This window comes from Benincasa hispida, chromosome 1 (assembly GCF_009727055.1).
Source record: "Benincasa hispida cultivar B227 chromosome 1, ASM972705v1, whole genome shotgun sequence".
Lineage (NCBI taxonomy): Eukaryota > Viridiplantae > Streptophyta > Magnoliopsida > Cucurbitales > Cucurbitaceae > Benincasa > Benincasa hispida.
Window position 1 is genome coordinate 62,246,230 of NC_052349.1, and position 72,089 is coordinate 62,318,318.

Consider the following 72,089-nt stretch of genomic DNA (forward strand, 5'->3'; position numbering starts at 1 on the left):
CCTCACTAAAGGACAACACGGAGGTATGCATGATAGAAATATGTCAAAAAATCGAAAGTTGCAACGACCCTCCATGGGAGCTTTATGTGGACAAATCTTCCAATAGAAAGGGTTACAGAGCCGGATTACTGTTGTTATCACCAGAGGGAGGGCGTCTTGAGTATGCCCTAAGGTTCAAGTTTCGAGCTTCGAATAACGAGGCAAAATATAAAGCACTATTAGTTGGACTGCAACTAGTTATTGAAGTTGGAGTCACCAACCTGATTATTTACAGTGATTCCTAACTCATTGTCAATCAGGTAGCCGAGACATACCAGACCAAAGATCATCAAATGGCTATTTATCTAGCAAAAGTCTGGAAAATGCTACGTTCATTTAGCAAGTGCGAGATAAAGCAGATACCGCGGTCTCAAATTGCCAATGTTGACTGCTTAGCCTGGTTGGCAGCAACTTATGATGCTAACCTAGGTAGAATGGTGCCTGTAGAAGTTTTGAATGCACCCAATATATTGAGAGAAGAAGTTATAGAGATAGATGAGCAAGTGCAGATCGAGCATAGTAGTTGGATGACTCCCTTAATCAAGTTTCTGAAAAAAGGGGTATTGTCAGATGACAAAGTTGAAGCTTGATGGTTAAAGTGCAAGGCTGCCCACTATGTAATAAATAATGGAAGACTGTACAAGAGAGGATATTCTCTCCCTCTGCTAAAATGTGTTGATGCAAAGGAAGCTGATTACATCATGCGGGAAATTCACGAGGAAGTGTGTGGTAATAATTCTAGGGCCCGATCCCTCGTAAAGAAAATAAATCGTCAAGGTTATTATTGGCCCACACTAGCTCGGGATGCATGTAAGTTCACCACATCTTGCGATCGGTGTCAGCGATTTGCGATCGTACCCAAACAACCCCCTGAACCTATCACAAACATCATGAGCCCTTGGTCGTTCGCACAAATGGTGCATCAACATAATTGGACCCCTACCTCTAGGTAAGGGGTAGACCAAGTTCGCCATCGTTGTTGTTGATTATTTTACCAAATGGGCAGAGGCTGAAGCTCTAGCAGCAATTACAGAGAAAAAAATAACCAATTTCATTTGGAAGAACATCGTATGTCAATTCGGCATACTACATGTCTTGATCACTGACAACGATCGTTAGTTTGACAACACGGCATTCTGCCAATTTTGCACTAGACTTAGTAACAAACATTATTTTTCCTCTCCAGCCTACCCGTAAGCTAATGGATAGGTTGAGATGTCAATAAGATCATTAAGCGGAATCTCAAGGCTATAGAAGGAATAAAGGGATTGTGGCCTGAAGAGCTGCCAAAATGTGTTGTAGGTATATCGAACGACATCTCAAACCTCGACGAGAGAGACACCATTTTCATTAGCCTTTGGAGAAAAAGTCGTGTTACCGGTTGAGGACCCTAGGTTCAAGCAATTCGAGTTAGCTGAGAATGATGAAGTGCTCCGTCTAAATCTAGACCTATTGGAAGAGCATCAAGAGATGGTGAATTTAAGGGTGGCAGAATATAAAAATCGGGTGGCATGATACTATAATTCTCGTGTGCGCAAATGAAGCTTTAGAATGGGAGACCTAGTCCTTAGGCAAGTAATGCCCAACACTAAAAATCCAGGCATTGGAGCTTTAGGACCAAACTGGGAGGGTCCTTACCAAGTGGCCAAAGTCATTCGGCCTGGAACATATAGCTTGGCTGGCCTAAGCGGGAAAAGCTTACCCTACCCATGGAATTTTGAACACTTGAAAAATTATTTTCAGTGATTTCTTGATAAACGAATTTATACTTCCTAGATTTGCTTCGAAATTTTAGCAAAAGTTTTGTAATTTCTTTCAATTCGAATATTAAGACTTGTCAGTTTTGAAATTGACAATGAGCATTTTGAATCTTAGAGTTTACTCAAGCAACGATGTCCTTTCTTTTATGCATAAAGTTATTCATGCGTGAGTAGGGCGCAAGAAGTAATAATAAAGAAAAGATGGAATATAACAGATTCTGATAGGCAAGCTACAAGTTTGACTTACGAGCAAAGTCGAGTTGCAACTCTGGATAAGTAAGAGCTGAATAAGTAAATTCCCACAAGTCGAGTTACAAACAAAAAAAAAGTATAAAACTCTATACTAAGTGTTGGAGTTTCAAATTTTGCTCAACTAAACTGCAAGCTCAAGCCATCAGCTCGAGCTGTGATTAAAACAATTACATGCTCTAATAAGAATGATAATATATCCATATATATATAAAATAAAAAAAAACAATAACTTAAGGGTAAATTTAGAATATAAACAGGAGTTTGAGCCATACTAAAGCTGAAAATTTTTCTTTAAAATTGACATTTGTGAAATATATAGTTGAAAAGTTGCTATTTCTTATAAGAAATATTTAAACAATCAACCTACTTCATTAGCGATATTTCATAAATAGCCTAAACTTGAATGATATTTGATAACTAGATTTCTACTTTTTTTTTTNATATTCATCTATGTGACCAATATTGTCGAGCTCCACAAGAGTCCTCGAATCAGAAAAATCATAAACGCCTTGGAAAAGATCATCAAAAGCAGTCTGAGGGGCAGTTGGCAAGGCTTGGCTAGCAAAGATACCCACACTATCAATCTCTCGAGCTTCGTCATTATGCTAGGCCTCAATTTCAGATTGGATGAGATCACTATCAACGATAGAGTATTTTACCTTGACGATGCCCATAGCCAGTATAAGCCTACATTGGAGGCAGTCATCCTCTATCTGGCTGTATGCCTCCATTTTCTGAAAAACTCTCGGCCAAGTATTTAGCATCTGAAAGCTTGGTCCGAGCCTCCTGCAACTCAGCTTTAACCACCGAAAGCATCTCCTTCAACTCGTTGACTAAGTGCCATGCTGAGTTTGAAGTGTAGCTAAGGATGCTTAAGAATAGGCAAGCCAAGTAGACATCTTGGCATACAAAGCAGAAACTTGATCAAATTCCCTACAAGAAACAGTATTTCTCCTAAGGGTCTCCACCTCTTCACGCAGCTTCGCATGACTCAGCCTATCAAACTCTACTTCATTGCTTAATTTTTGGCAAGACATCATCATTTCATAGGATGCTTGTAAAAGTGAGGAAGATTAGAACAGATAGACAAGTACACGGAAGAGACGAATATATGATCCAATAGAATTACTTACCAAGTGAAGATGTTGTTGGGCCTGTGTAATACCCGACCTAGGATCAGCATGCCATTGGGTCGCAGTCCATTGAGCCATAGCTCGAGTTAAGAAGGTAGTCTCATCACCATCAGGCTCGTATAGCCCGTTGAATTCAAAAGGGTATGAAGGAGACGAGGTAGAGACTTCAGTAGTTGAAGGGGTTGGGACTATCAAGGTAGGAGTAGAAGGGTTATGGCAGGGTGAGTTATGAATACATGGACGTTGGGAAGGTGGTTCATCAGGGAGATTTTGTGCAAGATCAGATTTTCTCAGCTCACCTGTGCAAGGCATGAAAAGAGGGTTCGACAGGTGAAATTGGGTGGCACGTGCATTGGCCCCTAGTCCATCAAATATCCTTTGACGCAAGCTCTTGCAAGGTGCCATTCCTAAAAAGGAAAATAGAAGAGTAAACTTCAAATTAATTCTCTGCAAATATATATATATATATATAAAGGAGTATCAGTCGGACCTATACGAGTAAACGGGTCGAGCTCAAAACTATCTAAGAACTCTTGCTAAACCAATTTGGGACCATAGCGAAGCAAGCTGTCAGTTGAAAGAGTTGAGTCTCAAAACGTAATAACCACATGAGTCAAGGTAGGCTTGTAATCAACTGTGGAAAAAAATGAAAAATTAGAATAAATTATAAAAATAGGTCCCGATCGAGCGAACGCGCCAAAAACTTATTAAAAGTCTGAAACTCGATCAGGACTAGTAAAGAGGGTTCTCCGTAATTTGAGGCAAGCCAGTCACCACTGATGAAAAACCATGGTTTGTTCCACCCCTTCGTGGTGGTTGGACAAGAGACAATAGAGTTCCCATTGCGAATAGTGACATAATAAAAGTTCGATGAAGACTTTATTTTCTTAAGAGTATGAAGGGACATAAATTCCTCCATGGTAATAAGGTTTGAGTTACCTAGTTGAAGCCAGAGGATATAACACCATAACAACACACAATAAGAATTTGAAAATAATTGGAAGGGTGCTAAGTTTACATCAGTTAAGAATTGTTGAATGAAAGGATGAAGGGGAAGTCTAACTCCAAAAGTGAACATAGTTGGGTAGAAAGCCAATTCGCCTAGGGGTGGATTGGATGGATCTTTACCTAAGGAAGGGACTCTCATGTGAACCGAATCAAGAATTCGGAATTTGATCCTAAGAGAAGTTAAGGCATTTATGATTAACGGATCTGAAGGAAGAGTGTGAGAAGTTAAATTGTCACTTTGTAACTCACATGCCCTCCATGTACGGTTTGGAGCCCTTTGATTAGGAACGAAGTCAGAATCTTCATAATCGGTCGACACATCAATCCTAGAAACTAAGACTCGAGTATTCTCCATGGATAAAAAAATAAAATATAAAGCGGTAAATTACCATGAGGAATGAGGAATTAAAGATGAAGATTGGAGTGTGGTGAGTTTGGTGAGTTTGGTGGCCAAGTAAATCCTTTTTATAAGGGATTTTGGCACGAAAAACAAGACTCTTCACCTAAGCCAAGCTAAGACATGGATGCTAGAAAGGCTTGAGAAGTAAGTCTCGAGCTAGGCTCCAACTAGAAGATTTGTGTCGCCCAGTTTGAGAGAGGGGCAACTGCGGAAGGTAAAATTAAACCTAAATAGTATAATTAGATCCAAGTTTTGGGTAAAGGCAGTTGAGCTAAGAAGGTGGACTAAGGAAAGCTAGCCAAGCTCGACAGGTAACCCGAGGGTGGAAGCCAAGCTGATAGACTTTCAAATGCCTTTTGGCTAAAGCAATATTTGATGGAAATCAGGCATAAGGATTTTCATAAGTAGCCGAATGATTGTTCCAAATTCCATTCCAAATTGAACATAAACAATTACAGTCAAGAAACGGAAACTAAGCGATCGTGCACAATACGAAATTACAGCATGTTTAACAAAAGATCAAGGGATAAAGCATCATACCCTTGAAGACTCATCTTCAACCTCCCTCGATCACGAACGCTCATTCAATCTCTAAGACTGCAATACACGAACGCTCAAACTCAGTGACTGCAACACAGCACGATCAATCAGCAACCACCACACGAACACCGTGAACACAACGAATGGCCTCCAAAAACCTCGACTCGATCGAGTTAAGTACAACACCACCACCATGGCTACCTTGGTATTCTCAGTGTGAGAATCCAAAAGTTGGGCTCTATGTGGACTTGGTTAGAGGATGAGACCAGAAGAATAACAATCGTGTAAATGATTGAGCAAGTGGGAGATGACAAAGGTCTATCATATAAATGATGCCCAATCTTTTAACAAATGCTCCACATCGTTTAGCAAAATCTCCATGATTGTTTAACTAATGTCCAGCTAAGTGAACTATTGTGTAGTGTCACTCCACGATTGTTTAGTCTCTCTTCAGATATCGTTTAGTGAATCTCATTCACTTGACAGCCTTTCCGTGAGTTATTTCCGAGAATGGAAACTTTCAAAATCATACTAAATTTAGGAAAACATTTTTTCTTTTATCTCTTGGTTACCATGAAACTACAAATAACCTCCCACTCAATTGATTATTAGAGAAAAAAAAATATAACTATTCAATAATTAATATTATTAAAAATATATATGATAACCAACTCACCATACTATATTTATAACCTATAATTTTAATATTTCATCTCATGAAACATATAAACCATAGTTCTTTTTCTATTTCATGGTACTCAATGTAAATCTCATTTACATTAATCTACCACTTGATGTATCTCATACATCAAATCGATCATATCATATATAATCGAATTTTCTCTTGTCAATTTGAACACTTCAAAACAACACCAAAAATTGATTCTCAACTTGAATCCATTGAGCTACCAAGGAGACCTTATGGATCTGTAGCTCGAAGCTCCAACGGTATGTGAATAACTGACTAAACTTTTTAGTCACGGGATCCACCATCCATTAACTACCAAGCACTCCACTAAAGACCGACAACTAAACTCTCTTTACTACAGATATATTATGTGTCCATATTACTCAATTAACAGTGTGATAACCCTTAACAGATCGCTCATAAGTACAGTTGGGCCAATAACCATTATGCCCCTATAGTTACATCTAATTCCTTAAGTACCATTGATCCCTCTAATGAACATAAGTCATAGTCCTACTATAACTGAGTCCTCTCTTCCAAAGAGAAGTTGTGGCCACTATGTTCAAGACCCGAAATCAGCCCTTAAGGGAGCAATCTATCTACTTACCCCTACTTCAGGGAAGTTTATCTTGTGTAATTGAGTTCCCAACTCCCAAATCAGACAAATCCCCAAAAAGGTAGGCATGTTGAGTTGACAATCTGGCCACTCTCACCCATACTAATCAAAGGACAACCCTCAAAGGCAGAGGTTTCCAAAAGACTCAGGATTGAGGTCACGTCACCTATGATCGTTTAGGTGAGATGTAAAAGTATCAACGACATTATATACAGAGATGAATCATCTGGTGGTCCAATCTTATACAAACTCTTTGTATAGGATACCCCCACTCGCATGTCTTCACATGAATGGTCAGGATCTACCATCTATAGTAGTTCACAACACTTGAAAACCTTTATAAAGCGGGTCGTATCCGTAGTATCACCAGGATCATGTATCCCTCATTAATCCTTATACTACATAACTTTTTAGGTTATCACTTAAGGCATGATATACATGCTTAAGTTTACATACAATAATCATGGAGCTTTGTTTATTGGATATGAGTTAATTCCAAATAAAATAACTCTTATTTTATTCATAACAATGTGTACGGATTACAAATTACGAGACTCCAGGAGAATTAGGACACCAATCCCAACAATATTGTATATTGTGCATATGGAATAATATATGCATAAATAAAATATATATATATATATATTATATATATAAAGAAATGAGAGAGAGGGTGGCAGCCAAACTGTCCACCCCCTCCAACGGAGAACGCCAGCCATAGGGGCTGGTAGCCGACCTGTGAGCCCGGCTGGCAAAGAAATTTAGAGAGGAGGGGGGCCGACTTTCCATTAGGCCTTAAGGCCCAACTGGCTCAATGAGGCTAGCTAATGGAGTATATATATATATATATATATTAATAAATATAATTTTATAGGTAGTCAATCTCATAGCCCATTTCTACCCTCAATTGGGCTTGTTTTTCATAGTTTTTTTTATTTTTTTATCATGCATTAGATTTTCAAGAAATGGAAAATTAATGGAAACCTTTATTAAGATAGTTATTTTAAAGATTGTTTAGTTACCCAATTCTGTTTGTGCAGCTCAATTATTAGAGAATTATAATGCATTAAGGATAATTATTGGTAAATCGAAAGTCATACTTCCCCCCAAAGGTCGAGCACATTAAAGGTTGAAGTTTGTAATAGCTCGGATAATGATGGTTCAGGTGGAAAACGAATAAAATAATGATTAATGATGGTTATTACATGGACGACCTATATAATTCAAGTGGTATTGTCAAAGAAAAGTATGCTTTTCAACCTATGCTAATTGTTACCAGTTGACTCAAATTCAAACCCGATTCTAACTTGAACGTCTGAGTGGATTTGGCTCAACACCACACCAGTATTAGCTTTACTCACTTTTCTTACAAGGTATCCAGTTATTCTCCTCCAAATACAAATTTACCATTGGTGCAAATTTCGGTATCAACAGTGTCTATTAGTGATATTGATAGAGACTGATAGAAGTCTATCAGTGTCTATCAACGTCTATCATTGATAGTTCTAAAATTTGTTATATTTTGTAAATATTTTGGTTTATTTTTCTATATTTAAAAACAACCCTTTTTTTTCCTTTTTTTTTTTTTTATCTTTTCACCTTTTGATTACAAAAATATCAAATGTCTCACAAATTTCTTCCTCCTCTCTCATCTTCATCTTTTATTTTTTCTCTTCTTCTCCCTCTCCTCTCTCGATCTTTTCAACTTCTATTCCTATTCTTATTCCCACAACAGTTTTTTTCTTCCCTATTGTCCTCCCTACTTCTCTTCCTCTCTCTCCTCTAACATGTCACCATGGTTTGGGCACAACTCAAAAGGTTAAAAATGTGACTTATTTTAGTCATCCCTTCCTAATATACAACTCTATTTCAATTCAATCATTTGTTTTCATACATTTCTTTCGAATTCTTTTCAATTATGGATATGAATTTAGCAAAATTTTAAAGTATACTGATAATTGGCAGAAATGCCAGTTATTATAAGCCTTTTATTTAGAATTATGAGGGCTAACAAGTAGAAAATGCGGTGATAATACTTAGAGTTTGTGAAAAATTGAGTTTTGCTTCGATCAGCACCTAAATCATCACTAACCCCAATATTATGCGTTATTCCATGTCAAAGTATCTGTTTTTTGTAGCTATCGCTGGAATCAAACGCATGCGCTGGAAACAAGCAATCACAAAATCAAACGCATGCGCTGAAGTCAGGCGACCGCAAAAACAATCGCATTCAGTGAAAGTCGAGCTATCGCATAAACGAACGCATGCGGTGATCGCATGCGTCCATCGATCGAATGCGTCTATCGCATGGAGATTGCGGTGATCAACCAAATGCGTCCATCGCATGGAAGTGCGGTTATCGATCGAATGCATTCATCACTTGGAGATTGCGGCCACGAAAGTGATACCATAAAATAGAAGAGCGCGCAAGATGGGGTGGAATGCGTTGATACTTCAGTTGAATCAAGCTCGAACGCATACTTTGGAAGTATTACAAGATAAGATTATATGACATTGCCCATACCGCGAAAAGTAGCAATGAACATAACGCAATCATGATTGTGTCAACATTTAAACTCTATAATAGCCCCTTAGACCTTCACTTCAAAAGCATCCGAACTTCTGCCTCAAGGCAGAGGTTTGCGATCACAGATAGAGCATGAGCGAGATTTTCTGTGAGGATTTCTCATCTCAAAAACCAGTCCGAGTGACGACCGGAGCTTTCATTGGAGTTAGAGCTTGAGAGAGGCATCTCCACCATCCCTCTATGGCACCACCAGCAGCCTTGACGCAGAGTTTTTATTTCTTCTCTGACCTCTGTATTGTATTACATTTTATTTAAAGATATTAAGATACTTTGTAATCATTGCATATTTTGATTCCTTCAATGCCATCTTCCTTCATCGTCTTTATCTTTATCATCATTTACCTTCATCGTTTATTTATCAAAGGCGATCGCATACTCAAGTCGTGTAGCCTAGAGATAGGAGCCATGTAGCAACCCACCGAGAGATGTGCGTTGTACGAGTATAGTGAGTTAATCCTCTTTGCTTCGTGAAAGGTTGTAGCAACGCTTGTCGATGGGTTTGTTTAATACTGTCTATAAGTTAATTAGCCGTATCTAACTACCTGAGAAGGTAAGAGATGGAACGCACTAAAGCAAAGTATGCATTGTTCCTAGAGATAGGCACAGTCTTATGCTCGACACAACCATGCACTATAGAGATATAGTCATGCGACTGACCACCGAGAGGTATGCAATGCGTTAGTGTGACGAGTTGGGATTACTCAAGCGATTTAAGATACTAAACATTACTATATGTTAACAGTTGTTGTGTATCTACCAATTCTCATCGTAAGTCTTCCATTGCTCAATTTGTTTAAGTTAGGAGTAAGAGTAGTGTGTAATCCATTAAGCTTCTTCTTTTTACTTTTATTCATCACCTCAAACGTATTGCTTCACAAGTATTATTGAGTGACAAGTCCCTGTGTTCGACCTCAGATTATCCGAGAAACTTGCATTCTCGTTATACTTCGCAAGAAGGCAAGAAAACTTGTGATAGGAACGCATGGTCATTGCATACTAGATTAACGTAGACTTTCCATTCCAACGCATGACCTCTGACGCATGGACATAAACGCATAGCTTAAACCTTGCAACACACATGATTGCGTTCACTCTAATTTTCTTCAACATATACTGACTTTTAATGCATCTAAAGTTCAAAATTTTGTAACTTTAAACTTTGAGATGTCATGACTTTAAGCTCAGATGACCTAATTGGATTGTAATTCTTTGGGTTTTTTGTAACTTTTTGAGATCTACATACTAAAAGGAAACTTATTTGCCCATTCAGTCCAAAAAATATTGTTTGACCCTAAATTTATATTTTGCAAATATTATTCTTCAATATTTTCAACATGTTGAGTTGTGGTGCTCAAGCCATGGTGGATTATATATATTCCAGATGAAGATTGTTGTGTCGTGGATAAACCCATAAGTCGGTTGCTCCCTAAGGTTCACACAACACCTAGACTTTGACGTGCACTCATCGGAGAACAGATTTGAATCAATCAAAAAATTAGCTCAGAAACGTTAACGACAGCCGAAAACAAAGAAGATCTAAAGATCTAAAAAGCTAGGTCACGTTTTTTAAGAAAAACAAAAAAATGTTTTTAGATCTGGTTCTTGATAAAAATATTTAACAGTAATAAAATGGTAATCTATTTTATAAAAATTTAAAAAGGATAGGTAGTAAAACATTGTTTCTTTTTCATGCAAGTTCAACTACCCAAATCCACCCATTCAACCAACGTGCACTTGTGTGGTGAAAGAGTTATACTTCTACCACCATCCCACTTTGGAAGCTCCTTTATAAGCAATTAAATATACGCACTTGCCAAACCTAAATCTTCTAACGTGGGACGACTTCTGCCTCTTTTCTCTCCAAACTACTTTTTCCTTTTATTATAGGCTAAAAGTCCAAAGTCATTCCCAACATTATATAGGAGAGGAAGAAGGAGATGATAAAAGAAGAAGACATAGGTAATGAAGAGAAGAAGAAGAAGAAGAAGAAGATATAGATGAGAGAAAAGATGAAAAAAAAATGTTGTGGATTAAAGGTGAAAAGAAAAACAAAAAGTTAAAATAAGAGAGGAGAGAGAGAAGAAGACAAAAATATGAAGATCGAGATAAAAAAGATGGGATATTTTTTTTTTTTTTNATTAAGGGTAAAAAAATAATTAGTCCCTAAAAAAGGTAAAAAAAAATATCTTTTACAAAGTTTTTGGTTTTTCACATTAGTTTTAACAATTTCCCAAATTCAAGACTATGTTAGGCACATGCAATTTTGTTATTTTTGTTTCAATTTTCAAGTTTGGACAAGGTGGAGTGGGGGAGGTGACAAAAAATATTCATCATTCTCCGTTCCCCATGGTCATTGGAAAGAAAAGTCTTCTGCTCTCTTCTTTATTTTTCGTTTAATTAGAGATTTTTCACTTTAACCAGATTGGATCCCTACAGGTTAAATGAACATCTCTAAATATAACATACAAAAAAAAATCACTTTTACTTAAAAAAAAAAGGGTACAAAACACCATTTTATGTTTACTTTTTCTTTTTAAGAAAAACAATATTACTACATCCAAATATATATATTCTTTTTATTATTGTATATGTAATTAGGGTTGGGTTAGGTAAACCCGATTTTTCTTTTAGCCAACCCTAGACCCAACCCAACCCAACAAAAATAGAAAAAATTCAATTCAACATAACCCAAGAATAAAACTAATCCAACCCCACCTTTATAGTTTGGGTTGGGTAGTCCAGCACTCCGGTTGTCGGATTTTTTTAACACTCCTACCTTTTGAAATGATATAATTTTTAAAATAAGAATTAACACCATTTTCACATAGTTATTATTTCTGTTCTTTCTTCATTTATTAGCTTTTCTTTATTTATTATTTTTTTTTTGTCCAATTTCTTCTAATTAATTCAACAAATTGACCGACATTTATCCTATGAACATGTTACATTATCATCATGAAAATACATATATATAATTATAATTCAAAATTCAGATGTGTAATTGAAACTTACATAAATTTTAAAAAGAAAACTAAATAAAAATAATTGAGCTTCAGAAAAAAAAAATAAATGTTAAGTTGTAAATTTAGTCCTAAACTTTGAGACTTGTGTCCATCTACTTTCGTAACTTTCAAAATTACAAGTTTAATTCATGAGCTTTTAAATTTTTTAAAATTCACATATCTACTAGACATAAACTCGAATATTTAAGGTTCAATTAGGTAAACTTCAAATTTGTATCTAATAGATCGATTAATTTTTTTAAAAAAAAATGTCAAGATATTAGCAATGTAATTAAAAGCTTAAGACTTGTTTGGTAGACAATGCATATTTTGTTTCATGTTTTCAGATTGACTGAGCTCAACAAATATACATTTGGTAAGCAGTCTAATTCTGTCTTTTAAAACTGTTTTTGGATTTTGTGATCCAAATTGTGCAAATTCTGAAAACAACATTTTTATTATTTTAGTATATCGAGATTTTAAGTTCAAAATTTTAAAATGCAAAATAATATTAGAAAAGATAAAAACAATAACAAATATAATATTTCATGTTATAAACTCAATTATTTTTTGTAAATTAAAATATGTATTATATAATATATTATATATTATATGATATTACAAATAATAACTATACAAAATTTAAAAATGAAATAAGTTCATAAACTAATTAGTAATATTTTATATTAACTTAATATTTAGTGAGTAGCTAAATCGAACAATTGAATTGTGGTTCCTATCCCAGGAAATTAGATGTGATAGCATTTTTTCAGGTTTCATTTTGAGAAATAGAAAAAAGTAAAAGTAAAAAAAAAATAGCAAATCACGCCCAATTCACGTGCATACATTCCTCAATATATCGAGAATACTCTCAAAATATATTAAGGTGTGTTTGGTTTAAATTTTCAACTATTTAATCTTGAAAATAAATTATTTTAGAAAAAATAGTATTTAACAACTCAAAATAGCTTTTGAAACTCCTTTGAAAGTTCAGAGAATTTAAATAAAAATGACTTTTTAAAAAAAAAACATTTTTTTCTTTAACTAATCCAAACAACCCTCAATCAAGCAGAGAACAATAAAATATTTCACCATTTTTAATATACTTGGGGGCTATTTGGGTACCCAATATGAGATGGTATATTCCTATATCCTATATCATCTCAATGTTTGGAAGCCATTATCCTATCTCACCGATTTTAATTGTTTGTGGATCCATTTTTAGAACGTGGTTCATATTTCACTGTCATTTTCCTTCTGTGTATTGTATATCATCTCAATGCTTGAACATACTCGATCATACTCGATCGTTCATACTCGATCGTTCATACTCGATCATGCTTTAACATACTCGATCATGCTTGAATATACTTGATCATACTCAAACATACTAGATCATACTCGTTCATACTCGATCATATTCAGTCGTTCATACTCGATCATATTCAATCGTTCATACTCAACCATGTTCGATCATTCATACTCGATCATGGTTGATCATACTCGATCATTCATACTCGATCATGCTTGAACATACTCAATCATACTCGATCATACTCGTATATTTTGCACGTTTTCAATATTATGCATTATTAGTTACCTCATTTTTTAAACTGGCCACCAACTTTAATAATGACTGTTCTAATTGTTTGCTGATTTTATTAATGATTGTTCTGATTGTTTGCTGATTTAATTCCACTTGCGTATTTCCACTACCCATTCAACCACTTCATTAATGACTCAACCAATTTATTAATTGGATATGAGTTCATGCATGATGTAAACTTAATATTCTGAAACTGATCACACTTTTTTTTTAATATTTGTTGGGGTTGTTATTAATATTCAACAACCATCCCCTCCCTTCACTTTTCCTATATAACAACATTAGTAATTCTCTATTTGTTGAGAGCCTCCACTGTCTAAGATTTATTTTTTCAATTCAGTGAGTTGTTTAACTTCGGTTTCTCTTTCTCTACTTTCTAATGTTTGGTTTTGTTATTTTCATATTATTAAGTTTCTAACTTTTTGTTGTTTGGTGGGTGGTAGGGTGCCTCATTGTATTTTGATCCAGCAACCCATAGACTCCATCCATATCGTACTTTATATAAGTAACATAGGTACTTCTCTATTCGAACTAGTTCTCTTCTTACATTATAAGTATTTCTAGATTTTTTTCTAAACTTCCTTTTATTGTTTTGTTATGCAGCCCAAACTAATACGGAATATTCAATTAGTTTGAGGTTGGTGTGTTACTTTTTTTTGTATTCCTTTATATTCCATTTCAGTTTTTTTTTTTTTTTTTTGTGTGTGTTATTAATTTTGGTGTTACTTATACAATGGATATATTACATGGATTGTTTGATATTTTTTTATGTTATTAATTTTGGTGTTATTAATTTTAAAATCTTTTTATGAGTATTTGCATTGTGTTCAATTATTTTTAATGTTTACATGCTCTTAATATTGAAGTTACCTAAGTTACCAATGTGAGATTTTTATTTTTTGAAGATTGAACAATAAAAATATAGCTTAATTAATTAATAAATATAAATATATTACTTAGACTTAATAANAGATTGAACAATAAAAATATAGCTTAATTAATTAATAAATATAAATATATTACTTAGACTTAATAAATTTTAGTAATTAATATAATCATTTTTAATTATTTTAATATAAAATTGAATTGTATATCATATCTTGAGATTCGAAAGAATTAAAAAAATGCAATCAATGTCGTATTCCAAATAGGATGGATACAATAATTTGATTATAAGATTTTTTAAAAAAAATAGTTTTCATATAGGCAAATTATTATAGAGTATAAAAACTAAACCAGATAGCACTAATATGACAATTTTGTACACCTAAACACAGACATATGAACTCAGACATAACAACTCTACACACCCAAACACAGACATGAACTCAGACTTACAACTTTGCACATCCAAACACAGACATATCAACTCAGACATAACAACTCTACACACCCAAACACATACATTAGAACTCCCCAGACATTAGAACTCCCCACATCCTATATCATCTTAGCGCCCCAAACAGTCTCTTACTATATGTGTTGTGTTGTATTTTTTGGCTTCTACAAACGATTATATACTTGGTTATGTTGTTTTTTTTTTTCTTTAATATAGGGTATTTTCTCAACTACATATGTTTTTCTTTTTTATAAAGATATATCTTGTTTTTTAAATACACTATAGTTTCTCTTTATGATTATACTTTTGTTGAGATGTTAAACCAAAATCTCCAACTCCTGGCAAAACAAATAAAACATAAATAGTTAGTGGCTATTTAATAATTATTACAAATTTACCCGGTTGTTTTCTAGTTAAACAAAAGCAAGAAAAGAAATGCACAACATAAATTTCATTTCTATGTGAGTAGCTTGTATATCGAAATACAGAGAAATAGAGTTTGAGAGGGAGTTGTGAAGAAGAACTCGTCTTAGTTTACTGGTATTTTATAATTTTGAAATGAACGAAGCTTGAAGATCATTTGAAGAGTAGATGTAGGTGGAAACACCAAACTACTATACATCTCTATGTTTATCTTTCTCTTCTCTTTTCATTTATGAACTTACATGCTTAAACATTTCATGTTTAAATCCAAGAATTTATGTTCAAGTTTCTCATTGAAAGGAAGAACAAAAAGAGAGAGAGAGATCATAGTGTTTTTTTTCCCTGATTTATGATGTTTCAGTCAAATTAGAATGAAAGAGATAGAGGAAGGAGGGATACTTTGATAAGAATCAAGGTATTCCGCACATTCTGATTGGACCAATTACAAGATCCAAAGTAGCAAAGATTCAACAATCATTTATTCTTCATGTACAAGATTGGATAGGGTCGGTTCTCCTCTATTTCATGTGGAAAATGCTGATCCAATAAGCAAAAGAGCATTTGGAGTATTGAAGGTCAATGTTTGTTCGGTTGAAGTGGAACATGGACTAGACATTAAGTTTCCACGAGTTCAAGAACTTTGAAGAATTTTTGTATTATGTTCACAAACATTTTATTGTACTTTCAACTTTAATTTTATTTCTATGACTAGTCAAAGATGGAGGCTGCCATTAATGATGTTACATTAAAGATGGAGGATGAGAAGGAATTTAATGCTTTGTATTAAATAGATTAGAATCTCTACAAGGTTATATAAAGTCTTTTATCCTTCATTTGTAAGAAGCTTTGATTAATGAAATTCGAGATCTCATAATTGAGACTTTTCCCTTAGAATTTTACAATTCTCTTGATAGAATGCATGTGAGCCATTCAATCTAACCTTCATCGAGTTGATTGTGGAGTGACTTAATGTAGAATAAGATTTTCCAATATTGCTTCAAGATTTTCGACCAAGAAGTAATGTAATTCTAGCCTTTTCTCAAAGTTGAACTAAATTATATAGGGAAGTGTTAATTTCATAGATTCAAAGGTTCTTGCTACATAATAGCTTAGGTCTTTGGGATGAGGGTTAGACTTTCCTTTGTTGGGGTTGATGCCCTAAAGTCTCATGTCCTGTAGTTTGTAAACAATTTGTACGAACGTTTGTGTTATTGATATATGATATTTACTTCACATCTTGTATTTTCGCTCAGTTGCTTGTTTTATTTGTTTTATCACAAACTAATAAACATAAAATCCCTAGTTATCTGTATGTGACTCAAACATGTATGTGGTGACATACAAAAGGATCATGTCTTGAGTGATAATCAAAATGGTCTTGTAGTACATGGATATAGGAAGGAAACCTTATCCTGGTAACGCTACGAACGCAACCCGCTTTGTGAAATAATCACAAGTGTTGTGACTTGTCACAGAATGGTCTATCCTAGGGTTGGCAAAATCCCTTCGGGGTCGGGTCCCTACAGGGCTCCACCCCGATCGAGCGGGGGGAATCTCCAGTTTGACCGGGGATTGGGGTCAAAATCGAAGAATGTTTTTTCGGGGTCCCATCTGGACGGCAAGCAAGGACGGGGATGGTATCCCCGCCCCGATCCCGACCTCGATTTTATATAGTTATATTTTTAATATTTTATAATATATTATTATAATATATAAAATAACTTATTTTATATGTATGTTTATAATGTATTACTATAGACTTATAGTGTTGTTGAGCCCCAATATTGAATATATAAATTCTAAAATTTAAGCCCAAACTTAAAAATAAAAAAAAAAAAGGGGGGGGGGGGGGGGGGAATCCCGCGGGGACTTAATAGGGGATTCCCCGAGGAAAATTTAGTTAGAGGAATCCCCGCAGGGAAATGGCGAATTGGGCCCCGTTTCCTTGACGGGGAATCCCCACCCCTGTCCCCGCCTTCAAATGGCGAATGGGGCCCTGTTTCACTGCCATGATAGTATGTATTAAAGTGATATGTTGTGGTCACCAGGTATAGCACCACGAATAAGGAAGGGAAGTGACGGCAAGAACATAGTTAGGGAGCGGGACCCCGACCTGCAAAAACCCGAGGTGCAAGCAAAGAGGTATGGGATCTGCCACCCTCGTGACCCCCTGGTCAAACCTGGCAGAGGGTTAGGACCAAGAAGTGGGCCTCGAAACTTCAACTGTACTCCCACCAGGACCGTCGTCCTCAGAAATCCGAGTAGAACATATGGCTATGGCTGCAGCTACTGGGAACGTCGTCACGCAAGCCGTGGTGGGACAGCTAAGGGGCATGGTGGCCGAGCAGATCGCCCAGCACGTACAGTCACAATAGGCGCCATCCTTGTCAGTCCCATTACCATCAGCTCAGAATCAGGATAGGGCCACGAGTCGAACCGTGGCAGGCCCTTCGTTGGAAGCTGGATACCTGTGAGATTTCAAGAAGTATGATCCCCGATGTTTAACGGATCCTTAAAAGACCCCACAAATGCAAAATTGTGGTTGTCTACTGTTGAGGGGATCTTCCAGTATATGAAGTGTCCAGAGGAGCAGAAGCTGTAGTGTGCCACTTTCGTTCTCATCGACAATGCCAAGCGTTGATGGCGCTCGACTGAGAGAATAATAGAAGTCAGTGGAGGCCAAGCCACGTGGGATCAGTTAAAGGAGCGGTTTTATGAGAAGTACTTCTCTGCTCATATGAGGTACAACAAGCAGGCTGAGTTCATGAACTTGAAGCAGGGAACCATGACAGTGGAAGAGTATGAAGAGGAGTTTGACAAATTGTCTTGTTTTACCCCTGACCTGGTGTCTACCGAGGCAAAAAGGGTTGAAAGATTTGTGCAAGGACTCCAAGATAGGGTGCGAGGCATCGTGCAAGCCCTGGAGCCTCCCACCTATGCCGCAACCTTTCGAGCGGCAGCATGCGTGGGTTGTCCTTCAGGGATAGAGTTCCTGAAGTCCCTAACGGAGGAACCGGCCCCCGACCAGAAGAGAAAGGTTAAGCAGAAAGCTTTGGGACCTCCGCAGAAGGTCCAGAGCATAAGCAGGTCAGTAGGCCATGCTCAACGACAGGCTACGACTTCAGGAAGAGTTTGGAGGGAAAAGTCGGTTTGCAAGTCTTGTGGGAAGCGTCATTGGGGACATTGTCTGAATGGCATAGGGACATGCTTCAAATGTAAGCAGATAGGGCGTACGGCAGACCAATGCCCTAGTAATGGTTTCGGAAGTGCGAGGGGTCAGCCCCCGAGTTCGCATTAGGGTAGTTCAAACCAATAGCAGCAGTAAGGTCGGGTCTACGCCACCAGTCATCGGGAAGCTGAGCACTCGGGAATAGTGGTGACAGGTACGCTCCCAATCTTGGGGCACTATGCCTTGACATTGTTTGACTCTGGCTCGTCCCACTCTTTCATTTCTTCGTTGTTTGTAAAGCATGCCATGTCAATTTTGGAGCCTTTGGGCTATGTTTTGTCAGTGTCTACACCGTCGGGAGAAATTATGATAGCCAGTGAAAAGATAAAAGCATGTCGTTAGAAATAGCAAATCGCACCCTTGATGTGACTCTGATAGTAATACACATGCATGATTTCGATGTAATTCTGGGATGGATTGGTTGGCTGCCAACCATGCTAGTATAGATTGTTCTCGTAAGGAGGTGAATTTTAACCCCCCTAGAGAAGCCAGCTTTAAGTTCAAAGGGGTCGAGACAGTAGTTTTGCCTAAGGTGATTTCAACATTTAAGGATAAGAGATTGATTAGCCAAGGTGTCTGGAGTATCCTAGCTAGCGTAGTTGACACAAGGAAAACCGAGGTTGCACTAACCTCTGAACTAGTTGTGCGAGATTATCCCGATGTATTTCTGGAAGAACTTCCAGGATTGCCTCCACTAAGAGAGATTGATTTTACGATTGAACTAGAGCCAGACACTATTCCTATATCCAAAGCCCCGTACAGAATGGCTCCGGTAGAATTGAAAGAATTGAAGGTTCAATTGCAGGAACTGCTTGATAAAGGGTTCATATGACCCAGTGTTTCTCCTTGGGGTGCACCAGTGTTGCTTGTGAAGAAAAAGGATAGGTCGTTACGTTTATGTATAGACTACAGGGAGTTGAATAAGGTGACCATTAAGAATAAGTACCTACTTCCTAGAATCGATGACCTGTTTGACCAGCTACGGGTGCTACCGTATTTTCCAAGATTGACCTATGGTCAGGTTACCATCAGCTGAGAATCAGCGACAGTGATATTCCGAAAATTGCATTCCGATTAACATATGGGCATTACGAGTTCATTGTAATGTCTTTTGGTCTAACCAATGCTCCAGCGGTATTCATGGATTTGATGAACCGGGTGTTCAAGGACTTCCTAAAAGCCTTTGTAATCGTTTTTATTGATAACATTTTGGTATACTCCAAGACAGAGGCGAAGTATGAAGAACATCTTAGGAAGGTCCTAGGAACACTGAGGGAAAACAAACTGTATGCAAAGTTTTCTAAGTGCGAGTTCTGGCTATGGAAGGTGTCCTTCCTTGGGCACGTGGTGTCGAAGGACGAGGTTTCAGTGGATCCAGCTAAGATTGAAGCCGTTACCAATGGCCCGCGCCCTACGACAGTTCATAGGTGCGTTAGTTTCCTGGGTTTGCTGGGATACTATCGTAGGTTTGTAGAGAATTTCTCTAGCATGCGCCCACACCGTTGGACCCAGCTAACCAGGGAAAGGAGTTCGTTTGTTTGGAGAAAAGCATGTGAGGATAGTTTTCAGGACCTCAAGCAGAGGTTGGTTTCGACCCCGGTTCTCACCGTACCAAATGGCTTTGGGAACTTCGTGATCTACAGTGATGCTTCTAAGAAGGGTTTGGGTTGTGTGCTTATGCAATATGATAGGGTGGTTGTCTATGCCTCCCGCCAGTTGAAGAACCATGAGCGCAACTATCCTACCCACGACTTGGAATTGGCAGTGGTAGTGTTTTCCTTGAAGATCTGGAGACACTACTTATATAGGGAAAAGATCCAAGTGTTCACTGACCACAAGAGTCTGAAATACTTCTTCACCCAGAAAGAGTTAAACATGAGGCAGCGCAGGTGGCTCGAGTTGGTAAAAGATTATGACTGCAAGATCCTCTATCACCTAGGTAAGGCGAATGTGGTAGTCGATGCCCTCAGTCGAAAGGTAGCTCATTCAGCCGCCTTGATCACTAAGTAGGTCAATTGTGTAAAGACCTAGAACGAGCAGAGATTGCGGTGGTAGTGGGAGAAGTCACTTCGCAGCTAGCCCAGTTGACAGTGCAACCAACCTTGAGGCAGCGGATTATTGATGCACAACAGGGTGATCCCGATCTAGTCCAGAAGTGTCGTCAGGTAGGGTCAGGTCAGGCAAGTGAATTTTCTGTGTCAGTGGACAAGGGTCTTTTGTATTAGGGACGGTTGTGCGTCCCAGCAGATGATGGATTGAAAGGAAAAATGTTGGTGAAAGCTCATAACTCTCCATTCTCGATGCATCCAAGTAGTACCAAAATGTACCAAGATGTGAAACTGTATTACTAGTGGTTCAATATGAAAAGGGAGATAGCTGAATATGTCAGTAGATGTTTAGTCTGTCAGTAGGTGAAGACCCCGAGGCAGAAGATAGCAAGCTTGCTACTACCATTGGATGTGTCAGAGTAGAAATGGGAGAGCGTGGCTATGGATTTTATTACGGGATTGCCCAAGACAACGAAGGGCTTCTCGGTGATTTGGGTTGTGATAGACAGACTCACCAATGAGTGAGATAGTAAGGTTTCATGGTGTGTCAGTGTCAATTGTGTCCGACAGAGACCCTCGTTTCACCTTCAGTTTTTGGAAGAGCCTCCAAACAGCTTTAGGGTCGTGGTTGAATTTTATTACAGCGTTTCACCCCCAAACTGATGGGCAAACGGAACGTTTAAATCAGATATTGGAGGACATGTTGCACGCTTGTGTGTTGGAATTCTCAGGGGGTTGGGACTCCCACTTACATTTGGCAGAGTTCGCTTATAATAATAGCTATCAGGCTACCATTGACATGTCGCCGTTTGACGCTCTTTATGGTAGAGGTTGCAGGTCTCCTGTTTTCTAGGGTGAGATTGGGGAGAGGAAACTGGTGGGGACTGAGTTAGTGGAGTTGACGAATGAAGCCATGCAAAAAATCAGGGCCAGAATGCTAGCAGCACAAAGTAGACATAAAAGTTATGTGGATGTTAGGCGAAAAAATCTGGAGTTCGAAGCAGGTGACAAAGTGTTCCTGAAAGTAGCGCCGATAAAGGGTGTCCTGAGATTCGGGAAGAAGGGTAAGCTAAGTCCACATTTTGTAAGGCCATTCGAGATTTTGGAATGGGTCGGCTTTATGGCTTACCATTTGGCCTTGCCACCGTCCCTCTCCGTGGTCCATAATGTATTTCATGTCTCCATGCTGAGGAAATATTTAACAGACCCGTCTCATATGGTGGACTTTGAGCCCTTGCAACTGAATGAAAACTTGCGTTACAAGGAAAAGCCCGCGCAAATTATGGCCAGGGAGGTGAAAGTTTTACGCAGCAAGGAGGTGCCATTGGTGAAGGTTATGTGGCAGAATCATCAGTTTGAGGAAGCAACTTGAGAGCACGAGGACAAGATGAGGGCACTGCATCCATAGCTCTTCCCAGGATTAGAAACTTTCGAGGAACGAAAGTTTATTTAAAAGGGGGAGAGTGTAACGCCCTAAAAAGTTTTTTTTTTTAAAAAAAAAAAAAAGGAATGTTGGTTATTTAGGAAGAGAATTAGGGTTCAAAAAGGGGCCTTGGGATACGTGCAAAACTTCTTTTTTTCTTTTTCTTCTTCTTCTTCCTCTTTCCAACTCACCTCCCCCCACCCCCAATTTTTCTGCAGTCACCATTTTCGGGCTTGCTTACTCACGCCCGCCCTTCGTCCTGCATCAACCGCACTCTTCGCCGTCGTTTATCCGTTCGTCGACAAGGTGCATAGCCGAAGCCGCCGTCGAGCACAAACCAGAAGGCAGATCCATCTGCCGCTCGCCGTCTTTTTTCATCCTATCCTTCACTCGACCAGACGCGGATCGCTCACCCCCTTCGTACCAGTCGCGCGAGTTCCAGCCACGCCGAGCTCCCCTTCCGCCTCTGTTCGTCCGCCACATATCAACGTTTTGTCGTTAGCCGAAGCCCAGCGTGCGTCAGATCGCTCACCTCGTTCGTTTGCACACCAAAAAAGTTTCAGTTGTCGCCGATTCATGGTTGGTTCTACCTAATCCTTCTGTTCAGGGTAAGTATCGGTTCCCTTTTGGCAGCCCACTGTCTCTTGAGATTCTTGGGCCTAATTTATGATTGGTTACAGGAACGTGCGGCGGTGAAGGAAGTTCAATCCATTATGGGTTTTTGTGCTGAATTTGATGTGATAAGGTGCATGGATAAACTGAAGATAGTGGTATGAGTAGACTGTGAAACAGTTGATTAAAGTATTGTTAAAGTTTGATGTTGAGTCATGGCCTTGCTTGCATGCTTATGTTTGATTATGTACTGGATGTTTGTAAGCTTATGTCCATATGAGATTTTAGTGACTGTTAATGTACCATTGGGCCATGCACATCGCATGTGTGAGCCTTCGAGCCCACACCTATGGTGTCCTTTTTGGGATTACCACTCGTATTTATGTCATGACCTTTGTGTCACTACTTATTTTGGGTCCAATTGATAGACTAATAGATCACTGAGTGAGCCCAGTAGTGGGCCGCTTACTGAGTATATTTTATACTCACCCTTTTCTTTCCCTATTTTTCAGGTAAAAGTAATGACAGACTGGTGCATGACAAGAGAGATCCATGACTTGGCCATTAGGACGATTCGCTGCTTCCGTATATAGTATTATGTTTTGAAACCTGGTTTAGGAGTTAGGCATTTTTTTCACTTTTATGCAAAATATATCAATTTTATTATTTGACTATTTAATTTCATTCATTTGTTTTTAGTAGGGTTTAAGGGTACCCCGAATAGTAAATTATTTTATTTTACTTTGTTTTAGTTTATTTATTATTATTTAATTATGTTTTCACATCTTTGCTCATTTGAGCATTATTAAATAAAATCTTGGCTCTTTAATTTGATGATTTAAAAGAAATTGTACGATTTGGCCTATGCATGCATGAAGTAGCGTCCTAGAATGTAGTAGGAAACTAAGGTCGTTACAGATGGTATCAGAGCGAAACCTCTCCCAGTAAGATGTAGTTCGGGGACGAACCAAGTGGAAGCTGGTGCGCATGTAACGTCCCGAGTTCATGAGGGGTACATGAATGAATCGATATCACATCCAGATGAGAGGGATCCTGAAGACATGAAAGTATGATTAAGAAAGGCTTAAAAGAATTGAAAGTTACTATATATACCAACAAGGTACACCTTCCTTTTTTATGGCTCAATCATAAGAACTCCAAAATTAAGCGTGCTTAGCTTGGGTCAATCCTATGTTGGGTGATCTCCTGGGAGTTTTCCTAGGATGCATTTGAGTGAGGATAAAGCATACTGAAAGGACTCGTGTTGATTTGTGGGAACAACTTTCACTTCTAAAAAGTATTAAAGGCAAGGGAGGATGACATAGTCAGGTCGCAAGGGACGCAGGGAATGCCAGGGCCATTACGGGCCGAATTCAGAATCAATGGTACATGAGAGACATCAAGGGCTTTCTGGTGAAGAAACTTATGAGTACACTAAGGTACTTTTTGCTGCAAACAAAAGGCTATGGTCTTTGAAACTGATGAGGGAGACCGGTCTTAGATTCAAGATGTACCTATCACATGACTTCTAAGAAGAGCTAGTTTATTGATTACAAATCAGAGGAAGGAGACTTTGTTTACATGGGTAATAACAATGAGTATGAAATCATTGGAATAGGCTCAGTGTTACTAAAGCTTGCAGATGGGAAGTCCTATTGAGGGATGTTATGTTCCAAAGCTCAAAAGAAATCTTATTTCCTTGGGTATACTTCATGACCAGGGTTGTACATTCACTGGTGAAAGAGGTTCTTTAACGATAGAAAAGCAAGGGAGAACAGTCCTTATAGGGAAGAAAATTGATGGCCTATATGACATTAGTGAAAGAGGCTTGAATGAACTCATGAAGCAAGGCTTGATTTAGACTAGAGGCATTAAAAAACTCGGCTTTTATGAACATTGTGTGTATGAAAAATCCAAGAGAATGAAGTTCACAAAAGGAGTTCATATAACCAAGGTCATCATTGACTATATCCATGGAGACCTATGCGGCCCTTTTAAAACCCCTTCATGAAGAGGTTCCAAGTATTTCCTATCACTTATAGATGACTAATCTAGAAAGGTGTGGACATACTTGCTTAAATCTAAAGATCAAACCTTTGAAAACTTTAAAATTTGAAAAGTTAAAGTTGAAACTCATACTGAAAGAAGAATTAAATTTCTCAGAATGGATAATGGCCTAGAGTTTCTAGAGAAAAACTTTAGCTCTCTTTGTGATGAGTGTGGAATAACTAGACACAGAACAGTAACTTATACCCCCTCAATAAAATGGAGTTGCAGAGAAGATGAATAGAACACTGATGGAAAAGGTTAGATGTATGCTATCAAAGGCTAGAATTTCATAAGAATTTTGGGTTGAAGCTTTTGTTACAGCACATTACACAATTAATAAAAGCCCGAGTGTTTATATTGACATGAAAACTCCTGAAGAGAAGTGGAGAGGAATACCCCTTATCTTTCAAATCTAAAGCCTTTTGGATGCACTGCTTATGTTCATACTAAGCAAAGTAAGGTGGAACCTAGAGCCTTGAAATGTATGTTCATAGGGTATCCTAAAGGAATAAAAGGTTCCAAGTTATGGGATTTCAATTCTAATAGAAGTTTAATCAGCATATATGTGACTTTCAAAGAAAGTGAGTCCTATATGGACTCTGAAACAGTGAAGCAATCAATCCTAAAGAATCAATTTGAACCCTCCACCAGCTCACACATTAAAGTTCACCCTAGTCTTGAGAACTCAATGATAGTTGAAGATCCAATACAACCCATAAATGCCCCTAGCACCTGTGAAGTTAGGTCAGATAGCCAAGTTGAGAACCTACATGACTATCTACCTTCAAGAGACGGAGAAAGGACTACCAGACTTCCCTCTTGATTTGTAAGAGCTTATTGCATTTCTATTCATTTTATGGAAAATTATAATGAAGAACCTAACATTTTTTAAGAAGCTTAAACAGTGATGAAAAAGACCAATGGTTAGCATTATGAAAAGTGAGATTGACTCCCTCTACAAGAATGAAGCATGAATCTTGGTGGATAAACCACTTAATAATGGCATCATTCCTTGTAAATGGGTTTACAAGAATAAGTTTATAGGGAAAAGTAATGAAGAAGTGAAGCACAAAGCTAAAGGCTTTAAACAAAAGGAAGGGGTCGATTATACAAAAATATTCTCTCCAGTGGTAAAACATACCTCAATTAGAGTTCTCCTAGCTATTGTAGCATGTGAAGACCTTGAGCTAGAGCAAATGGATGCCACTACAGCCTTTCTACATGGAAACTTAGAAGAAGACTCTACATGGAACAGCCTAAAGGTTTTGAAATTCAAAGGAAGACAAATTTGGTTTGCAAGTTGAAAATGTCTTTATATGGGCTCAAACAATCACCTAGATGCTAGTACAAGAGATTTGATGACTTCGTAGACCAAATAAACTTTGCCAGAAGCTTACATGACCCCTATGTCTACTTTAAAACCTTTAGTGATGGCAGTCTAGTCTATTTGTTGTTATATGTTGATGATATGTTGTTGGCAGGGAAAGACTTGACTAAATTAAATGAGATTAAAGATTAGCTAAGTGCTAAGTTTGAGATGAAGGATCTAGGGCCAGCTAAGAAGATCTTAGGAATGGAGATTATAGGGCAAAGAAGTATAAGAGAACTATTTCTATCACAGGGTCAGTACACTAGAAAAGTGCTAGACAAATTTAACATGACCAATGCCAAAGCTGTGAACACTCATGTGGGACAACAATTCAAGTTATCTGCTACAAACTCTCCTAGAAAACCAGTTAAGAGGAAACCTATGGTTAATGTTACCTATTCTAACATCATAGGGAGTTTGATGTATCTAATGGTGTGCATCAGGCTAGATCTAGCTTATAGCTCAAGTTTGGTCAGCAGGTATATGGGAAACCTAGGTAAAAACCATTAGGAAGCTATTAAATGGGTATTTCGATACCTAGTGGGAACAGTGAACAAAGGCCTTCTATACATAGCTCTTAATGGAACTAAACTATTCCTAACGGGATATGTTGATGCAGATTTTGCATGGGACAGTGATAAGAGGAGAGGCTTCTCTTTTATGTTGGAAGGAAACCTCATAAGTTGAAAGTCTAACCTACAACCAGTAGTTGCCCTATCAACTACTGAGGCTAAATTCATAGTTGTATTAGAGGCTGTTAAAGAAGCAATTTGGTTACGAGGTTTAATCAGTGAACTAGGCTACAAACAAGAATCAGTAAAACTTCGATGCAACAATAAGAGTGTCATACTGAAGGAAAATTTTCAAAAAAAAAGATCCTTTGAGTGGAAGAAAAGATCGAACCAAATTCCATTTCTCATTGAATATAAATTTTACAATAAATCAAGAACAAGATATGCATTTACGCAATTATAGCATGCTTAAAAAGAATACTTAGGGTTTCAGAAACCCTTACCTTTTACAGAACCCTTTCTTCAAAAACTCCCTCGTACAAGCCACAAACGGAACTTCTTCTCCACTCGGATCTCCTTTTTCACGCGAACACCACCACTTGAGAACCCTCTATATTCTCTTGGGATAAAGGATTCAAGCAAGAGTTGTGGGCTTTGCTTGAATCCTTGGAAGAGGGAAGGAGATGGATAGGGGGAGAGGGAAGAGAAGAACTTTTCTTCTTTGTAAACTTTTTCTTGGAAAGAACCCTTCGCTCAGAGCCAATTGAGAAAGAAGATGAAAAATCTCCAACCACCTTAATCACAACCCACGTAAAAACATTAAGACAATAAGGGGAGAGAGTTGTAACTCCTTCTCTTTAATTAATTTCAATTAAATTAATATTAATAATATATATATATATAACTACTTTATTATATATATACACTATATGTTATATCAAATATAACATATAGCCTATAATTTTATATTGCATCAAATACAACATAAACTATAGATTTTATTTTCTCTCAACAATACATGGCATTTAATATAAATGACATTTATATTATATTCACTTATATGAATCTCATCCATATAATTGATATTTGGATCATATCCGAATATTTAATTCCTCTCAGTATAAATCATATTTATATTTAATTACATGAATCTCATTCATATAATTGGTATTTGAATCATATTCAAATTCCTCTCGTATTACCTTAAATTATAATGTATCAAATACATTATATTAATTATGTCACATATATAATCAACTTAATTAATTATATCATATATAATTAATTCTCTTAATTAATTTGAACACTTCAAATTAATCCAAAATTGATTCTCAATTAAATCCTTGTTGAGCCACAGAGGGGACCTTATGCACCTGTAGATTGAAGCTCCAATGGTACTCGGATAATTAATTAAACTCTTTAATTAAATAACCCAACATCCGTTAACTGTCGGTCACTCCATTAAAGACCGATAGTTGCACTCTTCGCACTACAGATAAATTTCTATATCCATTGGATATAACCAATCAATAGTGCGATGAACCTTCACAAATTGCTCATAAGTATAGCTAGGCCAAAATACCATTTTACGCCTGTAGTTACATCTAACTTCTTAAGCACCACTGATTCCTATAATGAACAATAAGTCATAGTCCAACGATGACTAAGTCCCTCTCGGGCCAGGAGAGAGTGTGTCACTATGTTCAAGACCCGGAATCAACCCTTAAGGGAGCAATTTATCTACTTGCTTCTGCATCAGGGAATGAGTGAATTTCATCTTGTGTAGCTATGTTCCCAGCTCCCCAGTCAAACGAGTCCCCAAAATGGTAGGTTTGTTGAGTTGGCAATCTAGCCACTACCATCTATGCAAATCCAAGAACTGCCTTCATAAGCAAGAGTTCACAACTCACTTAGGATTCAGGTCATGTCACCTATGGTCATTCTAGTGAAATGTAAGTCTCTATTATTAACGACGTTATATAAAAAGACTAATCATTTCTTGGTCTGGTCTTATACAAACTCTTTATATAGAAAACCCCCACTCAGATGTCTCCACATGAATGATCAGGATCAGATCATTTGTAGAACTTTACAAAATTTGTAATACCTACAAAGCAGGTCGTATCCTTAGTGTCTCTAAGATAAGGTACCCAGCCTTATCCATCTATTACAGACCATTTAGGTTATTTTATTTAAACGAGATCCACTTGTATGTCTCTACATACTTGTTTAAATTACATAAAATAACCTCGGATTTTAGTTTATTGGATTGAGTAAATGCTTATAAAATAACACTTATTTTATTAACAACAGTATGTTTATGCAATGTTTACAAACTACGAGATTACCAAGAGATTTAAGACACCAATCCTAACACATACACCTCACAAAGATCCAACAATATCATGATAGAACAAAACGTATTAATGTAGAGCTTTTCTTTGTAAGGGACATCATTGAAAGAGGAACAATCAACATTCAGAAAGTCAAAACAGAAGAAAATGCAACTGGTTTTTAACTAAAGCTCTACCAAGACCTAAATTTGATCATTACCTAAGTCTACTCAGAGTAGTAGATTTAAATGAAGGGAAATAGTTACATGTTTGATGATCTTCAAGGAGATTTTGCTTCAAAAGGGATATTTATTGAGAAGCTGAACCAAAATCTCCAACTCCTGTCAAAACAAATAAAACAGAAAATAGTTAGTGGATGTTAAATAGTTATAAGAAATTTACTCGGCTGTTTTCTAGTTATCTATAATAAAAGCAAAAGCAAGAAAAAAAATGCACAACATAATATTCATTTTCTGTGTGAGTAGCTTGTATATGAAAATACAGAGAAATAGAGTTTAAGAGGGAGGTGCGAAGAAGAACTTGTCTTTGTTTATTGGTATTTTGTAATCTAGAAGATGAATAAAGCTTGAAGATCATTTGAAGAGTAGATGTAGGTGTAAACACTGAACCACTATACATCTTTGTGTTCATCTTTCTCTTCTCTTTTCATTTATGAACCTGCATGCTTAAACATTTCATGTTTGAATCCAAGGAAGAACAAAGAGAAAGAGAGAGAGATTAGAGTGTTTTTTTCCTTGATTTATGATGTTTCTGTTAAATTAAAACGAAATAGATAGAGGAAGGAGAGATACTTACCACCTATTGAATCTAATGTGCAACGTGGGCATTTTGAGATCACATACGGCGGCTACTTCAATTTTTCTTTTCTTGGGTTAGCTCATCCGAGAAGAGTTATTCGGCTTTGTTGATGTTTGATCTTTGACAAACAAATATCATTTTCTTTCTTGGGCTAACAAGAAGAATAGCAGATTTTAACTTTTCATTTGTAAAAATAGCAAATCAACATTTCATTCATAAAAATAGCAAAACAAATTAAAGATAAAATATAAACGAATTTATAAAAGTCTAAACTACCTCCAGCCATACAAATGAAATTGCTAATGACTTATTAAGAAATATTCATAATTACATTATAGTTAAAATAAACATCTACAGACTATCAGTTGGTCAGATTCTAGCACTGCACCGACCTCTTTTCCAACCAAGTTGCCACCATTTTCCTCTCTGAAATCGGCTCCTCTGCCAACAATAGTGCGGTCATGAATAGAATCTCCAAGGCAAATTAGTTATTGCCAACACCTTTCATATGTTTGAACCTTTTCATAATGGCTCGATAGGAATCACTTTGGAAATGAGAGATTTTGGGACTTGAACTCTTGGTCGATGGTCGATTAAGTCGAGCTTTTCATCTATACCCCAATGGATTTGATTGGTTAAGTCAAGCCTCTAAATTAGACTCGTCAATTGAGAACAAAAAATAAAATCACTAAGAAATAAATGAAAATTGAAAATTAGATAAAATAAAAAATTTGAAATTGAAGATAAGATCAAACATGATATTTGAAATATATATATATATATTCGATTGTTTAAAAATATTATATTCAATTTTTAAAATTCGAAAGTGTAGAGAGATAATTTAGGAGAAAACGAGGATTTATGCTAAAGATTTGCAAATGCCAATTGCAGTATAACTAAATTCAGATGGGGCATTTTAGGGTTAAAGAAGAATTAATTACACTGTAATTAGTTTTCAAACTAATTAAAAAATTTTAGGGTTAAAGAAGAATTAATTACACTGTAATTATTTCACTAATAAATAATACTATTTAATACTTAATATAATATCTATTACTCAATGGAAAATCACTAAACCATTAATACATCACTTTTGAACTCACCCAAAATTCTGTAACAATACTTTTTCTGGTTCTATGACCAGATATTGTGTTTAAAAGTGAGGACTGGATTGATAAAAACTTTACTCTAATAATTGCATTCATGAAAAAAGAACCGATTTAGATTGGAGTATGAAAATTTCAATTAAAAATCATCAATTGAAATTACTACACAATCATGATGTGGCGTTGATGTCAATCGTGAATCTCATGATAGAGAGAAATAAATAATCTTCGACGATGATACATCCTTCCTTGATCGAATCGATCAAGGTGGGTATAAGACCAAGGCAAATAGGTTAATTACCAACATCGTCTATAGCTCAACCTACTTTTCAAAATGACTCAATACGAATCACTTTTGAAAGAAGAAATTTGCGACTTGAACTATTGGTCGGGTCGATTAAGTTGAGTCTTTCAAGCTCCAAAGTAGACTTGTCTTCGATTGAGAAAAAAAAATAAAATCAGTAAGAAAAAGATGAAAATTGAAAGAATTAAATAAAACAAATTTGAAATTGAAGATAGAATCAAATATGATAATTGGAAAAAAAAAAAAAAAAAAAAAAAAAAAAAAAGTTACATTCGATTTTTAAAAAGATTACATTCCATTTTTAAAATTCGAAAAGTGTAGGGGATAATGTAGGAGAAAATCAAGATTTATGCTAAAAAAAATCTACAAATAGCATAATTAGTTGCAGTGTAACTGAAAATCACATTTTAGGGTTAAAGAAAAATGGGAACACGAGTGTATTTGCTATAAATTTGATGAAATTTCTGTTTTGCTATACTTCCCAATGAAATCTTTAAAACAAAAAATAATATGATTCAAAATAAAAAGGCTAATTAATAAAAATGAGATATTTTTTTATATCTCACGTTTAAAACAAATTTATAATAAAGATAATCATAAAAACAATTTAAAAAACGTATGATTTAATTATGATTAAGAGAAAATCTACTATAAATATAAAAAGTTAGTTATGAAAACTAATATAATATAAATTTTAAAAATCCAAAATAAGATAGTCATTGAAGCAATTTAAAAATAAGATAATATGACATTCAAAATTCAAACCAAGATTTGTTAAATTTGATACAGAAATTCAAAACAACCGTTAAATCACAAGATTTATGAAAAATTATCCGCTTGAAATAATAATGTTAGTTGGCATTGAAAGCCTGTTGGGATATATAATTGAGCAATTAATTATAGTCTCTTTAGTATAGATGCCGAATTAATTACACTGCAATTAAATGAGAGGATAAGGACATTTTAGGATTTCAAAAAATTGAACTCACGTGATATCACTTATCATTTTTCAAAATGCAGAATTAAATTTTGCTATTTATCTTATTGTCCCTGATAATTTTTTTAAATTAGAATTTAATTTTTAAAACTACGACCAAACACATATTTGAAAACATGAAATATAAGTTTTTTTTTTTTTAGTTCCTTGTTTTCAAACATATGTTATGGAAATTGTCTACCAACCTATTATACATTATTTGATTAACTAAATAGACACAAACCTCAAAATTCAAGAAATAAACTTGTAACTTAACCATAAACAAACAAGTCCAAATCAACCAAAAAAAAAAAGTTAATAACTATTTGATAATTACAATAATGTGGCAAATGTAATGCCAAGTATGAATATAATCACTCTATTGACTCAGTTGTATTACAAACTTCAGCCACAGTACATGTTAAATTGAGGAAATTAAGAATACAAAAGGCACAGCCAAAATATATATATATAAACAAAAGCCACTGAAATGTACAAAAGAAGGAGATGGGAAGGCAAGAATTTCATAATTGGTTAAGAAAATGCCTTAAGGAATAAGGATGGCCCCCAAAATCGATTTGTGCGAGTCATCCTTCCAGACAGACACAGAGTATGTTAATCTTCTCTGTATCGTTCCAATTGTATCGGATGTCCCCGAAGGGACAAGGATGGCCCCCAAAATCAAACTGACCTAACAGAAATAACTGAGCTAAAGAGATGAGTCAAAGTTTTGGTACCTCATCTTCCACCAGACAACTGGATAGCTTCCTGTCTATAAATGGAATCATCCCCTAATTCAAATCTTCTTTGCATTCTCTCATGATCTTGTCTGCGACTCACCTCTAAATGCTGCCATTCCTCCCACCTCTCTCCGAGCCCCTCGCCTTCTAGCATACAAATGACTTGTGACATTGTTGGTCGGCTGTCTGAAGATGGCTGTGTGCACAGTAGCGCAACTTGGGCCATTGTCTCCACCTCTCTAATATCATAGTTAGTCAGGTTTCCATCCACAATAATATTGAGTCGCTTCTCCCTTTCCAATTTCTTGACCTTCAGAAACAGAGATGAATTCGGAAATTAGCACTGAAAAAGAGCTAAAAAGTCGTGATTTCGGATCCTGATTCGTTTAGTATAGACAAGCAGCCAAAATTTATGATAGTAGAACTAACTGAATTTGGCAAAGATGAAATAGATTCAAATGGAGATATACTGATTTGACATGATTTTCTTACATGGTCTAGTAGTAAAACATCATCATCTCCTTCAAACCGTGAGAAGTCGATCGCACGTTGCCCTGTAATAAGTTCTAAAAGCATAATGCCATAACCAAAAACATCAGTTTTTTCTGACGATTTCCCAGTGGATAAGTATTCTGGAGCTATGTGGCCAACCGTCCCTCGTACTTGAGTTGTGACGCTAGTCTTCCTAACATCAACCAACTTGGCCAGGCCAAAATCGCCAACAACTGCTTCAAAATCCTCATCAAGCAATACATTAGCAGCCTTAACATCTCGATGAATAATCTTTGGATTGCAATGTTCGTGAAGATATCCTAAACCTCGAGCTGTCCCCAATGCCACACGTTTGCGAGTAGGCCAATCTAAAACAGGCTCCCCAGGTTTAAGTTCTGGCATAGGAGATTACTGAAGAAATCAGCTAAAGAAAGTAGCAATTCTTTATCAGTAAGGCCGAGCAGGAAGGTGATGAACAGAGCAATCGAGCAAGAAATTAACCGAGAAAATGATTCAACACTCAAAATACTTATCAGGGTCGTCTCTATGTATTCAACAATGAAAGTTGAATCTCATTCATTGAAATGATGTGCATACATACTGACAACAATCATATTCCATGAAGCTTCAAGCTCTAAGGGGAACGGCACAACCAGTTGGCTAAATTGCAAAGCAACTTCCACCTACCTAATCCATGCAAGATCGTTGGGAAGGACTTGGGCTTTTGGCTCCTTAGAAAGTTACTTTTTAGAAAATGCTTTGTCCCAGCTTGGAAGATTTTGAATTCATAGAAAGGTTTATCTACCAAGACTTCCATGGCAGTTTCCGTGGTAGTAGAATCTTTTCCCACACACGTACGCCGCCACCGCCCGTTCAGGCAGACAGGTTCGGGTAACCGCGCTCCCGCATAAAAAACCTAATTTCATCCACCAGACCCTCTCACAAAAAGTCATTTTCCAACTTGTGACCCCTACAGTGGCTGGAAGACTCACGAGTAGAGCATTTTGTTGCTCTCTGGACTATGATAATGGTGCAAATTCTAAGGACACGACAGGGGCACAATGCCTTCATGTATATTATTTGTTAACTTAAAAGTCGACCATAATCAAAATATTTCAAGGTTGACGAAGTAATACGAAAAATGAAAAGAAATAGATACAGGAAAGATATAGTCTATGGCCAATATTTCCCTCTACCCAAACCAGGATCTACTCAAGCACCCGACACTCAATTGATCTCTTAGACCTTAGTTCTATCAAGAGAATGCACAACTCTTCCTTGAACACAACATCCTCGACCTGTTTACCCACAAGTTTTTCTTCTGTCACTCTCTCATTTCCCCACCTATTGATTATTAACATATGATGTAATGTGTAAACATTGAAGTATTTCACTCAAACGGGAAAAAAAATGTGAGATTTATTTTAGAGAAATGTTTTCAAATTTCATATCCAAAACAAGGAAAAGACTTAATACCTCGAAGACGGTAGGCAACACTCAAGTTCTGCATATAGGGATATACCAACAAGCGTTCAGTCTGAGTAGTACAAAACCCAATCAGCCGCAATAGATTTCTATGAACAGCTACACTAATCATCTCAATTTCACGCAGAAAAGCAGCATCTCCCCCAGGGCTTTCATAATTAGTTGACTGTTTCACTGCAACCTTGGTGCCATCAGCAAGCACCCCTTTGTAAACCTTTCCGAAGCCTCCTTGTCCTATAACATTTTCCTCACTAAAATTTTCTGTAGCTAGCTGTAGTTCCCTCCATGCAAATCTTTTTAGCTGACCAAATGCAATTCTTCGATCAATTTCACCTAATTTAATTGAGAGACCAGGGGGAAAAAAACATTCAGACATACTTCCATAAACAAAAATTTCAGTTCTGGTGGGGGTGTGATGGGGAAGAGGCATATGGAATTTTGATTTCCTTTTGCCAGCTTGTGGCTTGCTCACATTAGTCCCCTTTTCGTAAAATTACTAATGAATCGCTGAAAGTATCAAGTAATCTCATTTAAGACATAAGATGGTTAACTTGATAGGTAATACAAAAACTTACATCAAAAAGTTAAAAACTATTTCCACAAGTTCATCAATCCAGTTGGGAAAAATAAATTTAATATGCAACTACAGAGCATACAGTAATGATCTAAAACAATTTAATATGCTAGTAGAGGACTAGACTTTAAGGAACAATTCTCTAGATAAGTAAAAGTAGCATCCAGATAGTCTATGCTTCAAATATCAGACAAAAAACACAAATACAAAACAGTTGTGTTTCTAGATAGGTGCTATTTACATGCCAATGCTACTAAAAATTGGCATAAAAGTTTGCGGCAAGATAACAATCATATTTACATTGATAACATATGCTTGGAACCTAATCTCCATAAGAGATGCTCGCATAATCCATTCTAAAAATTCAATGATATGTCAGAACAATTACCGGGAACATCTTCAAAGACTTCACCCTTGTAGCCTTTATATCTATGCTTGCACAATAAAATTAATAATCCGACCAAAAGAATCGCAACTATTAGCCCAGCAATAAGTCCAGCTATGAGGCCAACCTTTGACTTATTTGAAGCACCTGAGAAAATATGAAACTTTAACATTTTCTTTCCATTAAGGAGTGCTTAAGTTATTAAAACGGAGCAAAAGATTTTCCACAAGCCTAGGCTATATCTGATCCAATAACCTGAGTTTGTACCGTCCGAATCACAGGAATGAAGTGAATTTTTGCCACAATCCAACTTATTTCCAGAAAAGCTGTGAAGAGCAGAGGAATTCAAAATATTTGGAAGGTCAAAATAAGTAAAGGGGTGACAAAGAATATCGCAATTACATTGCACTATAAGAGCTATAGGAAAAATAGAGCTTGTGATGGTAGGGTTTTCGGCAAACTATTAAAGGAAAACAATTCTACATCAGAAAAGTTTAATGAGCTCCAATCAATATAAAAGAAGCCTATGGTTCTGGTTTTAAATTGTTCCAGTTAGGAACACTTTAAGTTTCGGTGTACTAACTCTAGTTAAATTCTTTTTTTGAATTATCTAGTCTGAGAGTAGGAAAAAGGGTGAGTAGTACAAAAGTTTTAAGGGAGTCTTCTTGCAATTGGGACTGGAGAAAGAACTCTATGTGATTGTAATAATTTCTCACACAGTGAATTTCTTTCTAGTGGGTCATGGTTTTTCTCCAATTTTAGAACTATTCATGTACATTCTTATGTTTCCTATTTTTATTGTTTTTTTTTAAGTTCTGTTATTTTCTCTCTGACAGTAGTAATAGAAAAGGCTCCTCCCCAACCGTAAAAAATAATTTATATTTTATAATTCTGGCTCATTACTTTTGACGTACTAGAGAAATATTGAAGAAAAGATTTGTCATGTCTAGGCAACATAGTATTTACTTTTCATTTATCAATCAATAATCCTTTACATTTTGAATGTTAGCTTCAAACATTTTAGGTTAGTTATTGTCTTTTTTTCTTTCTTTAGTACCTAAAATTTGAGCGGAAGAATCAAACCTTCAATCTCAAGAGAAGTAGAGACTTTAACTACTAAGCTATATGCTCGTGCCATATAATTAGATATATGAGTTTCCTAATATCACTTATTAGGAATTGATGTTTGGTTTCCTAATGCCATATTATAGCAGATATATGGGTTATATGATAATATCTACCTTGATAGTATTCAAAAGTTCCACATACTTGAATTTTGAAACTTGAAATAACTGCTCCGGAATTTGGCCACTGAGATTATTCGAATCAAGAAAACTGTAGGACAATCACAATCAAAACATTAAGAACAGAATACAGATCCCCGAATCTGAAAATTTCCATTAGTAGTCTTATGCATAAAAGAAAACATACAGATTGATCAAGCTAGGAAGGGTTGAAAATGTCTCAGGAATAGTCCCAGTTAGATGATTTTGACTCAGGGTTCTGCTTCAATGAGAATAAGGAGTTATTATCTCAACTAAAAACCAGGTGCATTGCAAATGCGTACAAAACATCTTTAAAAATTTGAGTAATTTGAAGCCAATCACTTACAGGAACCGTAGTTTCTTAAGATTACCCAGGGACGATGGTATTTTACCAATTAGGCTGTTATTTCCTAGATCCAAAGTGACCAAATTTGTCAGGTTTCCAAACTCCTCTGGTATCCCTCCACTTATGTAATTTCCCTGCAAGTTCCTGCAGTAGACGAGTATATATTAATTAAGATTCTCTACAGTTCATTGCCAATAAGCAGATGTATTTCAAAAACCAGTTTTGATAACCAAACTTAATGTCAAACAATCATAATATGCTTTTCAAAGCTAAGGTTATCAGATATAAGGATATCTAATGTCCAACACTTCCCTGAAACTAGAAAATTAAAAGAAAATGTCAGACTAAGGGATGTGAGCAATTAGATCTCTCTAGAGGATGAAATCTTACGCTTAGTAAATTACAGGAACTTTAATCATAAGAAAATAGCTTTTAGTTCTTTGTTGATAATAGTTTATCTGTCAATTGATCTTCCATATTACGATCTTTTGTAAATGAATGATATAAAGAAAGTTCCAGTTATGGAATTTTAATACCATACATACATGTGCAAAATAAAACTCTTTCTCAAGCAACATGAATAGCTAACCTTAAGTAAGTCAAACACCTGGCTTGAAGAATTTAAACCTACTTTTATTTAATTAAAAAAAAAAGACAGTAACGAAATTGTACTAATCAATAAAATACAGAATTTGGAGTACAATATAATAACAGAAGCCAGCTTAAATTGCACAAACATCAAGCATTTAGAGCTGCAAGTTCTAGTCCACAAGATAACACACTACTCACAGGGTTGAAAGAGATTTTATAGCAACAATTCTTGGAGACAAGGTTCCAGTAAATCCCAATGTTGGCAATGTTCTGAAAATTAGATGTAATATAAGCAAATAGCAGACTTGAAACCTTTTATATTGGCAAGTAAAATATTTGATACAATGAAATGAATACAGTCATTTATATAGAACATCTGAGACCACTAACAAGTGACAAGATTATTCCAAAATGGATAGGAAGATAAGCAAAGAGTATATTTAATTTAATTATGTCTTACATAGCTATCACATTGTTCCCATTACACATAATATTGGACCAACTACTGCACGGATTGACATGATTTGGGTTCCAGTCTTTGAGCTGAATATTTGTTGCATTCAATGCGATCTTGAATGCAATGAGTGCCTCACCTGGAGGTTATAAGAACAACGTACATTCATCAAGTGGTCAAGCAATTTGAGAATATCAGTGCAATAGTAATTCCGGATAAATTTGTACAACTGGATGTAATCAGAAATTGAAAAGAAAAACTACATTAAAATAATCTCACAAAATTTTCAAATTTGTTTCCTTCTACAAGGGAAAAAAAAAAGAGCTTTCACATTTGTTGATAACTTCAGACTAGCTTTTCTACAATCCCACAAGAAATGAGCAAAAGGGGAAAATGATGGAAAAGTTGTCTTCCTTGTGACAAAAGACTTGTAGGCTGTAGCATATCAGAAGATAGTGTGAAAAACAAAAACAACAACAACAACAAAAAAAAGGAAAAAAAAGAAACATTTCTCATACTATCTCTAGGCTATATACATGTACGGATGCAAAAACCAAACTTCAATTCAATAGAAGAATGACCTGTACCAAGTGAACTTTCACATACACTAACTGTCCTTACTAATCAAGAAGTCAAAACGTTTAATTTCTATTCAAAAAGACCTAATGTTTCAAACATCATGAAGATTAATCAGATGAACAATCTTTTTGTCACAGATCAGATTTTTATAGAAAAAACTATGAGCAGCAGTATAATAAGATCTCAATTTTCATACGCCACCTCGAGATGCAGTTCATACCTTGAAAATCAGACAGCGCAGAGTAATGAAAGCAAGCCAAAACTAGCGCTGTAAGATAGAGGTTTTCCATCTTCGCTAAAAATCACTTTCATTGGGCAACGTTAAGAAATCCACTTAAAAAAGGTTAATGGAGTCATTGCTATATCTGCAAAAGCAACCATCCATTCAGTCAAATATATCGTCATAGTATTAGGTCCAAAATTACTTGTGTGAAAATATCTCACTTTTCCTCATTATTATAAGGGTATAAAGCCGTAATTTAAATAGAATACATACTAAATGAAATAAGAAAAATATTGACCGAAAAGGAAAGAATCCTACAGAATAATTGCAACAAATAAAACCAAATAAAAATAAAATATTTACATAAATCAACACTCCCCCTCAAGCTGGTTCTATCTTCCATTGCCAGCTTGCTAATCAATTTATCGAATTGTAATTTTGGAAGCCCCTTTGTCAGTACATCAGCAATCTGCTTTGTTGTAGGGAGATACGTAGTGCATATCACTCCAGTATCAATCTTTTCCTTTATAAAGTGTTTATCAACATCTATATGTTTTGTCCTATCATGTAGGACTTGGTTGTGTGTGCTATGGAGATGGCGGTCTTATTGTCACAGTAAACCCGTATAGGCATTACTTGGATAAATTTCAATTCTTTTAATAATCTTTTTATCCATATACCCTCACAAATGTCATGTGTTAAAGCCCTAAATTCTGCTTCAGCACTACTCCTAGCTACCACACTTTGTTTTTTGCTTCACTACATAACAAGATTGCCTCTAACAAAGGAACAATAGCCAAAAGTTGATCTCCTATTTGTGGTACTACCTGTCCAATCAGCATCAGTGTAAATTTCTACGTGTAAATTATCATTCTTCTTAAATAGTATCCCTTTCCTAGAGCTCCTTTCAAATATCTTAGAATTCTGTAGACAGTTTCAAAGTAGGTTGGCCCTGGAGCATATGCATGAACTAGCTTACCATACTTACAGCAAAAGCAATATCTGGACGAGTATAAGATAGATAAATAAGTCTTCCCACAAGTCTTAGATATTTCTCCTTGTCTTTTATCTCGATATCCTTTGCAACTTGCAATTTTAAGTTTGGCTCAATAGGAGTTTCTGTTGTACGACAACCATGTAAGCCCATCTCTTCAAGTAAACCAACGGTATATTTTCTTTGGTTAACAAGGATACCCTGTTTTGACCTAGCAAATTTCATCCATAGGAAGTATTTCAAGGTTCCCAGGTCTTTAATTTGGAATTCAGTAGCTAGTTTGCCCTTCAAGTTGTTCATCTCAGCTGCATCATTACCTGTGAGAATGATATCACCAACATAAACTATTAAAACAACCATCTTATCATCCCTAGTATGTCTGTAGAAAATCACATTTGACTCTAACGGAACCCATAACATGTCACTGCCTTCTCAAAACGTCCAAACCACGTTCTAGGAGATTGCTTGGTTCCAAGGTTGACTTCAAAACTTGGTGGTAAATTCATAAATACCTCTTCTTCAAGCTCACCATTAGGGAAGGCATTTTTCACATTAAACTGATAAATATGCCACTCAAAATTAACTATGATAGATAACAACACTCTAATTGAATTGATTTTTGTGTAAATGTTTCATGATAATCAATCTCATAGGTTTGTGTAAAGCCAAGCAACTAGCCTCGCTTTGTATCTTTCAACGTTCCCATCAGCTTTTCACTTTATAGTAAATACTCATTTACATCCCACTATTTTCTTATATTTTGGAAGCTCAACAACTTCCCACGTGCCATTTTCTTCGAGAGCACTCATCTCTTCCATAACTGCTAAGTTCCAATTCGGATCATTCAAGGCTTCCTATATATTCCTTGGCACAAATAGATTTGTTATCCTAGAGGTGAAAGCTCTATAATCATCAAAGAGTCCATGGTAAGAGAGGTAGTTTGCAATAGGGTATTTAGTATAAATACCTTTCCTATGAGCTATCGGAATGTCAAGGTCAAAGAGGTAGTTTGCAATAGGGTATTTAGTACATTGACGAATACGTTTGAAGTTCATTAGTTCGTTCACACTTCTCCCATGTGTTCTTAAGTTGACCTTATGAATATAATTACTTTCTTATACATTTAAAATTTATCATTCAAAACAGAATACAATTAAATAAAAGTCATATAAAGTTGAATTTCTTGCATTCAATATTACATCACAAAATCCTAATAATCTTTAGAAGACTAAAATGGAAACTAAAAGCAATTTCAGACTTGATAAATAAATTAATTACCATTTCTTAAAAAATTTCATTTTCCAATCATCCATCAAATCTCTGCCACTTAGCTCTACGACAAACGAAATCACCCTAAAAATAAGGAACAAGAAACAAACAAGAGAGAAGTAGCTAAGTATCAATAAGCAAATCAGTAATCGACAAAATCCAGAAGAGAAACGAGATTTAAACCGAAAGAGAAACTGAAATATTAGAGAAGAACCAAAATAAGTACCTGGGAATAGGAGAAGCAGGTTTCGGGCAGAGGAAAGAGGAAAGAGGAAAATTACCCACGAGATTCTTGAACTGCAAATCAGAAGGCCGGCGAAGGGCGAAGGAAAACGAAGCTCAGAGAAGAAGAATTTTAGAGAGTGCTGCTGCTGCTGCTGCCTGAAGTGGAACTGCAGCACATTCAGAAAAATTAATCTTCCGCCATTAGCAAAACCTTGCTTTTATCTATTGTCTTTCTGATTAGTGATGGAAAACAAGCCTTATTTTAAAATGCAATATCATCTTTTTTTAGTACATATAAATTATTATTTTATTTCTTGAATTTTTTAAAGTATGAATGGACTATGGTGGATTAATCCTCTTGACATTTTGGTGAATAATATATTTTTTAATTAGTTATACCGTGCTTGAGATCGTAAATAAAAATAAAATATAGATGATATATCAATAAATTAAAAATTCCATCCATGTTCATTGACCGTTCCACAATATTTCCTTTCAACTTTTTATTTATATTTTATCGATATTTACATAATATTTAATCTTTGTAACTTTTCTAATCTTTAAATCAACAAATATATACCTCGATTTCTCTCTCATTAAAAAGTTGTAGCGTGAATGTTAATGATAGGCTGAGAATTTAGGGTCATAAATTCTACACAAATCTCTTATATATATATATATAATTATAATGGCATGTCTATTCATCCCTGTATTATTATTTTTTTTTTTTCCATTTCGTGACGTATACACTAGTAATTCATTGTTTCGCCAATATTTTTTAAAGAATTTTCCTATTTTAAAATGCACTTATTAAGGTTTTTTTTTTTCAATTTCAAGTCTAGTATTCTTTTTCTTTTAATTTAAAACGTGGTGGAGTTGACGAGTTTCGATCTTTAACCTCTTGATCATTTCTATACGATTACACTGAACTATATTTAAGTTTACATTTTTAATCTAATAGTTTTTCTTTCTTTCTTTCTTTAAATTCTTTTTTTATATCCATGAATGTCCTGGTCAAGTTACGACTAATCTTAGATAAATGACCACCATGAATTGAACCATTTTCTTAAATTATTTTCAAAAAAAAATTTGAATCTAATAATCATCTGTTATTAACATCATTAGTTTCACAACTTTAATGATTACACTCAAAGCTAGCTTCACCGTTAACCCAATATTTTATGTTAAATGTAATTGATAAAGTGGTTAATAACAATAGTGTATTTTAAAGGTTCAATAATTTATCAATAATTAAATTATTTAATTTGAAACTTTTTAAAGTACACTAAATAAATATAATATTAAAAGCTTATAAAAATGTAAGTAGAAGAGATATCTTGCCAAAACTCATCTATACACTATAACATAATTTTAAATTTAGGAAACTTATAATTTCACATGCCAAAAGAAAACTGAATTAATTAAATAAATATGTATTACAATATAAGTCCACGTCATGGTGGGAAGATCAAGATGCACAGGCAGCTTTGTGGGCCCCACGGCGTATACGGTGACATGAAACCCGTTCGTTGACTAATTTTTTTGTTTTTTTTTTAATTAATTAGTGCTTATTTCGAATGTGCCGTCCTGGCGGGCATTACGCGGTCGGACTTGGTTCTCATTTCCACATGAATTCAAATTCTTTTGACTTAATTTTCCCGATATACGCGCATTAGGTGTGGTGATTGAAAAACTTTTTAAAACGAATCTAAATGTTTGGATTATAAATTTTTCAATTCAAATAATTCTTATTAAAAAATGAACTTTAATTCAATTATGAAATATTTGGATTAGGTTAATTCAGATTAATCAGGTTATTTATTTAAAATTTTGTTCTAAAAAAAGCAAAATGTAAATATATAAAAATCTAATTTAATTATTTTCATATATTAAATTAAGATTAATAACTCAATTTCAATTTACGTAGTGAAACTTTTCTTTCTAAAGTTCAAAGAAACTACTTTTAAAAGTTATTGAAGAATAAATTATTTTTAAAATATTATAATTAAATAAAAGTAAAATCAATATATGTATAAATAATTATGTTATAAGTAATAAAAAAATATATTTTAAAGTTGATAATAAATTCGAGTTGGTTGTTTGGTTTGGGTTATATTAGGTGAATTCATGAACTAATCCAACCCATAAAATTTTCATTTATTTGAATCCAACCCAACCCAAATTACACGTGTTGGATTGAGTCGATCGATTTTTTTTAACACCCTAACGTGCATAATCTTGTAGTTTTAATTAAACATCGTAAAAAACAATAGATTTTAGCCTCTGACAAATAAATATTATATAGTTTTATTTTAATTCCCACAATTTATATCTTTTGTAAAGTAAAATATCAAACCAATGTGTTTTTATTTATGAAATTCTAATTTTGACTGTATGTAAAATATTTGTTGTCCAAAAAAAACTATATTAAAAGATGTTTGTTTGCTACTTTAGAAGTTTTCATAAAACTTCCCTCAAAGTGTTTTTATTTTATATGACTTGAGAGGACAATAACGGTTTTTTTAATATAAGTTATAAATCTCATTAACACAACACATCTAGAAATTAATAAAACTATGAGGTTATATTCTATTTTGTAAATCTCATTAACACAACACATCTAGAAATTAATAAAACTATAAGGTTATATTCTATTTTATAAGTTTAAAGAAAATTTAAAAAGAATTTATTTATGTACATAATAGTTCTAAGAATTAAATTCTAAAAAATGTGAAAGATGAATAGTTAGTATACTTTTAAGATTAAGATTGAAATTATAATTAAGAAGATTAAATTTATTTGTAATAATTATTTTCCTAATTTTTTCAACTATATGTATATCTCTTTGTTCAATTTTCTTCTCAAATACTAATTAATTGTCTTTTAAATCTCTAGTCTCTCTCCATACTGATTCAATACATGGAAAACAATATGTTAATCAATTAATTGAAGGTGCTAGTTTTTATTGAATAATTTGTTAAATGTTAATGAATATTTTTTATGTATATAAATACAAAGAAAAAACAAGTGTACTTTTTGAGGCATTAGGGCGAGAATTTTGGGATGACAAAAAACATAAGGACTAACATACATCTTCAATGAAGATATAAAATAGAAACCTTAAAATTATTATTTGAAAAAATAAAAAGAAATGAAAAGTAGAAAGAGAAAATCTAGAGATTTTGCAACATGACCACTTATGAATATCAAAGATTTATATAACATTATCAAAATTTAATCCACAAAATAAAAAGTCAAATCCAAAAAAAAAAAATCCCAATATTTGGATTAGAATAGTTGATCAAATCGAGAAGATTACCTAATCAATTGCAAAGAAAAGGAACAGAAAAAATATCAAACATTGTTTTCCCAAGTAATACAAACACAAATAGATAATACCACAACAAACACATCTACTAACATTACATCATAATTATAAGCAAAACGAAATTATAGTGTTCTAAATAACTACACTTTTGATGTGCATTTTATCAAATACTTTTTGGGCATCAAATCTACGAAAATCCCCAATTTAAATAAATTTTAAAATTGCAATATTTAAAATTGTTGATGAATTTTGCCAAGATAATATAATCTACTAATTGAAATGGAAAAAAGAAGGAACGATTATTTTAAAAAAATGAAAGGAATGATTATTTTTAAAAAAAAATGAGAAGTAGCAAAGATTACTTTTTAAAATGGAGATTTATTCTAATTAAATTGAGAGTTGACTATTAAGAGAATTCATGGGCATAAAACAATTTTACGCTCTCAAGTCTCAAATGTATGAGTTTGGATAATCACTTACCTAGAAAGTTTGAAAAGCATTCTTTTACATTATGAGAATTAGAATTGTCATAAGGAAGCCAGAAAATGGTGGGAACTAATAATAGAATCCTTAATAACTAACCACCAAATCTAGAGGGTATTATGGTCATTCGCTTAAAAATGGAGGGCAAATTGGGTTCTCTTTTTAATATAGTGGAGAAGTATATATATATATATGTATATTCATTTTCACTTCTAAAGTGAATCTATTTGGACTCTAAATTTTATATCTCATCAAATTTGATCTAAAACTATAATAAAGATTGTAATTTTTACATTTAGGCCACGTTTATCAATATGTAATTAAAATTGGTGTAATTGTAAAGATATTTCATTAATGAATCAATTATAATAGGCTTCAATCACAAACAGAAGTGGAATGTCACCTTCATGTATTGTGATTAAAAAGTTTTATCTTTTTCGATTGTGGGTTCGTTCCAATTGTTAATGAGGAATGATTGGTTGTGATTGTAGCAAATCACATAAAGAACTCAAGATGAGTTTTTGATATGTTATTGAGGAGAGTTCAATCAAAGTTTAGAAAGAGCTTGCTTATGAAGGTGAGGGAATTTCACATTATGGAAGGGCCTAAGTACATTGATGTGAGAGGATCTCAAACTTAGAGAGAGTCTAAGTTGAAATTGAAGAGTAACTTGTATGTGAGTCACTGAAAATTGAGTCTATCAGATAAGTACTTCTTTATAATTGCTAAACTCTTTATATGGTAAAATTTCTTTCCACCGGACACTTAACCTCCAGATATAGTGATATTGCACTAATATATATTATCAATTTATGTGCCTCACTTTCTCTACTATTATTGTTTGATATTATGTTCTTTTTATTTTGTCATATTACAACATCGTGTAGGATATATTCTATGTTAGAATAATTTATTTTTTCATATTCCCTTTTGAAAAAAATTACATTTCAAGCATTTTAGATTCTGCTTTTTGAATTACAACAAACTAATAGGGAATCCTTCCTCCTTCGCTCTGTCCATTGAATAGGAATAGATTGACTTTGGTAACCATGCTTTGTGTGTATTTAAATCAACATATTTGATTATTTAACTCTACTCAAATCAATAATTGCTTGTACTGTCTTATTTAGAGCACAAACGTCTTACATTCATGAAGGAAAAGATTGACTTTTATTGGGTTCTTTTAACGTTATAGAGACGTTAATGTGATTGATTGATTTGATAGGTTGCCAACAAAACCTAATTGCTCAAGGTGTTGATTCTAGATAAAAATTGTATTATGGATCCGGAGATTAGAGACTTGATTAGCACCTTACATAGTGTCAACAGTAATAATAATATTAATTATTCCAATTAATTACATTATTGTTTCAAAATTAAATTACATTTTTAGTCTATAAACTTTTTAATTTGTCTATTTAGACTTTGAACTTCCAAAATTATAAATTTAGTTCCACGAATCTTCTATCATTCCTTCTCATTTGCATAATTGCATCTCTCGCCCATCTCTCTCCCTCAGTTGCGGTCTTTATATTCCAACTTGTCTTCTCTCAATCGCTGTCTCGTTCGTACTTATCTCTCTCAGCCGAAGTTCGTCGTCGATTTCTTCTTACCATCATTCACTCCATCATCGTCGTAGGTCACATGCCCTCTCGCATTCATCATTAAAGTTGGGTTTTGTGTCCATCGTGCGACATTGAAGTTGGGTTTCGCGTTCGTCATTCACAATTGAAGTTGGGTTTTGTGTTCGTCGTTCGTCATTGAAGTTGGGTTTTGTTGGACCTAAAGTGTTCGTCTTCTTCTTTCTCTGAGTTATCGAATGATTTTTGTGACTATTTTTTCCTTTTGTGACTGGATTTTGCTTGTTTTAGATTATTTTAGACCGATCAACTCTCTTTCTTTATTCTCTCAATCTTCTTCTTTCTTCGTTGATGATACTTTTTAAGAATAACCCTATCTTTGGTCACTCGCTTTGTTCACCTAACTTCTTCAGTAATTAATTTGAGAAATTTATGTGATATTTGATTTTACATTTTATGGGTTGCCTCTATCTTTTACAGTCTGGCCACGTGTCACACACCCATTATCCCTTTTAAAATTGTTTTTTTATAAACAAATCTCCAGTCTTAATTAATGTCCGTGTACTAGGTGTTTATATTTTTTTTAAACACATTGAAAATCGTGTGAAGTGTACACTACATGCCTTTTTTTTTTTCCTCTTCTCACCACTCCTTCATTTGGTTTAGGAACTGATCGCCAGCCACTTTTTCATTTATTCCTCCTTAGACTTAGGTTGTCTACTTCTGGAATCGCCGGTGGTCATATTTTTCTCTCCAACTCACTATCTTCATCTGACCAAGCCTATTGCCTCGTAGGTTTGGATTCTTATTTTTATTTTGATGATTTTATTTTAAAGTAAGTGATGAGAGAAATGCATCGATATCATCTAAGCGCCCTTGTCAAAGACTTCTTGTAACCGAGTTTCTAGGAACCAAACCTGGTCAAGGACTTTTGTTAGATAGAGCATTTGCTCTTCTATCTCGACCAAACGGTCAACATGGGACTTGCCCAACTGTTTCGTAGTAGACATGATCATAGCTTCTCAACTTTGCGAGCCAACTTGGCTCTGATACCAACTGTCACAATCACACCTTTGTAAGGGTCTCAAGGTAATTGTGCGACATTTGTTCTCGCCCTCGAACAAGTCAGTCAATCTAAGTTCGAATAGTCAATGGAACAATGGGTATTTCTCACAACCTCCACCCCCGTTCTTGAGAAAAGGTTTTAGAAACGAGTTTAGAGGAAAAGGTTTCTGCAAACATTTAAAAGCATGTTTAAGCAATGAACATTAGTCGTACAACTAAAAAGCAATAAGCAACAACACGGCTTTATAGCATACGACTCATTGGTATGAGGATATGATGATTAGTCTTACCCCCATATAGTGCATTCTAAACAAAAACACATTCGCGACCCTTGCATATGGAAATGAGCGAGCAGTCACACACCAAGAAAAGTATATAGAAAGTAAACTACCTAGCAAAAGGAAATACATAGAATGAAAGCATAGTTAAAAGAGGTGGAGGCGGACATGCGTCCATGGGCAACACGCCCTGACAAGAATGACCGTGACATTGTCCCCCAGTCAATTGGTTGACGTCCCTATCAACTGACTTTGCTCGAAGTCAGCAAATTGTTGAGCAGTTGCCTTAAGGTCTTCCGTGTGCTCCCAACGAACTTCTCTATCTTGGAGGCTTTTCCATTTCTCTAGGAACTCTTCTAAACCTGGTCCTGGTCTTCCAACTCCGTTGCTTCTTCCAACAAGTCTCTCATTGACTTCTTCCTTTGTCATTCTCTTCGTCCTGGCAGGCAGATAGGTCACCACTTTAGATAAGGTGGGTCGAGATCATCTTTATCCCATTCGGCTGTTTGATCTCAACATGCACAATGGTGGGCGTTGACCATGTGATCACCAAACACTTAACGAGGGGTATCATATTACTTGTGCTCAAGCAAGAATTTCATCACGCTCATGTGATCACCAAACACTTAACAAGGGGTATCGTATTACTTGTGCTCAAGCAAGAATTTCATCCCTAACACCACGTCAAAATCATCCATTTTAACGATCACAAAATCAGCAGGGCCACTCTGATCCCCTAACTTTACGGCTGCTCTCTTTACCATTCCTGTAATAGGCAAGGCCACAGAGTTCACTACTTTTATTTTACATATGCCTCCTTCCCAATTCAACTGTTTGGCTTCTGTTTCGGACATAAAATTATGGGTGGCTCTCGAGTCAACCATGGTACTTTTGGCCGATCTATGGTTGTCCCAAGCATCTACATACATCAATCCACCTTTTTGGGATTCCTTTTGTTTCACCCATACTCTTCTAGAAGGCAGCTACAAATCTTAAGGCCTTAACTAATGGGGTTCCATTTTCCCTGCTTGTATATTTTCGTCCTCTACTAGTTTTTCCTTTCGAGTCTGAGGCTAATGAGGCTTGAAAAGCGTTAAAGGTTGCTTGTTTCAGACATTCGCTCGCCTTGTGCTGCCCCTTACATATATAAAAGGATAGGTGCTGATAAAAATTATGCCTCCACCACGTATTTCCAATCGTCTGCTGAAGTGGTTTGTCATCCCCACTAGTGTCCCTGTCTCCCCCACTATTTCTTAATGGGCTCGAACCATTGCTCTTTCTCCCTCTATTAGAGGATCTCGAGGTTGGCTCTCCTCTTGAGGTTCCTTAGTCAAGTTGAACAATCGTTCGACCACTGTATACGCAGCTGGGAGATCTTGTATTCTCCATTCATACAACTTTATTTTTGCCCACGGTTTCAAGCCTTTGACAAAACAGAAAACTTTGTCTTTTTCAAACATATCTCTTATGTCCAACATCAACCCGAAAAATTGTTTCACATAGTCCCTAATACTGTCAGTATGTTTAAATTCCATAGCTTACGTCTTGTCACAATCTCAACATTCTCGGGGAAGAACTGAGAACGTAATTCTTGTTTCAGTCTCTCCCACGTGTCGATGGTGCACCGACCCTCTTGGATGTCTATGAAACAGGACCTCCACCATAACTTGGCATCCTCTGTGCGAGCTGTTTAGTTCTTCGACACGCTCTTCCACAAAGGCAATAGAGCTCGACGAGCCATCCCCACGCTCGAAACTACCAATTCTCATAACTTTTGCCTCTAGGGTCTCAACCCGTGTTAACAATTCCCTGATGGGTATCCCGTCTAAGTGGTCAACCACCGCATCGATTTCATTGACCTTGTCAGAGACTTCTTGTAACCGAGTTTCTAGGAACTGAACCTGGTCAGGAACCTCTATTAGATAGAGCATTTGCTCTTCTATCTCGACCAACCGGTCAACATGGGACTTGCCTAACTGTTTCATAGCAGACATGATCATAGTTTCTCAACTCCGCGAGCCGACTTGGCTCTGATACCAACTGTCACAATCGCACCTTCGTAAAGGTCTCGAGGCGATTGTGCGGCACTTGTTCTCGCCCTCGAACCAGTCAACCAATCCAAATCCAAATAGCCAATGGCACAATGGGCATTTCTCACAAACTCCACTCTTGTTCTTGAGAAAAAGGTTTTAGAAATCGGATTTAGATAAAAAAAGATTTTCGCAAACGTTTGAAAGCATGTTTAAGCAATGAACATTAATCGTACAACTAGAAAGTAATAAGCAACAACACGACTTTATAGCATACAACTCACTGGTATGAGGATATGATGATTAACCTTATCTCCATATAGTGCATTCTGAACAAAAACACATCTGCCACCCTTGCATATGGAAATGGGCGAGCAGTCACAAACTAAGAAAAGTACATAGAAAGTAAACTACCTAGCAAAAGAAAATACATAGGATGAAAGCATAGTAAAAAGAGGTGGAGGCGGACATGTGACAATGGGTAACACGCCCTGGACAAGCTTGACTGTGACATCCCCAGTTTAATAAATCGATGGAATATCTAATAACCAAATTTGCAGGCAAGAAGAGATCTATGTCAAACCATACTATAAATATATCCTCACAATTCTCAAAAAGATAATTTGAATCGTTTAGCTTCCGTACACTTTCACTCTCTAATTTAAGAAACAAAGTATGTGAAAGTCAAGTACATTTATCGTCTGAATTTTGGCTCTTTGATATATTAATTTGTTTGGTAAATCTTAATTTTAAAATTAACATTTTGAAATTTGGGAAACAAACTAAAATTAAACTAAAAACACAATACTAAAAATGTAACATGTTTATAGACCAATTAAAACTAGATCCATAACTTAAGAGCTAAAATGGTTTTTCTATTTTTCATATTATAATTCGCAAAGTTGATGAGTGCTTCTGCAAATTTTTATCTTTTTATGAAACCTTTTAAGAAGAAAATTATTAATGCTATCTATTGGGTTCCGTTCTACCATTGGTTTACTAATAAATATGTAAAAGCATTATAATATGAATTATTCCAAAGAACAAAGAACAAAAAGAATAAAAAAAGTGCAGGAACCCAACTTTTTGCCGAATATGAATTTAAGGGAAAAAAACAACCAAAATATCTTTAAACAAGTTGTAATATTACTCTAAAACTATAATAAATTTTTCAAAAATATTCTTAAAATAAAAATCCTTAGAATTTGAAACGAAAATTGGTATATAAGATAATATATTGATAACATAGAATAAAAATTTGGATCATCGCATTATTTTAGATCATTCTCATATTGTTTTTAGTTTCAAATTCTACAAAAATAGTTTTGAAGCATTTGTAAAAGTTGATGAATAATATTATAACACTTTAAAATAAACAAAAACAGGCAAAGTTCAATTTTTTTTTTCTTTTTGATATAAATTACCCTAAAAAATTAAAAAACGAAAAATCGATGCAAAAAAGCTTGCGCTGGCTGCAACAATCTATACACAACTCCCGGAGGAAAATGAAATATAAAAAAATTGAAACACTAATGCCAATTTCATAATCTTTCAGCTTATGTGTTAAAATACATATTTAATTCTGAAAAGAAAAACACATTTTTGATCAATAGGTTTTTTTGTCTAATTTTTATTTGAACTCTAGGTTTCAAAAATGTTACTCATTTAATTTTTAAGTTTTGCATTTGATTTCAATTTAGTTTCTAAATTTCAAAATGTTACAATTTTATCTTTGACATTTGAGTTTTGTTTCGATTTAGTTCCTAGATTTCAAGATTTACATTTTTAACATCAATTTTTTTAATTAAATACTCATTTTCCTTCTTTATTGTTAACGTGTTAATAATTAAACAAAATATAATTACTTAAGTTTCACTATTTTTCATCACTTTTAAAATTAAATTTAAAATTTCACCTCATAATTATTTTAAATTAATTAATAGAAATTGAAACCAATGATTAAAATTGAGTATTTGATGAAAAATTGAGGTTAAAAATGTATAATATTAAAATCTAGAGATCAAATAGGAACAAAACTCAAATCTCGGTAAAATTGTAACATTTTGAAACTTAGATAAAGGACTAAATTGAAATCAATAAAAAAACTTAAGAACTAAATGTGATATTTTAAAACCTAGAGACCAAATAAAAACTAGACCCATAATCTAGGGACAAATGTTTTTTTTTCCTTTAATTTTTGTGTTCTATTTATTTATTTATTTAGTATTATTATTTAAAAAAAGTAATTATTTTGAATGATAAAAATACTGAAAATATTTTCAAATGTAGCAAAATATCATTATTTATAAATAATAGACATTGATAGCATCTATCAACGTCAATGATAGACACTAATAGATAATGACATTTTGCTATATTTACAAATAAGTTAGTTCATTTTTCTATATATAGAAATTAGGGTTGACAACGAGGTCGGGGCGAGATGGGGGGCGTCCCCCGCCCTTGACCCCGTGGGGGAAATTCTCCCCCATCCTCACCCCCGTCCCCACCATTTGAAGGCGGGGACGGGGGTGGAGATTCCCCATCGGGGAAACGGGGTCCCCGCAAGGCCCCATTCCCCGTTTCCCCACGAGGATTCCCCTACTAATTCCCCATGGGCCCCATTTTTTTTAATTAAAATTTATTTAAAATTTGATTAAAATTTATTTAAAATTTGATTAAAATTTGGGCTTGACTTTTGGGCTTAGATTTAGAATTTAAATATTTAATATTGGATTCCACAACACTATAAGTCTATACATTATAAACATACATATAAATAAGTTATTTTATATATTATAAATATATATTTATAAAATATTAAAAATATAAATATATCAAATCAAGGTCGGGGTCGGGGTCAGGGCGGGGATACCGTCCCCATCCCCGAACGAGGTCCCGAAAAATTTGCTCGGTTTGACCCCATCCTCGGTCAAACCGGGGATTCCCCGCCCCGATTGAGGCAGGGCCTTGTGAGGAATTTTGCCAACCCTACTAGAAATAGCAAAAAAATCTTATTATTCATTCACTCGTCTACCTTCTACATCTTGTCAAATTCAGATAAATTTTTCCAATAACCATACCATATTAACAATTTAAGAATGCAACTTTTTTTTTTTTTTGCAAAGATATTGTAACTAAAGTGTGGGGTGGGAAATCGAACTTCTGACCTCGAAGTCGATAATACTAGCACTACTCATTTGAGCTACGCTCATGTTGACGATGCAACTAACTTTTTTAAAAAAAAACAAAAGTTAATAATTAAGATTCTATTGTATAACTACTAGGTTTCTAATTTTTAGTTCTAAAACATTATGCTATTTTTCTTCCAATTTTTTAGTTAGGTTTTCATTTTCCCTGGGTGAACTATTACCTAAATTCTCAAATAAAAAAAAAAAGTTTTCAAACAACTCGACTCCATCCGATAATTATATGCTTTTTTATTTTAAAATTTTTGCTTTTTTCTCACAATTTTCTTACCATAGTTCTCTTCTTTTCTAAGTAAAGATTAAATTTTTGGTCAAATTTCAAAAAACGAAAAATAAGCTAATAAAAAAATAACCTTCGTAGTTTTCAAAATTTACGAAAACTTTAAAAACACCCTTGAACAAAACCGTTGAACGGTAGATAATAAAACAAGCAAATCAATAATAAGTGAATAGAATTTTCAAACACCAAAAATAAAAAACCAAATGATTATCACACAGACACTTCTTTTTAGTTTTTAAAACTTCGTTTCGATTTTGAAAAACTCCTACTAAAATGTAGGTAACAAACCAAAGAAATCAATTGGTGCAAATACGGTTTACGCTTAATTTTTTAAAATCAAATAATTATGAAACGGGCTCTAAATTAATCTAATTATCAAAGTTCTGTTCACTGACCAAATTTAGAATCTAACTGTATGAAGGAAACCATACATTTAAAATCCAAAAAGAAAAAAAAAATGATCACTATAACATGACAAATGTTAAGCCAAACATGAAAATGATGACTTTGTAGACTTGGCTGTATTACAAAGTTCAGCCACAACAAATGCTAAATTGGGGGAAAGGGGATTACCGAAAGATGCAGAGCCAAGAAAGGAATGGGAAAGCCAACGGAAATTTACAAACTGGGAGATGGAAAAGCAAGGATTTCTGAACTGGTTAAGTTTGTATAATAAGCTTTTAGGGATGACACCAATAAAACTGACCTAACAAAAATAACTGTAACATGGTCTCATAACCAGAGAGATGAAAAAGCGAGAGAGAGTTGGAGGTAAGTTTGGTACCTCATCTTCCACCAGATAACTGGATTGCATCCTGTCTATGTATAGAATCTTCTCCCCATTCAAATCTTCTCTGCAGTCTCTCGTACTCTTGTCTGCGAGTCACCTCCAAATGCTGCCATTCTTCCCACCTCTCTGCTAATCCCTCTCCTTCGAGCATCCGAACAACTTGTGACATCGCTGGACGGTCGTCCGAGCATGGCTGTGTGCACAGCAATGCAACTTGAATCATCATCTCCACCTCTTGAATGTTGTAGTTATTTAGATTTCGATCGACAATCGCATTGAGTCGTTTCTCCCTTTCTAGTTTCTTAACCTTCATAGCCAAGATGAAATTGGGAATTAGCAAAGGAAATGACTAATGAGGCAAAAAGCAGGAGAATTCAGACATGGTAGTACAAGAATACACAGAGTTGTTTTTTTGTTTTTTTTAGCATAAACATCATGCTGAGTTTGTGATTTTAAGCCTGACACGATTTGAGTTTATCATAAAGGAGGAAGCATATTCACTAAGGGGACATTTGGACCCCCAACTTGCCTTAGGTGGAGTGGGCTACTATGATCCACTTAATATTTGGACCTCCCATTAGGGTTGGCATAAAAAACCCGACGGGGCGGGTCCCCGTTCGGGCTGGGAATGGGATCAAACCGGGGAATTTATTCGGGGTCCCGTCCGGGGATGGGGAGAGTATCCCCGCCCCGACCCCGACCCCGAATTTATATATATATTTTTATCCCCTCCCCAGTCCCCTCTCACTCTCTGCAATCTTTAACAAAACATCCCTCCCTTCTCGCTCTCGCTCATCCCTCCCCTCTCGCTCTCTGCATTCCTCCCCTCTCGCTCTCGCTCATCTCTCCCCTCTCGCTCATCCCTCCCCTCCGTTGAAGTCTGCCACGAATGNCCTCTCGCTCTCTGCATTCCTCCCCTCTCGCTCTCGCTCATCTCTCCCCTCTCGCTCATCCCTCCCCTCCGTTGAAGTCTGCCACGAATGGGGCCCCGCGGGGACCCCGTTTCCCCGACGGGGATGAGGGACAATTTCCCCTACGGGGCTAGGGACGGGGGATGCCCCCCCGCCCCGCCCCGGCCCTATTGCCAACCCTACCTTCCATTATAATAGCTGAAGTTCTCCATCAGCATGACTCACACTTACAGTAAAACTATTTGAAAACCCTCGTTATCTACAATATTTAATATTTTGTAACCTAAACTAAAATAGTCTGCACTCCAAACACAAATTATTATTACTCATACTAGAATAGTCTGTAATCAACTCAGTACCCCTAACAACCTCTTTGAGATATTGATTTGACAAGATTTACTTACATGGTCGAGCAGTAAAACATCGTCTTCTTCTTCTAAGCGTGAGAAGTCGATCGCACGTTGCCCTGTAACAAGTTCTAAAAGCATGATACCATAACCAAAAACATCAGTCCTTTCGGATGATTTTCCAGTAGATAAGTACTCCGGTGCTATGTGACCCATTGTCCCTCGAACTTGAGTAGTGACATTAGTCTTCCTAACATCAACTAACTTTGCTAAGCCAAAATCGCCAACTACTGCTTCAAAATCTTCATCAAGCAATACATTAGCTGCCTTAACATCTCGATGAATAATCTTTGGGTTGCAATGTTCATGAAGATACTCTAAACCACGAGCTGTGCCCAATGCCACCCGTTTTCGAGTAGGCCAATCTAGAACAGCCTCTCCAGGCTTAAGTTCTGCATTGAAGATTACCGTAGAAATCAGTGGAAGAAAGTGGCAATTATTTATTAGTTTAAGATTACAATAATATTTGGCTAAACAAAAGCAAGATAGAATGATGGTCCTGAATGAAAGTATAGAAAAAGGTGACCTACAAAAACGACCTGCAGTCAAGAAAAATGAGATGTAACAAATAACAATCAACTTAAAAGCTTAAGTTGATGAATTGTAATAAATGTAATTATATATTAATACTTTAGCACTGATTATTAGGATGCTGCAATTCCAACATGGAGTTCATAGACAAAAGGAAAAATCTTAAATGTGCGTGTGCTTGTCTATTTATCTATGCATCATGCACGTTTGTTCATGATATTCCAACACATGCTTTAGAGTCTAAACAATATTATTTAATGTGAAAACATTGAAGTAATTTTTCTCAAATAGCAAAATTTATTTTATGTGAACTTTTTGTCTAGAGCAACTATTGCAAACGTAAAATTAAAAATAACCAAAAACACCTTATACCTCGAAGACGGTAGGCAACACTCAAGTTCTGCATAAAAGGATACACCAATAGGCGTTCTGTCTGAGTTGTACAGAACCCAATGAGACGCAACAGATTTCTATGAACAGCTACACTAATCATCTCAACTTCACGCTGAAAAGCAGCATCTCCCCCTGGACTTTCATAATCAGTCAAGCGTTTCACAGCAACTTTGGTGCCATCTGCAAGCACCCCTTTGTACACCTTTCCAAAGCCTCCTTGTCCTAGAACATTTTTCTCACTAAAGTTGTCTGTAGCTAGCTGTAGTTCCCTCCATGCAAATCTTTTCAGCTGACCAAATGCAATTCTTCGATCAACTTCACCTAATTGGAAGATTCAGGGGAAAACAACACTCCTAAGATACAGGTATCAACAAAAATTTTCACTTCATTACGGGGGTATTTCATTTAAGATTTCTTTTTCTTTTTTCTTTTTTGTGTGTGCAAAATGAAAGATGGTTTAGTTAGTATGCAATGATAAAGAAATGGAGCATCGTTTTTTTTCTAACTAAAATGTTCATTTAATCTAAGTACACCTTTTTTTACAAGATGTAGAATAGAAGAATCAAACCTTAGACCTCTAGGTTGATAATACAAGTTCACGTCAATTGAGCTATGCTCATGTTGGCAATCTAAGTGCATGTTTTAGAATTATGATACTTTTGTTGAAATAGTGTTTTAGCCCTAAGGGCGTTTTAGTCTTTTTCCTAGTGTCTACTGTCTAGGGTAGAAGTTATTTATACCTGTCCTATGTTGAGTATTGTGGATCAGAAAAATTAAAAGAATAAAAATTCTCTTATCGTGGTTTTTCTCCCTGATCTAGGGTTTCCACGTACATCTGTGTTTGTTTCTTCTCTTCTCTTTTCAATATGGTATCAGAGTCTGGCGATGAAGCCCTGACCGTCATTGATGAGAACAAACTAGAGACTCCAACAACCTCTGTTGGAACGGGGGGATCCATGAACGCTGAAGTTGCTACAACCATAAGAGAAGCCGTTGAGCATTATTTTCACGCCGCGCTACCTCAACTCCTCAGATCCGTGTCAGATCCGAACTCCAGCCGATGGACTTCCTCAGCAAACCCGACCAATGGAGCTCACAGACCTGATCGATGCACGGATCCGGGCTCCTCCACGACGCACAGACCAACAGAACTCACAGACCCGAACCGGCCAGCGATCGATTTAAGTCTCACTGTCCGCAACCCAGCCGTTCCCTTTCGCACGATTTCTCCTCCAATTCAACGCGACCCATCTGGTTTCCACCATGTTCTTCCTCAGATCCTGCCGATGCAAGGAAAGCCACCTGCCCCGGAAGTTTTTACACAGTCGGACTGCACCGCTCGTGACTACCGATCTTCAGACAAACTTCAGCCTCTGTTTGCGAGTCAACCGCCGGCCCTAGCACACATACCAGATCGATCGTTTACTGTGTGGATGACCCACTCTTCTCAGCCGGTCCAACCAAACCAACCGGTTTAGCCGAACCCGGTCCAGCTGAACCAGTATGGTCAGCCAATTCCCACCCCTTCTTTTGGCCCTTCCTCTAGCCAAAATGAAGCTACTTTTTCAGGGATTTATGGGCAAAACCAACCTATGGAAAATTCTGGTGGAACCGTTGGCTTTGAACGGCAGTTGGCAAACTTACAGCAGCAAATATCGGCTCTTAGATCCACGACAAGTCCTGCAACTGGTTTTCATCCACATTCAAACTTCTCTTTATGCTCAGAAACACCGGTAAATGCTTACTCTACTTTACCTGTAGCAAATATTATGTCTGGTTCTGTGAGAAACTCTGCAGGGATTTCTATTGGTGAGAAACTTAACGGGCAAAATTACTTTTCTTGGTTCCAATTGGTAAGAATGATCCTTGAGGGACGTCACAAGTTCGGGTATCTAACTGGAGAAATACCAAGACCAAACCCCAGTGATCCCCAGGAACGTATATGGAAAGGAGAGGACTCTCTTTTCGCTCAATTCTGATAAACAACATGGAATCTCAGATTGGGAAGCACTTCTGTACTCAGCCTCCGCTCGAGATATTTGGGAAGTTGTCCAGAAGCTCTATTCGAAGAGGCAAAATGCCTCACATCTTTATACCTTGAGGAAACATGTTCATGAGTGCAAACAAGGGACTCTTGACGTAACGTCTTATTTCAATAAATTGTCCCTGTTGTGGCAAGAAATGGATTTGTGCCGCGAAGTCGTGTGGAATTGCCCTGTTGACGGAGTTCAGTACTCAAAGATTGAGGAGGCGGACCGGGTGTATGATTTTCTGGCTGGCTTAAACCCTAAATTTGATGGTTTCCAAAGTCGGATTTTGGAACAGAGACCAATACCATCTCTGATGGAAGTATGCTCAGAGGTCAGGTTAGAAGAGGACAGAACCAGTGCTATGAGTGGCACTAGCATCAACCACTTAGATTCTGCTGCATTTGGGGCCAAGTCTTCGGGACCAGAAAGCGACAAACAGAACGGAAAGTCCCCACCAATCTGTGAGCACTGTAAGAAACCGTGGCACACCAAAGATCAATGCTGGAAGTTACACGGTCGCCCACCGAATGGCAAGCGATGGCTTGCGAATGATAAATCTAAAACCAGTCGGGCCCTTGTCAGTGAAACACGGGATGGTATGTCATCAGCCACCAATCAAGTAGAGTCAAGCATGGTTGGAACCGGCAATGTCGCGCAATCAGGTACTTCTTAGTCCTTTAGCTTCTTGGTTGAAGGGGATGAATCGTGGATTCTTGACTCAGGAGCAACGGACCACCTAACTGGATCATCTGATCAATTTCTCTCTTATTATCCAAGTGCGGGAAACAAGAGAATACGAATTGCAGATGGGTCCTTTGCTTCCGTTGCTGGGAAAGGTCATTTATCTCCTATTCAAGGGTTAATTTTACAGAATGTCTTGCATGTGCCAAAGATATCTTATAATCTGCAATCTATCAGTAAAATAACCAGAGATCTGAATTGCAATGTCGTTTTCTCACCGGACAATGTTTTGTTTCAGGACCTGAGCTCGGGGAAGACGATTGGCACTGCCCGGCACAGTAGGGGGCTCTACTTCCTCTCGAAGGATGCTTCCTCTAGGAGTTTATCTAGCACTTGTTTACTGTCTTCCCTTACTATTTCTGAAACTAATTTCCTGTTATGGCATTTTCGTCTTGGACATCCAAATTTTCATTATATGAAGTATTTATTTCCACATTTGTTTCGTAATGTTAATATTTCATCTTTATCTTGCGATGTGTGTATTCGTGCAAAACAACCTCGGGTGTCTTTTACTTCCCAGCCTTACAAACCTTCCCAACCTTTCCACCTGATACATAGTGATGTATGGGGCCCATCTAATATCACAACCGTGTCGGGTAAGCGGTGGTTTGTCACCTTCATAGATGATCACACTCGTCTTACATGGGTGTTCCTTCTTACGGATAAGTCTGAAGTGACTACAGTCTTTCAGCAATTTTACACCACGGTTGAAACCCAGTTCAATGCCAAAATTGCTATCCTTCGGAGTGACAATGGCCGTGAGTTCGTTAATCAATCCCTCCGTGAGTTTTTAAACTCTAAAGGTATCATCCACCACACCAGAACTCTTGTGCCTATACCCCACAACAAAATGGGGTAGCCAAACGAAAAAACAGTCACCTTATTGAGGTTGCTCAGGCACTCATGATTCCTGCATCCCTACCCTCGTACCTATAGGGAGATGTTGTACTCATTGCAGCCCATCTCATAATCGAATGCCTTCCCGAGTTCTCAAGTTCCAGACTCCATTAGCCCATTTCAAAGAGTCCTCTTCTACCCGTCTTTTCCCAAATGTTCCTCTTCGGATGTTTGGGTGTATGGTGTTTGTCCATAATCATGATACCCACAGTAAATTCGCTCCTAGGGCTAAAAAATGTGTCTTTGTTGGGTATCCGCTCCATCAACGGGGCTACAAATGTTATCAGTCATCTTCTCGAAAGTACTTTATCACCATGGATGCCACCTTTCAAGAAGATAAACCTTTCTTTCCTGTTAGTCCTCTTCAGGGGGAGACTTCGAGTGAAGAGGCTAACACGTCATCCACTTATTCCATTCCTGTAGACTTGTTTCTTAAACCAATTCCTGACACTAATCCTAGCCCACCCATTCCTGACAATTCTATCCTTCCTACAAAACAAATTCCTTGGATAACCTACTATCGGAAGAATCTACGAAAGGAAATAGTTCCCCCTGCTGCTCCACCGGAAAGTGTTCAAGAGTCAGAACCAGAGCCAGCTCAAGGTAACCATACTCCTGATAATAATAACTCTGTTGAAAGTAATGCAGTGAACACTGATGATGCAATGAATCTTGGCAAAATTAGGGAGGATGAGTGTAATGAATTTTCCCCTGATGATGTTCAGGAGACTGAAAATATGCAGCAAATGAATATAGAGGAAAAGGGTAACAAGACCAGTGAAATTGATGCTACCCTAGACTTACCAATTGCTCTACGAAAGGGAACAAGATCCTGCACCAAGTACTCTATGAAAAGCTTCTTATCTTACAGTAGCTTGTCAACAAGATTCAAGACCTTCACCACTAGTCTGGACACCGTGACAATTCCGGGAAATGTGTACAAGGCTCTGGAAATTCCTGAATGGCGAACTGCAGTTATGGAAGAAATGCAGACCCTCAAGACCAACAAAACATGGGATCTAGTTGCTCTTCCTAGAGGTCACAAAACAGTCGGGTGCAAATGGGTGTTCACAGTCAAGTACAAGTCCGATGGGACTCTCGACAGATATAAGGCCCGATTGGTTGCGAAAGGATTCACTCAAACATATGGGGTAGATTACTCAGAAACTTTCTCGCCGGTGGAAAAATTCAACACTATTCGGGTTCTTCTCTTTGTTGTTGTGAACCTAGACTGACCTCTATATCAGTTGGATGTAAAAAATGCGTTTCTAAATGGTGAGTTGGAAGAATAGGTTTATATGACCCCTCCTCCAGGGTTTGAAGCACAGTTTGGGAGTCAGGTGTGCAAGTTAAAGAAGTCTTTGTATGGTCTGAAACAGTCCCCTAGAGCCTGGTTCGATCGCTTCACTACCTTTGTCAAAACCCAGGGGTACATTCAGGGTCACTCTGATCACACCCTGTTCACTAAGAAATCAGCACCGGAAAAGTAGCAGTGTTAATCGTATATTTTGACGATATTATTCTGTCAAGGAATGATTCTGTAGAAATTGACAAGTTGAAACAGAAGATGGCAGAAGAGTTTGAGATTAAAGATCTTGGTTCTTTGAGGTATTTTCTAGGCATGGAGGTAGCAAGATCAAAGGAAGGGATCTCAGTGTCTCAGAGAAAATATACGTTAGACCTTTTATAAGAGACTAGGATGACTGGATGCAAACCTACAAATACTTCGGTTGAGGTTAACAGTAATCTGGTAAACTCAATAGACGACGTCCCAGTGAACAAGGAGAGATATCAACGACTTGTAGGGAAGCTGATATATCTCTCACACACCAGACCTGATATTTCATATGCTGTGAGTTTGGTAAGCCAGTTTATGCAAGCCCCGTGTGAGAGACACATGGAAGCTATTACCCGGATTCTGAGATATCTAAAGTCAACACCTGGGAAGGGCTTGATGTTCAGGAAAAATGATAGAAGATGCATCGAAGCCTACACTGCCTCAGACTGGGCCGGTTCCGCTACTGATAGGAAGTCAACCTCGGGGTATTGTACCTTCGTATGGGGAAATCTTGCTACATGGAGGAGTGAGAAACAGGGTGTTGTAGCTAGAAATAGTGCCGAAGCTGAATACAGAGAGCTATGAGCTTGGGTATCTGTGAGGAAATTTGGTTGAAGAAGGTATTAGTAGATCTTCATCAAGAGAGTCATGACCCGATGAGACTCTACTGTGACAACAAGGCTGCCATTAATATTGCTAATAATCCTATTCAGCATGACAGAACCAAACATGTTGAGATTGACCGACATTTTATCAAAGAGAAACTAGACAACGGTAGCATTTGTGTTCCTTATGTCCCATCCAGTCAACAGATTGTGGATGTCCTGACTAAGGGGTTACCTAGACAGACGTTTGACACTTATATTAGCAAGTTGGGTCTCATTAATATTTATGCCCCAACTTGAGGGGGAGTATTGAAATGGTGTTTTAGCCTAAGGGCGTTTTAGTCTTTTTCTTAGTGTCTACTGTCTAGGGTTTCTCTCAGTTTGGTTATTTATACCTGTCATGTGTTGAGTACTGTGGATCAGAAAAATTAAAAGAATAAAAATTCTCTTATCGTGGTTTTTCTCCCTGATCTAGGATTTCCACGTAAATCTGTGTTTGTTTCTTCTCTTCTCTTTTCAATAACTTCAATTACCATATGATTGAGAGTAAGTTAATATATTATATAAATTATTGAAACTTATATACCAATATGGACATAGCTCAACCGACATACGATATGTGACCTTGAGTAAGAGGTTAGAGGTTCGAATCCTCCACCTCAAATATTGTTGAACTCAAAGAGAAGAAAATCTATATTATATAAATTATTGATATTTATATACCAACTGAAATTTATTTTGGACATAATTGTAATATATAAATACTATATACCATTCACTAATGAATTGATTCATTAGTTAATTTTCAAGTACTTTTAAATATGAAACAAAAATAAAAAAGATCAAGAGATTTGAGGAATGAAATATTTAAATATCCATATAAACATGGATTCTTGATTGATATGATAATTCACAAGAACGTCTATGCTTCAAATGTCAAACAGAAAACAGAAACAAAACAGTTGAATTTCTAGATGCGTGCTTATTCAGTGAAAATACCACAATATTGGCATAAAAGTTTCGGTGGCAAGAATACAATAAAAATTATACTTTAAACTGTATGATATTCTTGAAACCTAGCCTTCACAAGAGATGTTTGCATAGTCCATATAAATAAAATAATAATAGCCACAACGGTTACCTGCAACATCTACAAACACTTCGCGCTTGTAGCTTTTATATCTACCCTTGGACAAGAAAAATAATACTCCGACCAAAAGAAGGGCAACGGTAAACCCAACAATTATTCCAACTATGAGGCCAACCTTGGGTTTATTTGAAGAACCTGACAAGAAGGGAAACTTTCACATTTTGCTTCCAGTCAAGGGGTGATTATGTAATTAAAATATAGGAAAAGCTTTTCTCTAAGCCCAAGGAAAATCTGATCCAATAACCTGAGTTTGTACTGTCTGAAGCACAGGCATGAAGAGACTTCCCGCCACAGTTTAACTTGTTTGCAGAAAAGCTGTGACAAACAAAACAATTCAACATCCTATAAGAAAATAAAATAAACAGTCTAGGGAACTAATCACCAAATTTTCTCCGACCAAGCCAATCGTCCACCAGAAAAAGGTAGTGGTACCATTCTTTTCAGGTCAAACAATCAAGCCTTCATAGAGAGAATGATATAATACACGGAGAATAAAAACAAACAAACAAACAAAAACAAAGAAATGATTCCAACTAAAGAATAAGTCCTAAAGAATAATAATACCATCCTTAACTTTGACTTCAATGCAACTTTTGAACATGTTCAATTTAGCAATGCTGGTCTACAGGCTTCTTACTCTTAATTCTATAAAATACCCATCAACAGCAACATTTTTAGTTTTTATAGAGAAAGTTAAAATATGAAGAAAAAATGACACGACACAAAAGTAAACAAAAAAAGACAACCAAAACAAGTTTGGACTAACAAGTGGGTATGTGTGCACAGTGTTTAGATATCTACCTTGGTAATATTCAAAAGTTCTACGTACTTGAATTTTGGAACTTGAAATAACTGCTGCGGAATTGGACCACTGAGATCATTTGAATCAAGCAGACTGTAGAAGAATCACAATCAAGAAATTTAGAAATGAAATACACTTAGTTAACAGAAACTGAAGTTTTGCAGCTATAGTCTCAGATGCACAATGGAGAAAACTTACAGATTGATCAAGCTAGGAAGGGTTGAAAGTGACTCCGGAATAGTCCCCGTTAGACGATTTTGACTCAGAGTTCTGCTTGAATGATAATACTGACTCATTATCTCAAGAATAAACCATATGCATTGCAGACACTCATGAAATATCCTCAAAATTTGAGATCATTGCTAATTACTTACAGGAACTGTAGTTTCTTAAGATTACCCAGGGACGATGGTATTTGGCCCGTTAGGCTGTTATTTCCCAAATCCAAACTGACCAAATTTGTCAGGTTTCCAAAATCCTTTGGTATCTCTCCAGTTATGTAATTTCCCTGCAAAATCCTGTAGCAGATGAATATATATTAATGAAGGTGTTTTATTGTTCATTGCTGATAAGCAGATGTACTTCAAAAACCAGTTTGAAGAAACAAATTTAATAGCCAAAAAATCACAATATGCTTTAACAATGATACATCTAGTTTCTAACCCTTAACTGAAACCAAACATTAAAAAATAAATAAATAAATAAAATAAGCAGACCAAGCGATGCAAGAAATTATACCATCTAGAGAGTAAAATATTAGGCTTGGTAAATTTCAGGACCTTCAATAATAAGAATACAGTTCAGCAGTTATTAAGCAAGCTTTTACTGCTTCAATGATAGCAGTATGCTTCGGTTTTATTCATCAACAGCTTCGGAGAAGGATTCAAGAGCCCCCCAATCTCTCCCAATTCTCATAAGAGAATCCAAATACAAATAATAGCCAAAAAGATACCCCCTAGTAAACAGTCACATATATATACCTAGCTAAAGCCCCAAACTAACAATATTCTCTTGGGGCCCACACACAGACAGCATTCCCTCTTACGTAACCATCCATCTCCTCTTATGCCTACATGTATAGACTGTCGTAATTGGGAGCCCATCATAGTATAGCTCAGTTGGTTGAAGACTTCTGATCTTCTACATTACAGTTTCTTTGGTAAATCAATGACAAATAGCAAGTTCCAATTATGAAATTTTAACACTACGAATACTTGCAATACAAAACTCTGTTTCACAAACAAAAAGAAGTTTCTATCCAAATATGACCTTAAGTAAGTCTAGGCACCTGGTTTGAAGAATCAAAACTTACTTTCACGGAGAAAAATAATATATGACAACGAAAGTACACAACAAGATGAAATCCAGAAAAGTATAATCAAACTTTCACCATAAATCTCGCAACATGAAGCATTCAGGGCAGCAAGTTTTACATACAGAAACACACTACTCACAGGGTTGAAAGTGATTTTAGAACTCCAATTCGAGGAGACAAGGTTCCAGTAAATCCCATTGTGGACAAGGATCTGAGAAAGTTGGACGCAATGTAATGAAATATCAGCCTTAGAAACTTTTATAATGGCAAGTAAAAAGTACACTACAGCAACAAGGAAGAGAAAACAATGGAAAATAGTACATTTAAGTCTATCTTACACAGAGATCACATTGTTTCCACTACATATAACATTGGACCAAGTACATGGATTGACTTGATTTGGATTCCAGTCTGTGAGTTGATTTGTTGTTGCATTCAATGCACTCCTCAATGCAAAGAGTGCATCACCTGGAGAAGAGCAGAATAACATTCATCAATCAGTCAAACAAGTAGAGTATACCACTACAATAGCAATGATTAATAAATTTGTACAATAAGATATTATAATCAAATTTGATAATAAAATTACATCATTTGGCCATTTAATTTATGACAGAAAAATCTTATTTGTTTGCATCAGAAGAAAAAAGGGCATTACATTTGTTGATAACTTCAGAACATTTTTAATGCAATCCCACAACGAAATCAAAAAAGGGAAAATGGTGAAAAGGAGTCTTCCCCGTGACAAAAGAATACTCTGTTTCATATCAAAAGAAACTGTGAAAAAATAATCAGATACATTTCTCTTATCAACTCTAAGCGATACATGTATACAGTTGTGAAAAATAAACTTCAATTACACAGAAGAATGTCCTATACCACTCTCATTTAACTTGCATATGCAGTATTTGTACTTGCCAATCAAGAAGAAGAAGTCAAACTTTAAATCTCTATTTAAATTGTTCCACTCTAGAATATCAGAACAATCTATAAACATCATGAGGATTAATGAGATGAACAACTCTTAATTCCACATCACAGACCAAACGTTTAAGGTACAAGCCTATGAGCAGCAGTACAACAAGAGACATTTCAATTTCAAAACACCATCCTGAGATGCAATCCATAGTCCATACCTTGAAGATCAGACAGTGCAAGATAATGAAAGCAAGCCAGTATTAGAATTGTAAGATAGAGTTCTCCCATCCTAACTAACATCATTTTCATTGGTCGACGTTATGAAATCCATGCAAAAAGTATGAATAGAGCCATTGGAATGCTATATCTGCAAAGACAACCATCCATAGACAGTCAAATATATTGGAGTAGAGATGAGTATTGGAAGGTAATATTTATTAAAGTATTTGGTACAAGATCTTTAATGAAACTTTTCTCATGCCAACAAATCCTTCAAGAAGACAAGGCCACAATAACAAGGATTGATCAGACTACAAGCATGGCAGTTTAAATCAATGGAACCACAACTTCAAATGGCTGCTTTATCAACTAAATTAGCATCTAGTGTACAACCAGAGCGAGCCAAATGGATTTTTTTTTCTGGTGATATGAAACATACGTGTTTTATCATCAAAAGAGAGAGTACAAAAAAAATGAGAAATGAGATATCTCCACTCACCAATAGGTTACAAAAAAGAGGCCCAATCGGTGTAAATATGATTAGACTTTGGCTATAATTAGAACAAAAAATAAAGAAGAAAGAAAGAAAGAAAAGACTAAGTAGAAGCAAAAAGAGTAACCAAACCCCAAAATACATCCATGTAAGTTTCTTAATCACGAAAAACTAACCGGAACGGGCCAATAATACAGTCAAATAGGGAAAGCCTCAACTCGTATATAAGAGACACAACGAACCACAATTACGTTTCTGAAAATAGCATCTCATGGAAAAACATGATACATTTTGGAAGTACATCATGCTTCCATTTCAAAATTCTTGCCGTTGGAATTTTGTCTCAAACTTTAATAAACAAAAGCTTAGTCAACAATTAAAAAGTTTGATCAATGTAATAACTCTTTTATGAATTTAAACTCCATTATTAAAAATTATGTAATATTATACCAGAAATATATATAATTCATGATAAATTGAATCTTCTACTCTCAATATTTAAGAAGTACCTATGAAACTCTGAAACCAAATCCAGAAGACAAACGAAACCAAACCAAACGCATTTTTTTTCTTTACTTTGAAAATAAATGAAATGAAGTACTTTCGAAACTCCCAAACCAAATCCGAAAGACGAATATGAAACCAAACGCAACTTTGACTTTGAAGTCAAATTAATTACATCTATTTTGAAATTTCTCACTGTCCAACTACTCATCAAACTAATCCTCCAACTCTTATCTCTCAACGGTTCTGCACTTAGCTCTGCCACAAGCGAAATCACTCTCAACGCAGCTTTTATCAAAAAAAACACGAAAGAAATAGCTCAGAATAAAAAATCAAAGCACAGATCAATAAACTCCAGAAGAGAAACGGGAAGATCCAAAACAAGTACCTGTTAAGAGGAAGAAAAATCCTGAAAGTTCGTGACCTATAATAAATCAACAGCGGAAGAACAGGGAAAGGTGAAAAGAAGAGGCAAGGAAGGACGAAGAAGAAGCTCAGAGAAGCAGAATATTAGCTGGAAACCAATTCGTTTGAGTGCTGCTGGTGCGTGAAGTGAAGCTACTGCACATTTAGCAAATCTTCTTCCGCCATTGCTAAAGCTTCTGTCCTTTGGCTTTTTAATTAATGGAGTTTTGTTTATTCTTTTTTTGGATAAAAGTTTGAAAACAAGGGGTTTTTTCTCTTTTTTATTATTTTTCAATGGATTTTTATTATTTTATTCATTACAGTCCATTTCATGTTGGCGAAATGCTGATCTGGCAGTTGTGTGGTCCCCACAGCTAGGGAGTCTCGACCTGTAGATGGTTGACTGATTTTTCTTTCTTTTCTTTTACTTTTTTAATTAATTTCTTCTTCGAATGTGTTATCCTACACGGCTAAGTCGGAGTCGTCCGACATGTTTACTATGGGAAGTGAAAATTCTTTGACTCACAGTTTTTATTGGAAATTAATGACGATAATGTAATTTAATGCTATAATTAACAAACTCTCGTGTTTGACCGATAGTACTAGAAAATTGTGAAAAGCTAAAATGACTCCAATACGTTAATAATCAAGAAGTTTATAGTCTGAATCTTCATTTTTTTATTGTATTAAGAAAATAATAATAATAATTTTTTGGAACAAATTTTATTATTATCATATTTAATCATACTTTCCATTTAGCATTTGATCTGTCACTTGATAATATATTATTTTATTTCATAAATTTTACATAAATTTTATAATTTATTGGCATTCCATGAATGGAGAGAGATAGTACTACAAAATTCCGCTAATTATACAATCGATGTTTAAAATGGATATGTGAACTAAAATTTTGATGACTCAATTTCACGTTTAAAAGATTTATGTCTGTAAATTTTTTTAAAAAAATTTGAAAATAAAGAGAAACCTACTTGGCATCAAAAGGCATTTGAAAAATGTATCTTTCTCATATTAGAAATCGAGCTATTCATTATGTAGCTTGTTTGTTGTCGATTTTTTTTTTTTTTTATCATTTTGTTTCTTCCAATTTAAAAAATTTTGGAAGAAATTAGGTTGTTAATATTCCCAGCTATTATTGGTGACTTTTGTTTTTGTTTTTGTTTTTTTTTTTTTTTTTTTTTTTGGAAATACCCGAATCCTCTCTTCAAGCAAATGGATCAGCATTATATCTCAAATTGAGCGTTTAGGGCACAAAGTAGATTATTACAGCCTATGGTTATTATAGTCTATGGGTTATAATCAATTATCTGTTTTCATAGTCTGTGTTTGGGGTGCAGACTATTATAGTCTGTATTTGGGGTGTAGAGCATTGTAATCTGTCTTATAATAGTTTGTGTTTGGAGTGCATGTTATTATAGTCTGAATTATAATAGTTTGTAATTTGAATATAGATTATTTTAGATCGTGTGTAGCTTTTTCTACTATCTTTTATAATACTAATAATTATGCATATAAAATATCATGTTTTGAAAATGTAATTAAGACTATATGTTCCACCAATTTATACAAAATTAATTTGATTGTAATTTATGCTAAAAGCTAACCACCATTTTTTTTTTTTTGGTCATTTGGGAGGTACCATGGTTAACATGGCCAAAAAGAAAAAAAAAATTACATTAATTTTCGGATGCAATTCATGTGTTTCATATATAAACCTCTCTTTTTTGGAGGTACAAAAAAAATGTAAGACAAAATAAATAACTCATGATTGCATGATTAAAATATGACCAAGAAAATTTCATACCAAATGTACTACAAACTTAAATGCATAATTGAAACAAAGTAATCATTGTTCATTATTGAATAGCAGTCCAAAACACGGGTTGATCAAATATTCTCGTCAAGGAGGAGGTTGCAATAGTCCAACTTTAGGGTTGTGGGAACGGATAAAAAGCTCTCTATATATTACACATTGCAGTATATGATTTGCATAAGCTTCACCCTCTGTCAGTTATGCAATTCAGGAATATCTTGGAGTTGGTTTACGACGTCTACACGTAGTTCGACTTTGATTGCACGCTTTTCTTTCGTCATTCTGCAATCGCCTTTAATTGGTCATTTGTGAACTTCATCGCATTCCTAACAATCTCTACCGTTTTATATTGATTCCTACTTCACTTCCTCTCACTTCCTCTCAAAGCATTTCCCCCTTCAGTGTTTCGACCAGTACGTGTTCCATGCATGTCACCTTGTGACATGTCCATGCCCTGACTAGACATCGTTGGGATGTTCGGATCATGTGATTCATGAATAGGAACACCATCATTCATATGGTTTGGCACGTTAGACCCAATGTCCGCAAAGGTCTTTGACTGTCCTCCCATAGCCTGATCATTGTTGAAGCGTAGGCCAAATCATCATAGTATGGGAATGACTTGTGTAGAAGTCCCTAAGTTACGTCGAACTAATGTTGGTGTAGTTGAACTGTACCTCAAACCATTTCCATCACTGATCTATACACGAGTTTGTGATCGAAATAGGTTTTTTAACAACATGTCGTGTAATCGTAACATCGGTAATAAAATGGTGTTGAAATGCCTAGAAATGGTCTCACCAGACCGTATAAATTATCTTTGAACTATCCGGTTCTTAACGTCGTAGGCTAAAATATGTAAGAACATGGCAACCATCTCCTTTACATCTATAACTTCAGTTCCGATTAATCCGCCAATTATCTTAAGTAAATGACACAAATATCTTCTATCCATTCTTGTACTTGATGACAACATAAATCAAACTCATAAATGAATCGAAAGTATGTTAATCATCTAATACGATGTATACTGTCGTATGATGTGTTTTCTATACTCCTATGGTCATCCAGTAATAACTCTAGTGTTAAAAGTAACTGATGATGTAAAGTTGTGAATGTTGTTAGTATAATAACTAGTTTTGTTGGGTCCATTATGTACTCAAATTTGAAACTGGCCCTGAAAGGAAAATTTTAGTCATAAAATAATTACAATACTGATTTGTTATGTTATTTTTTTACGTTATTTTAAAAATAAATATACTATCAATTGGTACTATATTTTTGAAAACAAATCCAACAAATTGACTTTTTTTTCTTCATATTATTCTAGAAGCGAATTAAATTGTTCTTTTTGATACACTATCGATTAAGACTTTTTTCTTAAAAACTGTTTTTTTTTATCTTCTTTCTTTCATATTATTCTAGAACTATTTTAGGTACAACTATTTTAATTTGTTGGGTCCTTTGTTAGGTACAAAAAAATTTAATTAATCCAAATTTTCAAACAACTTTAGTACAATGGTTGAATTCTTAGTCAA

The 72,089-nt window shown here is 35.7% G+C and overlaps 2 protein-coding genes and 1 long non-coding RNA gene across 11 annotated transcripts; all 3 read right to left on the bottom strand.

Annotated features, from left to right (window-relative positions):
- Nucleotides 1-14,850: 14,850 nt before the first annotated feature.
- On the bottom strand, nucleotides 14,851-29,763 carry LOC120070412. 5 transcript variants are annotated; one of them, XR_005479920.1, is made up of 4 exons: nucleotides 29,235-29,763; nucleotides 27,139-27,429; nucleotides 23,674-23,758; nucleotides 14,851-15,308 (listed from the first exon to the last, which is right to left on the bottom strand). It is a non-coding gene; the product is annotated as an uncharacterized LOC120070412 (long non-coding RNA). The 5 variants fall into 5 exon arrangements; XR_005479914.1 differs by having other exon boundaries at nucleotides 23,642-23,758; XR_005479909.1 differs by lacking the exon at nucleotides 23,674-23,758 and having other exon boundaries at nucleotides 29,235-29,762.
- A 2,743-nt stretch (nucleotides 29,764-32,506) lies between these two features.
- Nucleotides 32,507-42,126, bottom strand: LOC120073904 (probable LRR receptor-like serine/threonine-protein kinase At5g10290). Of its 3 annotated transcripts, XM_039026820.1 has the most exons (13): nucleotides 41,797-42,122; nucleotides 41,580-41,654; nucleotides 39,305-39,449; nucleotides 38,512-38,644; nucleotides 38,250-38,321; nucleotides 37,461-37,604; nucleotides 37,281-37,352; nucleotides 37,119-37,184; nucleotides 36,105-36,175; nucleotides 35,853-35,996; nucleotides 34,882-35,223; nucleotides 33,406-33,800; nucleotides 32,507-33,223 (listed from the first exon to the last, which is right to left on the bottom strand). In XM_039026820.1, the coding sequence occupies exons 3-13, from the start codon at nucleotides 39,372-39,374 to the stop codon at nucleotides 32,912-32,914; spliced, it is 1,821 nt and encodes a 606-aa protein (XP_038882748.1). In that variant the 5' UTR covers nucleotides 39,375-39,449; nucleotides 41,580-41,654; nucleotides 41,797-42,122; the 3' UTR covers nucleotides 32,507-32,911. The 3 variants fall into 3 exon arrangements, with proteins under 3 accessions (XP_038882748.1, XP_038882763.1, XP_038882755.1); XM_039026835.1 differs by lacking the exon at nucleotides 38,250-38,321 and having other exon boundaries at nucleotides 41,797-42,126; XM_039026827.1 differs by lacking the exon at nucleotides 41,580-41,654 and having other exon boundaries at nucleotides 41,797-42,124.
- A 12,313-nt stretch (nucleotides 42,127-54,439) lies between these two features.
- LOC120084442 (probable LRR receptor-like serine/threonine-protein kinase At5g10290) lies at nucleotides 54,440-68,973 on the bottom strand. Of its 3 annotated transcripts, XM_039040230.1 has the most exons (13): nucleotides 68,701-68,973; nucleotides 68,488-68,600; nucleotides 67,315-67,463; nucleotides 66,517-66,646; nucleotides 66,318-66,389; nucleotides 65,238-65,381; nucleotides 65,062-65,133; nucleotides 64,891-64,956; nucleotides 64,306-64,376; nucleotides 64,053-64,196; nucleotides 57,060-57,401; nucleotides 56,154-56,548; nucleotides 54,440-55,145 (listed from the first exon to the last, which is right to left on the bottom strand). In XM_039040230.1, the coding sequence occupies exons 3-13, from the start codon at nucleotides 67,403-67,405 to the stop codon at nucleotides 54,834-54,836; spliced, it is 1,839 nt and encodes a 612-aa protein (XP_038896158.1). In that variant the 5' UTR covers nucleotides 67,406-67,463; nucleotides 68,488-68,600; nucleotides 68,701-68,973; the 3' UTR covers nucleotides 54,440-54,833. The 3 variants fall into 3 exon arrangements, with proteins under 3 accessions (XP_038896158.1, XP_038896150.1, XP_038896167.1); XM_039040222.1 differs by lacking the exon at nucleotides 68,488-68,600 and having other exon boundaries at nucleotides 68,701-68,972; XM_039040239.1 differs by lacking the exons at nucleotides 67,315-67,463; nucleotides 68,488-68,600; nucleotides 68,701-68,973 and having other exon boundaries at nucleotides 66,500-66,579.
- Between the last annotated feature and the right edge of the window lie 3,116 nt (nucleotides 68,974-72,089).

Bases quoted from the DNA above. Each gene is read 5' to 3' on its own strand.
- LOC120084442 (XM_039040230.1), bottom strand. From the start codon at position 67,405: ATGAAAATGATGTTAGTTAGGATGGGAGAACTCTATCTTACAATTCTA. The intron at 65,134-65,237 runs GTAAGTAATTAG...TCATTCAAGCAG, and splicing joins CTTAAGAAACTACAGTTCCT to AACTCTGAGTCAAAATCGTC. The intron at 57,402-64,052 runs GTAACCGTTGTG...TCTTCCAATTAG, and splicing joins AGTGTTTGTAGATGTTGCAG to GTGAAGTTGATCGAAGAATT.
- LOC120073904 (XM_039026827.1), bottom strand. From the start codon at position 39,374: ATGGAAAACCTCTATCTTACAGCGCTAGTTTTGGCTTGCTTTCATTAC. The intron at 38,645-39,304 runs GTATGAACTGCA...TATAACCTCCAG, and splicing joins TGCGCTGTCTGATTTTCAAG to GTGAGGCACTCATTGCATTC. The intron at 36,176-37,118 runs GTATGTGGAACT...TGCTCTTCACAG, and splicing joins TTTCAAGTTTCAAAATTCAA to CTTTTCTGGAAATAAGTTGG.